This window comes from Rhipicephalus sanguineus, chromosome 2 (assembly GCF_013339695.2).
Source record: "Rhipicephalus sanguineus isolate Rsan-2018 chromosome 2, BIME_Rsan_1.4, whole genome shotgun sequence".
Lineage (NCBI taxonomy): Eukaryota > Metazoa > Arthropoda > Arachnida > Ixodida > Ixodidae > Rhipicephalus > Rhipicephalus sanguineus.
The window spans coordinates 144,573,153-144,643,769 of record NC_051177.1 but is presented as its reverse complement, the minus strand read 5'-3'; the positions used below and the strand labels follow the sequence as shown (position 1 = coordinate 144,643,769).

The 70,617-nt window shown below is 48.9% G+C and overlaps 1 protein-coding gene and 10 non-coding genes across 11 annotated transcripts; 1 reads left to right on the top strand and 10 right to left on the bottom strand.

Annotated features, from left to right (window-relative positions):
* Positions 1-18,468: 18,468 nt before the first annotated feature.
* On the bottom strand, positions 18,469-18,588 carry Trnal-caa (transfer RNA leucine (anticodon CAA)). Its single transcript has 2 exons — positions 18,551-18,588; positions 18,469-18,514 (listed from the first exon to the last, which is right to left on the bottom strand). It is a non-coding gene; the product is annotated as a tRNA-Leu (tRNA).
* A 71-nt stretch (positions 18,589-18,659) lies between these two features.
* On the bottom strand, positions 18,660-18,779 carry Trnal-caa (transfer RNA leucine (anticodon CAA)). Its single transcript has 2 exons — positions 18,742-18,779; positions 18,660-18,705 (listed from the first exon to the last, which is right to left on the bottom strand). It is a non-coding gene; the product is annotated as a tRNA-Leu (tRNA).
* A 5,220-nt stretch (positions 18,780-23,999) lies between these two features.
* Positions 24,000-24,119, bottom strand: Trnal-caa (transfer RNA leucine (anticodon CAA)). Its single transcript has 2 exons — positions 24,082-24,119; positions 24,000-24,045 (listed from the first exon to the last, which is right to left on the bottom strand). It is a non-coding gene; the product is annotated as a tRNA-Leu (tRNA).
* Positions 24,120-24,189: 70 nt separating this feature from the next.
* Positions 24,190-24,310, bottom strand: Trnal-caa (transfer RNA leucine (anticodon CAA)). The gene is made up of 2 exons: positions 24,272-24,310; positions 24,190-24,235 (listed from the first exon to the last, which is right to left on the bottom strand). It is a non-coding gene; the product is annotated as a tRNA-Leu (tRNA).
* A 246-nt stretch (positions 24,311-24,556) lies between these two features.
* On the bottom strand, positions 24,557-24,677 carry Trnal-caa (transfer RNA leucine (anticodon CAA)). Its single transcript has 2 exons — positions 24,640-24,677; positions 24,557-24,603 (listed from the first exon to the last, which is right to left on the bottom strand). It is a non-coding gene; the product is annotated as a tRNA-Leu (tRNA).
* Positions 24,678-24,747: 70 nt separating this feature from the next.
* Positions 24,748-24,866, bottom strand: Trnal-caa (transfer RNA leucine (anticodon CAA)). Its single transcript has 2 exons — positions 24,829-24,866; positions 24,748-24,792 (listed from the first exon to the last, which is right to left on the bottom strand). It is a non-coding gene; the product is annotated as a tRNA-Leu (tRNA).
* A 261-nt stretch (positions 24,867-25,127) lies between these two features.
* Trnal-caa (transfer RNA leucine (anticodon CAA)) lies at positions 25,128-25,247 on the bottom strand. Its single transcript has 2 exons — positions 25,210-25,247; positions 25,128-25,173 (listed from the first exon to the last, which is right to left on the bottom strand). It is a non-coding gene; the product is annotated as a tRNA-Leu (tRNA).
* Positions 25,248-25,317: 70 nt separating this feature from the next.
* On the bottom strand, positions 25,318-25,437 carry Trnal-caa (transfer RNA leucine (anticodon CAA)). Its single transcript has 2 exons — positions 25,400-25,437; positions 25,318-25,363 (listed from the first exon to the last, which is right to left on the bottom strand). It is a non-coding gene; the product is annotated as a tRNA-Leu (tRNA).
* A 72-nt stretch (positions 25,438-25,509) lies between these two features.
* On the bottom strand, positions 25,510-25,629 carry Trnal-caa (transfer RNA leucine (anticodon CAA)). The gene is made up of 2 exons: positions 25,592-25,629; positions 25,510-25,555 (listed from the first exon to the last, which is right to left on the bottom strand). It is a non-coding gene; the product is annotated as a tRNA-Leu (tRNA).
* A 71-nt stretch (positions 25,630-25,700) lies between these two features.
* Positions 25,701-25,821, bottom strand: Trnal-caa (transfer RNA leucine (anticodon CAA)). The gene is made up of 2 exons: positions 25,783-25,821; positions 25,701-25,746 (listed from the first exon to the last, which is right to left on the bottom strand). It is a non-coding gene; the product is annotated as a tRNA-Leu (tRNA).
* Positions 25,822-38,076: 12,255 nt separating this feature from the next.
* Positions 38,077-68,200, top strand: LOC119381941 (solute carrier organic anion transporter family member 4A1). Its single transcript, XM_037649690.1, has 5 exons — positions 38,077-38,278; positions 51,742-51,841; positions 60,042-60,788; positions 66,659-66,783; positions 68,052-68,200. The coding sequence occupies exons 1-5, from the start codon at positions 38,077-38,079 to the stop codon at positions 68,198-68,200; spliced, it is 1,323 nt and encodes a 440-aa protein (XP_037505618.1).
* Positions 68,201-70,617: the final 2,417 nt, after the last annotated feature.

Sequence of the window (70,617 nt, the reverse complement as noted above, 5' to 3'; positions counted from 1 at the left end):
TTTTTTCGGGAAGATTTGAAGTCTCTTTTACCCCTAAACATTTTTGTACTATAACACACTTTCCTGAAAATCATACTACTATTAAGATTGGTTAGAGGGAGTTCGAGATAGCACAAGAAAAAATCACGAACATTGAAGAGTTTTGTAGTTTTTGAAGATACGTAGCTGGTAGTGAAACACAAAAATTTCGGAATTAGTGAATAGGACATCTAAACAGAACCTCTGCGATAGCGCCAGCGTGGTTTCAAAGCTGAACACAGAAAAATAGATTTTATATACATTTTTCTATTAGGCGCGGTTTAACAAATACAAGCGAACTTCGAGGGGGCGCCATGATCGTCAAAATTTTTATCGAGCAAAAATGTTTTGCCACAATACTCTATGTGGCACAGGAAAAAGGCACAAATTTTATCAGCAAAATCTGCGATGTGCGAGCGCCACGTCTGGGACACTTGGCATGGAATGACCCAATAATAATATCTGGGGTTTAACGTCCCAAAACCACGATATGATTATGAGAGACACCGTAGTGGAGGGCTCCGGAAATTTCGACCACCTGGGGTTTAACGTGCACCTAAATCTAAGTGCACGGGCCTCAAACATTTTCGCCTCCATCGAAAATGCAGCCGCTGCAGTCGAGATTCTATCCCGCGACCCGAAGGTCGCGAGATCGAATGACAGGGTCAGCAGTTGAGTGCCATCCATAACCACTATACCACCGTGGCGGGGCTTATCCATTGAAGTTGCAACTAGCAACTGAGCAAAGAGGCTTATCCATTTGAGAGGCCTGTTTTATAAAGAAACGGACTACGAGCAAGACTTCGATTTGGGCGAGTTGGTACATGCTTAGCTGGGGAAAAACAGCGCAAAAAAGGACGGGACGCAGGAACACAATACACTGTACGAGCGCTGAACTTACAACTGACATCTTTATTGCACCAACCGCTCGTTTTTACAGCGCATCAAGCCGAGCACGCTATTCCAATCAAACCGCCAATCAAAATCATCAGGTATGCAAACTACATTGTCACTGAAAGCTATCACATGTGCATGAATTAGACCGTGCGCATGCATCTTCCACACTCAGATAAAATCAACAAACCAGTTCCTAACAAGGATGAACAGGCAACAACAACAACAAAAAAAACAGCAATACCTTCCACGTTTTCTATGATGAAAGAAGTGAGGGCTAAATTCGGTGCAACAATGTGGTCATCAAGGCTTAGATGGGACCAGATTTGGCAATAACGTAAAATTTAGCGCTGCCGGATTTTTATAGAATATGGACGAAGCTCAAAAATGTAACCCAACGCTGCAGTAATCGATGACAAACGCTGCTGCAACCGCTACAACATGAAGATCAAGCACTCACCGTTAAACCGATAGTGGAGACGTCAACTTCAGAGAACATGTCCAACTCCTTTATATATGTTCCATTGAATCCCGCCCCGTCCACGGCTCGTCGAAAGTGACGACGGCATTTCTGTCGCCGTATGTAACGAGGCACTTCGATGACATTGGGCGACAACGGCGCAAGACAAAGAACAGTTCTCAAGCCTGCCGCGGTACATGCATTCGCTCACACATACACGGTGTAGTGTCTCTACGACTCGATTGCTCTAGTCCTGAAACACCCAAAAGTGAAACGAAGCCAGTGATTAAAACAAAACGAACTTATTTACTGATACACCAAAATAGGAAACGTCCACGCAGCTCAAAAGGTTCGCTGGCGACTGATGTTTTCCCGGTCCGCTGGGCCTGGATTCTCCTCCTTGCACCACAAACACACGCACACAAAAACAACCACCGACACTGGCATGGGCGTCAACAGGATTTTGCCTTGGGGGGTGCAAACCCGTGTTACATCGCGTCTGGGGGAGGAGGGGAGAGAGAGAGAGAGAGCTGGCATAGCTTGGGGTGGGGGGGCAAGTGCCGGTGTGGCTTGAGGGGGGCAAGTGCCCCTTTTGCACACGTGTCCCCCGTTTTATGGCCCACTTCGAAGGGGAGAACAGTAGCGGTTTCAGTCAGGCGCGCTTTCAATGTTCCAAGGCCACGGTCGCGGGGGCCGTATGCTAGACGCGTGGCTTCCCAGCACTCCGAAACAAACTGTCCGCGCCACACGGAACGTATCCACGTGTGGTCCTCGCTGCCATGACCGCTGATTTATCAGTAGCTCTACTGATGTTTGTAATTTCTGCTGATTCAGTGAAAAGGCGACGGAATCTACTGCTTTTTGGTCTTTTTACAAAAATGAAAGGAACCTCAACGTTTTTTTTAGTAAAGTTTACATTAATGCGATATCACCAGGCAAACAAGAAATTTCCTTCTTTGCGATGTTCTCAAACGCAGCACTACTTTTGACTGACGAGCCATAGACACCATAGAGTTTCATAGAGTAAGTATTACAGGAAGCTATATGTTATGAGCAAATACCAGCAAGTCTTGAGACAGAAATGTGAATGCACAACGCGCCCCACAGCACAGGGCCTACCTTTACCGTTCAATAAAGGTCATCCTGTCATCTCTCTTAACAATTTTATTTTAATTATTTATTCATCCACTTATTGCTTACAAGAAACGAACGAGCATTGTTACGGCCACTAATATACATTTTCCAGGAACTGACACTTCGCAATGCACTTAACGTGAAAATATGCTCAGTAGTGAAAGGAGATCTACCCGCTCACCCCCTCACCCCCGCGTCCCTCCCTCTCCTTCTCGAGGCATGCGGGAGTAAGTGTTGCCATTCGTCCTCCCGTTCCTCTCATTTTGACGAAGGACCAAGCAGTTACCCTCCGAACTTTGCGCACGGCACGCATGCTTCTGCAGTTCGTCCTTCGAGGGAGTAAAGCGCCCTTTTTCGGATGAACTGCGCAGTTGCTCCCGAAAACTTTTTAGAGTGTATAACATACGTTGACTTGGCGAGAGACGGGGGGGGGGGGGGGGCGAAGAACTTTACCGAGACCCCGAGGAAATGGAGCATGCGCTTATGGGCTTCCTTGGCAACCAATACAAGTGCACTTGCGAGGAACCCGCTACGCTATAAATCATTGTAATTTTTGAGAAGTAGGGAAGCAGGCACTATGCCATTTTTGTCATTCTACGGAGAGCCGTGGTACCTGCTAAACGCATGTAAGGCATTATGCGTACTTTGTTGATGCTGTGCCTGATGACGATGAAGAATTATGGCAGAACCCTTTGTAATGGGTTGGAAGCATTCAACAACCTACTCGTTGCGCAATTCGCATTGTGTGACGCCTGGTTACAGAATTCGCGTTGTGCGACGCTTTGTGCTTATTTTACTCTTCTACCACGCTATATTGCATATGCTAATGTGGTTCCTTTCCGACATGAAGCCTGCATAGCACCTTTTTGCAGAGCAGTTTCAAGCCCGGCATGGCTCAGAGGTTGAATACTAGGCTCCCACGCAGAGGGCCCAGGTTCGAACCTCGTTCCATCCTGGAGTTTTTTTTTATTTCGTTTTTTTTCTTATTTCGAGCGCGGCGGCGGCGGCGGACAACTACGGCGCCAAAAACGGCCGGTGAAATGATCTCATAACAGCTTTCGCTGTAAAAAAGGCAATATGGTTAGAGATTGAGGAGGAGTTAAACAAGGAACAGATAGGCGTTTATGCGGTTACAGAAACACACCTCAGAGACTTGGAAGAACCACCACATATTGAAAATTATGTTTGGGAAGGGTTCAACAGGATCATATCAGAAAGGAAAGGTGGGTGTGTAGGAATGCTAATTCACCGCGGCGCCAAATGGGTTAGAGTGAAGCGGACGTGTTCAGAACACCTCTGGGTTTTGGGCACAGTAGGTGGAAAGGAAACGTGGCTAGGGGTAGCCTACTTGTGGACGGGGAATAACTGCAGATAAAAGAATCAGGAGAAAGCGGACTGCATGAGTGCGGATATTAAGGAATTTGGTAATGGGGCCGAAATCATCCTTATAGGGGGCATCAATGCCCACATACATGACCTTGACGAATATTCAGACACCAATGGGAAGTTATTGCTAGATCTCTGCGAGCAACATAGTCTGGAGATAGTTAACACGGGGCCTAAATGTGACGGCCAGATCACGTGGGAAGTCGGAAACAAGCAATCAAGTATTGCTTATTGTCTAATGTCTAAGGGATTTACCACAAACTGAGAGAAATGAGAATAGACGAGGAAAAAGCTTGGGTAGTGATCACAAACGAATAACATTACAAATGGGTTATGAAACTGGAAGTAAGAACATGGAATCAAAGTCTGGCAGCTCGTATTTAAATGACAAACAAATAATAAATATAGCCGCAAGAGTGTAGGAAAAAGTAGGCAAAATACCAGGCAATGACTGGATGTATAGTGAGCTGTTACATCTAATGACGAAAGAGATAGGGAAAGAGAAGAAAACTATTTACTGGAAAGGAAAGAGGAAGCCGAGAAGTTGGTGGAAGAAGGAAATCCGGGAAGCGATCGAGAAGCGACGTGGAGCATCACGGGAGCATAGAAGGGCAAAAAGGAAGCGGCCGCAGGACGAAGTCAACAAAATATGGGAAATATATTTAGAGAAAAAATCCATTGTACAGAAATTGGTCGAGGCAAAAAAATCACGCCATATCCACGAAGTGAATGATGATTGAGGAGCTGGCTCGATACCGCCTTTTCTGGCCGAATGAAACAAGTTGAAATGACTTGCACGCTCCCATGTTGAAGCTTACACGAATTGTGTATCCATCTTCTGCACACACATTCTGCACATACATATAACACGGTCATTCTGGCACGGCTTCCCTTACGTGGAAAAAATAAATTAATATGTACTGTTAATATCGAAGCAAAAAAAAAAAAAAAGATACGAGCGCAAAGCTAGTGTCAGAAGTGAGATTCGAACCACATAAGAGGAACAGAAGCCACAGGAAACCCGCAACGCTGGGCAAGGTTTTTCCTTGAGTCTGGCGCCTTAGACCACTCGGCCATCTTTTTTTCTTTATTGCCTGAATTCAGAAATCAAACAGCGCAATGTAGTACAGTTCACAGAAAATCAAAACTTTTTCATATGAATCAATTCATCAAAGATTCCAACCCACTGAGGGGTTTCTGGTTGGGCCCTATAAATTTCTCGTACATACACAACATGTTCAATAAAGTTTTCCCTTACTGTCTTCTGGTTGACGTCAGAATGTCTCACCGCCATGGTAGTTTTCCATATACTATGGAGGCTGAGGACGATTATCATGTCGTAAGGTACGCCTGAATGGTCTTTAACTGGTAAAAACCGAATCCCATGGGATGTGATAGGGAGCTCTTTTTTAATAGTTCGCTGGAGGATGTCCCAATGAAATACGGAATCCCAGCAGTCGATAAATACGTGTTCTATTGTTTCAGGTTTATTACATAATATGCAGTTTACTGTGCATGGCACATGAATTCCTTTGTCCTGTAGCCACGTATTAACGGGGACAGTGTTAGTGTGGAGCTTGAAGAAAAAGGATTTAACGTGTGGTCTAATCGGCATTCTTTTAACCCTTCTTAGTACATCGTTTCCGCAGCCTCCAGGGTACATGGTTCGGTACAACGGCACAGGTAACATGTTGTCCAATAAATCTCTGTATAGTTGCTTCCTTCTTACGGTGCTCAAGTATTCCATAGAAAAACGAACACTTAGTATGCGAAAAGCAACAACAACTTCACGCCAATAACCACTGACACCTTGTATTGTCGTCTTGCTGGTTGATACAATGAATTGCGGTAGTGCTTTTTGTAGTAGAGTTTGTATTACTGTGCGGAGAAACGGGTCGCTCTGATCCCTTAAGAACATAAAACGTGACACAATTTGTTTCAAAAATAGGTGTGACAAACTCAGTCCACCCCTTTTCACAGACAGAAACAAGTTAGTTCGACGAGTTCTTTCCCAAGTGCTTCCCCAAATAAACGTTGCGAAAACTCTGTGAAGCTTTTGTACGTTTCCACGTGACATGAACAAAACTTGCATCACATACCGCAGCTTTGCGATTAAAAATACATTGCAAGTAGTTGCGCGAGCAAACATGGACAGATTTCTGCCCTGCCATCCTTGTATCTTATCCTTCACTCTTTCTGTTTCTGCTTTCCAAAGTTGGTCTGTGTCATCGTAACATTGAAGCGGTACACCTAAGTATGTCGAAGGCATTGCTGTCCATTGTACACCGGCGAATTTTTCTGGCTTTTCGTGCCACTCGCCGTGCCAGAAGCCTGCGGTTTTATCCCAGTTTATTTTACAACCAGTTACCTTGCAATAAGCTTCCGTCAATTTAACTACTTCCTTTATGCTTTCCTGGTCGTGACAAAAAAAGCAGCAATGTCGTCGGCATATGTTAGCACTTTTATTTCCATTGTGTCAAGCTTAAATCCACGAATATTCCGTTTACTAATTATACTTAAGCAGAAGGGTTCTATATAAATGTCAAAGACCAATGATGAAAGCGGACATCCTTGACGTATACTGGAGAGAACTTGGATGGTTTCACTTAAATGTTTGTTTACTATAATACGTGTGGTACACTCTGAATATGCCATCTTTACTCCCTCAAATATAACCTTGCCTACATTTACCTATTATAATATGGAAAAGAGAATCTCGTGGGAGACATTGTCAAACGCTTTCTCCAAGTCAAGTTGCAGCATTGCGACCCGACTCGAGAAAGCATCACAGCATTCCAGCACAGAACGAGCTACATGTGTGTTTGTGAATATTGTCCGACTCCTTATTCTACATGTTTGATGTGGCCCTACTAGTCGCGTTATGACACTTTGTAGCCTTTTCGCTAACACTTTCATAAATATTTTGTAGTCACCACTGGGAATAGGAAATATGCGACCTATATCCCTGACATCCTGCGCCGGTAAACTATATGAGCATATGGTCCTTAACAGACTAACTCCATATTTGGAAGAAAACGGCTACTTGCCTGACACCATGTATGGATTCCGCCACTATTTATCAGCGCAAGACATTTTATTACAGCTGAAGGAGGATGTCATCGATCGTCTAGGCAAGCACAGCAAGAGCGCAGTCTTGGCATTGCATGTGAAAGGAGCCTTTGACAATGTCTCTCATAGGGCGGTACTGAGGAACCTTCAGGACACGCACTGTGGCGAAAGAACTTACCGCTACGTACGAAACTTTCTCACCGGCAGAACAGCAACAGTGCGCCTTGGCCGTCTGAAATCGGACCAGTTTGAAATGGCCAACAAAGGAACGCCTCAAGGCTCCGTTATCTCGCCACTCCTTTTTAACATTGCCATGATGAAACTGCCGAACACATTGAAAGAAATAGAGGGGATAAGACACGCCCTATATGCAGATGACCTAACCATCTGGACAACCGGTGGCTCTCCAGGAATGCAACAGGACGCACTTCAAGAGGCGTTGGATCGCACAGAAAACTACCTCAATACTTGTGGGCTCACATGCGCTCCCGAAAAATCCGAGCTTCTTATACTAAAAGCTAGAACAAGAGGACGACCACCAATAGGTGAAATCCCAGAACCACAGCTTTGGATGAATGGCGTACAAATACCTAAAGTAGACTCGCTTAAGAGTCCTTGGTCTGCACATCCACAAAGACGGATCGGGCGCAGCCACCTTACCAAAACTGCAAGAAACCGTCACGCAAGTCGCGCACTTGGTACGACGGGTATCAAACAAAAGGCATGGCTTGAAAGAAGAAGACAGAATCAAAATTATCCAAGCGCTCATCATTAGTAGAATTACTTATGGGACCCCTTATTTAGACCTCAAAAATGCAGAAATTGAAAAAGTGAATACCCTCATACGAAAGGCCATCAAGACTGCCATAGGGATCTCTGAACGTGCTTCCACACAGCGACTACTACGCTTAGGTCTCCACTCCACAACACCTGGGAGGAGCTGGTGGAAGCACACAAAGTAAACCAACTCGAGCGACTTAGACTTACTGAAACAGGACGGGCTACACTTCGAAGATTAGGCTATCCTGAAGCCATACAACAATGTGATGAGAAAAGGCCTATCCCAGCAACAATTCGACAGTACATCTCGGTAAGCCGCATCCCACGAAATATGCATCCTACCTACCATCTAGGAAGAAGAAAATCCAGAATAGAGAAACTGCGAGAAGACTACGGCCGAAATCCGGACACAAGATACACTGATGCAGCAAAATATTCAGGAATCCCAGCCCATGCTGTGGGCGTAGTCGACAGTAAAGGAAAAGAGAGAACGGCAGCTAGCATCTTAACTACGGAAATTGATACGGCTGAAGAAACAGCCATAGCCCTGGCCATCTCAACCTGTGCTGAGGAAGCAATCATACTAAGTGATTCACAAGCAGCTTGTCGAAATTTTCAGAAAGGAAGAATTTCCAGGCAAGCCTTACAAATACTCACAGCTACAGCAAAGAGGAACCTACCAGAAACGTACATCGTTTGGACTCCGGGTCACGAGTCCCTGATGGGAAATGAGGCAGCCGACGCTTCCGCCCGAGCTCATGTTCACCGGGCCTTCCCACAGGACTCACTTAGGAGGAAAGATGATGTACCCAAGAAGTACAGCGACATCTTACAGCACTACAGGCTAGGCCGAAGAAGTTATCCGCCAGCTCACCCCAGCCTAACTAGGGAAGAGGCAGTAACCCTCAGGAAGCTGCAAACAAACACTTACGTTCACGGTATATTACTTCACCGTATCTCACCGACTGAACACTCGTACATCTGCAAGTACTGTGATGTCCCGGACACTCTATGCCATATTCTATGGGGATGCAAACGAAACCCTAGCACCGCTACGCTGACCGAAGAGCCGTCGGAGGCCAAGTTATCGGACCCATACCTGAAGAATCAGCGAAGCCTGGCTCAACGGGCACGAGAGATGGCGAAGGGCCGCGGCTACCTGGAATATGGAGGCCGCCTACCTTGGGCGCACAGCGAGCTTGCTCCAAATAAACGTTTATTCTCTCTCTCTCACAGTTTGTAAGGCTTATTGGTCTATAAGATTTTACTGAAAACAGTTTAACCGAGTCTTCGCACTTTGGAATTAATAAGATATGGGCTGTTCTAAAAGAGAGTGGCATTCGCTTTGTTGCATACATTTCCTTGAAAACTTTTTGCAATAGTTCGCTTAGCTCATATTTGAAGGCTTTATAGAAGGCTGCGCCTAAACCGTCAGGCCCGGGGGCTTTTCCTACACTAAGCGCATCAATTGCTTGTTCTATTTCTCGCACCGTAATTGGAAATTCGAGGTTTGCTTTGACGTCATCTTCTAAGATTGGCATAAATTTGAGAAAGTCGCTCTCAAAGCCTTCTGTTAGCTTTTTCTTGTTTCCCAGTAGTTCGTCCATCGCGGGACTAGAGCTCGGGCGCAGGGTCTATAACTTTATTAGATCCTTTTTGAGTCGAAGAATCGCCCGCCTCAAGGTCGAGAGTTGCACGTCGGATGAAGTCGTCCTCGGATCCCGCGGCACGCCCCAGGGATCAGTCATATCGCCCACGTTATTTAACGTTGCCATGATCGGCCTATCAAAGAGACTCTCTCAAGTCGAAGGAATCAAGCATACCATCTACGCGGACGATATAACAATTTGGTGCACCGGAGGCAGTGAGGGCCAAGTCGAGTCGGTCATGCAAGAGGCCATCGACGTCACCGAGCAGTTCCTGCTTCCAACGGGCCTGAAATGCTCCCCGGCCAAGTCCGAGCTCCTTCTGTACAAGAAGAGGCCACGCGGTGGTAGCTACCGGGATTGGAAGCCGGCTTCAGAAAGTGGAATCCGGCTCCACAATGGCAATGGCTCTCCGGTTCCCAGGGTTGACTCTATCCGCATACTCGGCATGTTCATCGAGTCAAACGGTGCAAATGGCATGGCATTAAGACAGATCGTTACTAAAACCGAGAATGCGCTCAGACTGATTCGAAGAATCTCCAACAGGCACCGAGGTCTCAGAGAAGACAATCTAATCAGACTGATCCACGCCTTTGTGCTATGCCATTTCACTTACACAGTGGCCATGCACAATTGGCAGCGGGCCGAACGAGAGAAGCTAAACGCACTCATACGCAAAGTCGTCAAGAAGGCGCTCGGTCTCCCTATTAGGACACACACCGAAGATCTCCTGAAGTTGGGAATTCACAACACCCTTGAAGAGATTGCCGAGGCTCAGGAAAGAGCCCAACTACTAAGGCTCTCCGGTACACCGGCCGGCAGAAAAATACTCGAAGAAATTGGGTTCAACCCCATCGCTCACAAGCCGAGTTACGCCCAGATCCCCACCGAAATCAGAAACAATATTTACGTCGCCCCCATCCCACGCAACGTCCACCCGGTCCACAACGCCGGGAGACGCAAGGCCCGAGCCGCCGCAATCCTGGGAAGCTTGCTGCGAGACGGCACCGATGCCAGTTTCGTCGATGCAGCGGAATATGTGGAACAAGATGCCTTCTCGGCCGTAGTAGTCAATGCGCAGTGTCATGTGGTCAACTGTGCAGCGGTGCGAACCCCCAATCCCGAAGAGGCCGAGCAAGTTGCGATTGCGCTCGCCATGCTCGATGATTGCAGAGAGACTGTGTATAGTGATTCAAAAGCAGCAATTAGGGCCTTCCAGATAGGGTGCATCTCCCGTTTAGCGCTCCGTGTACTACAAACCTCCCAGCACATTTCCTCTCACTCTTTACACTGGTTCCCCGCGCACATTGGGGAGGTACAGGGAATTCCCGCGAACCCCGACGAGGTCGCGAACGAAGCCGCGCGAGGAATGTCGGACCGCGCCGCTTCCAATCCCGTCCCTCACCCAGGCCACAGGGACGCGCCGTACTCGTATAACGAAATCACTAAATTCTTTTACCTGGCGCGAAGGGTTTACCCTCCTCCGCACCCTAACCTCAACAGATCCCAAGCAGTCTCCCTTCGACTACTCCAAACCAAATCGTATCCCAGTCCTGCGTATCTTCACGAGACATACCCGGACGTCTTCCCGAACGGACTATGCTCGGCATGCGGCGAGACAGCCACATTAGAACATATCCTCAGCATGTGCCAAGCCATGGACTCAAGCTTCACCTTGGAGGAGTGGGAGACGCTTCTACGCAGTCCCGCTCCCAATGATCAGCTCACGGCGGTCCAGCGGGCCCGCGAGGTGGCCGGCAGGCTCGGCTTGCCGGTCCCTACGTGGGACTGAGCCGGGTGCGCGACCCAGTCGCGTTCTGCAGGACGCAATAAAGTTATTTTCCCTCCTTCCCTCCTTCCTTCCTTCCTTCCTTCCTTCCTTCCTTCCCAGTAGTTCGCGATAATGATCGACAAACGCTCGCTCTATCAAGGTAGGCTCCGAAGTTGTTTTATTTTGATATATTATTTCTTGTACGTCATTTCTTCTCGCGTATCTTTTTTCATCACTCAGTGCCCGTTTAGTAGGCGTTTCCCCTCGTATCATAGCTCCTTTGTATCGTTCTTCGTCGATAAGTTCAAGTTTAGTTTTAATTTCTTTAATCTGCTTCATAAGAAATCCTGAATTCTCACGCTCTGTACTCGTGAGGAATTCTAGTTGGCACTTCAATTCATTTTCTTGTTGTTTTTCTTCCCGTCTTATCGCAGTAGTCCTTTTTATCGCTGCCATCTTAACATCAGTTTTGAAAATTTCCCAGGATCTAATGCGGTCTTCCGCCGGCCCCGGACTGAAAGAATTAATCATTTCTGTTATATCGCTCACAAAGCCTTCATTGTGAAGAAGTGTTGCATTAAATTTCCACAGTTCCCAATTAAATTTTGATTCCTGCCTTTTTTCTCCTATATTAAACATGACAAGGCTATGATGAGAGAATGACATGTGTTTAACATCGTAACTTTGGCATAGCGGTACAAACTGTAATGGGATGTAAGCTCGATCTAAGCGAGCATGACTTTCACCTTGATAGTGCATGTAGGCTTGTGTTCTTCCTGTCGAAAACAGATAACCGACATCCTCCAATTCGTATTGGTTCACAAGTTCAGCTAGTAGCTGTGCGCTAACATCTTTACGCTGCTGCCTTTTTGCACGGTCTTCTGGCCTACAAACGCAATTAAAATCACCCATCATAATTACATGTCGTTCGCATTTTAAAAATCCTTCCAACTCTTAAAAAAAGACTTTGCGGTTGCCTTCATAATTTGGGGCACACACACACAATACACGCCACTTGAAACCAGAGAAAGAAAAATCAAGTACGACAGAACGACCAGCTGAACATACAGTAACTTGTTCTTCCACGATACCTATACCGTTTCGAATGAACAGCGCACAGCCTCCTGAAGTGCCAACAGCATGACAAACACATACGTTATAGCACGATCTAAATGGCTGCACCATGCGGTCCGTCTGCTCCTGGCCCTCCACCTTTGTTTCTTCGTAAGGCTTGATACGTAATACCGTCTTCACCTGGCGCAGTGCGGCGACATGATATGCAAAGCGCGTGTCGCAGCTCCTCGAGGGTAAAATCTGCCTCGTCCATCTGACAGGCAGGACCATAGCAAAGCGTTATGGTATCGGCACTTATCAGGGAGTCAAGGTCACCATTAGAGTTGTCTCTTGACACAGTAGAAACAAAAAGATCGGCAAATTCTTCCGCGAGAATTTGCGGAGGCCGTCCGGTCGTTATGCACAAAGCTGCAATTGGATTCCTGCAGATATCAGGGGTTCGGAGAGCTTTCAGTATGCGCCATACACTCTTCAAGTATGTGGCTGCTCTGACTGCTAGGGGCACTGGCTGCGATCAGACGACAGCCCTACAGGTGTATCAGTCAGCTGTGCTCTCTGGCTTGATGTACGCTTTGCCAGTCTTGAACGTGCCACCTACTTTGATATCTCAATTGGAACGGGACCACCGTGTTGCCCTCCGAATCATACTTGGTTTACCTCGCGAGGCGCAATCTGTTCCTCTACTCACCGAAGCGCACCAGTTGCCCCTGAGGCTACAGGCAGACCAGAGAGCGCTGCACCATATCGAGCGTTTGCACCGAGCAACAGACGGTAAAGCACTTATTAATCGCCTCACTCAACGCCCGGGATCTCGCATGGGGAAAATGGCGGCATTGTTTACTACGATTGCCGGCAATTCAGAAGATTCCACTACTTTCACAACCCCGAAAGAGTACAACCAGTGCACCTTCCCCATTTATCTATCCATTCCCGGAATACATAAAAAGTCTGACCAGCCTGTTTCTGCACTATTCAGTTGGCCCAGTCGCACCTATTTGAAAAGTTTGATGACTATCTCCATGTATTTACAGACGCATCTGTACGCAGCGACGGCCAAGGTGGCTCTGCAGCTTTCTATTGCCCTTCGACTAACATCAGACGGTTGTTTCGCATACCGCATCCATCTTCATCAACAACTGCGGAACTATCAGCGATTGATGTTGCTCTGAAATACGTTCAAGAAGAATTAGGAGCACCAAAGGTTGTCATACTCACAGACTCTCGTGCTGCCCTTAGCAGACTGTTGAGAAAAGACTGCGACGGTCCAATTACATGCAGCATTGTAAAATCTGCCACAAACATTATATCTAGTGGGGTGTCCCTCATTTGCCAGTGGATACCTTCGCATGTGGGTATTGCTGGGAATGAAGAGGCCGATCACGTTGCTTCAAGTTGTGCCCACAACGAGTGCGACTGCCAAGAAATTTCATGCCTGATAGACAACGCTCGTCTGTTGATCCGCCGACACCTTTTAAAGCAGCACCCTGACCAACGTGTCGCAAGCCGCGGGTTGTTCCCTCCCCGTATTCGTGGTCGTGGATTGCCTCGTTGTGACAGAGCCCTCTTATATAAGCTAAGAGTTGGCTCTGTATTAGTGCGTGAGCGCTTATACCGACAAGGTCGTGTAGACAGTCCATCATGTACGTCGTGTGACTCCTGTGAGACACTAGAACACATAATTTTTGAGTGTCCCGCATTTGTTATGCAGCGAGCACTGCTCATCAAGGAATATGGACTTATTGGTCTCAAGTGTACGAACCTTGATGATTGCCTGTTCCCGAGGGGTTGTGCTGCTCGGCGTGACCAGGCCCATCGAGCCCTACTTACTTTCTTAAAAAACACCGATTTGGCCTCGCGCGTATAGACAATTTTCCCTGTGACCACTTATTCGTGTTTACGTCTGTGTTATTTGTTTTTTTTTCTTACCTATTTTCGTTCCTTTTTCTTTCCCCCCTATCTTCCTTTCCCCAATGTTTCCCCTTTCCCAAATGAGCAGGCAGGCGTTGTGCCCCTTTAGGTGGCAGTTGTCAGCCTGTTCCCTCCCTATTTCCTCTGTGTCTTCGTGTTTTCTATGTATTCAAACCAAATAAAAAAAAATAAAAAATAAAAAATTTCTTGCAGAGCAACAATATCTAAATCGTTTTCTTGGAAAATTCTGCTTACTTGGTATTGGCGTCGCCTGCTTGCGAAACCGCGAACATTTATAGTACCTACACGAAGGGGCTTCTTAAAGGGGCCCTGCAACACTTTTTGAGCAGGGTCAAAAAGCGCTGCCAATCGGTAGTCGAGGCTCCCGAGAACACGCGAGCCAAATATTATAGCGAAGCGAGTGGCCTGGAATTTACAATAAATTCTCAAAGTCAGCTGAAAATCGCTCCCTCTTCTCTCGACAAATCATGTATTAGTCCGCAATATATGACGCGATTGTCGGCAGTTCCACCATTGGCTGATGTTATAATCACGATAACACCCTCATTATTACCTTAGTTGTTAATTTTGAGTTCAATAAGTAGATAATATGTATGTTTATATTGTGTTATGCCGTTAAAACACCGAACAAACATTAATATTAGCACTTCCGGTCTCACCGACAGCTCGTCTGCTCGTAGTTGCGTGGTTGCGTTTGCTTCACCATGTGCAGTGCCGAAATCGTGAATATTTCTGTGCTTTTGACCATCGCCGGTTGCCGTTGAGAGGGGCAGCCGTTCGAGTGTTGCCTCGTCAGCTGGAAACTGCATCGTCGGCACGTTCTCACGACCGACCGAGGCAGCGGTGCAGCATTTCTCCGATAACAATGCTGGCGCCGGCTAGCTTAGGATACCTGTGTTCGCTGTATGGCGAGAGTCCCGTTCGCTGTCTGTTCAGTATGTCATCGAGCCGTACCTCGGCGTATCCTCCCCGTAGTCTCAGGTTCCCGAGAAACCGCGACACAGCAACCAAGCAGACTCGCATTTTCACGGTAGCTGCAGACAGCCGGGGGATGGGTCCACGCCGGCCCGATGCCCCACGATCCTTTCTTCTAGTCTTTAGTTCTTTGTTGTCAGCCCGCACTCGCTGTGCGCCCGCATTCGAAGAGCAAACAGCATCGAAGTACCGCCACTGGGAGAAGGGTGCACGCATTATTGTCTTATTGTAGAGTATGTGCGCAAAGCTCGGACGAACACAGGAAAAAACGATGTAGACAGAAGGAGCGCAAACTATCAACTGATTTATTCTTTCTTGAAAGAATAAATCAGTTGCAGCAGCTTCGCCGTGTTGAATACGATTCAAGCGCGAGCAGTGCGACGAGGCGTTGTATCGGAGTGTGGGTCGAAACTCATCTCAGCTGTCATTCGTTCCAAACGCGCACGCAAGTTTGCGTCCATGGTTGGCAGAGCGATGAAAACACTACGGCAGTTCGAGGTGCACACCCAACATTACCAAACCGACTCACAGTTTTGCCATGGGCTCCGCCGCTCGACGACGACCGCGCGAGCCGACCGGAAGTGGCGCCACAGACCACGTGGTTGCGCCGAGACGCCAGAGAGAAAAAAATGAAGAAAAAAAAAATGCCGCCGGCGCTGACGTCGCCTCATCGCACCTCCGCCCTCCCTCCCTTCACGCCGCGCGCAGCTTTCCGCGCGCTCGCTGCGTTGAGTTGAGGGAGTTGCGGAACGTGATCTCATAATTTGGTAACACCACTTAGACTTGACGGATTCGAAAAATTTTTGCGCCATACGACTCGTGAAGAGTCATACGTCAATAATGAGACTATTCCAATATAACTAAAAAAGGTGTTGCAGGGCCCCTTTAAGGTTCAAAGACATGGCAAAGCTTGATCAGGCGGACCGCATGGAGCTTACCTTGAGAGCATTGTTCGGGGCACTGTCGATACGGTGCTGCGATGGCCTTGATTTGGTTTATTCAGCAGTTTCCAGAGGTTCCGCTGTCGCTGCGTACGCACGTAACATGATGCCATGGTAGATGTTGCGAAGTGCCCATTCGAGGCTACACTGAAGCAAGTAGAAACGGTCCTTCGTGTTACGAGGGCGTCGTACCCTCCTTTTTTCGATCAGGAGGGATGTTTGGCTTAGGTAGAAAGCGCATACGTCTGGTAGTGACCGCCTTGAGGGGCGGTTAGTCTTCGTTTCCTGCTGCAACCTTGCGGGTTTCGTCACCGGCTTCTTCGAATGGTCTCTTGGCAGAACCGGCAGTCACTTCCATCGCGCTTTCTTCCGCTGAAGGTTTCGGAGTCAGTGCTTCCTCGTCTATTGTGGCTTTTGCTGTCTTCTGGGTCTCGCCTTTGGAAGGTTCTTGGCTTATTCGCGACTTGCTGTCGCTTTCAGCAAATACACCTTTCCATGCATTTGTCCGGGTGACTTCCGAGGTTGTCTTTTCCGGGTCTGCCTGGTTGTACCAATTGCTAGGAAGCTCCTCAGCGTCGGCTTCATCCATGATAAGCTCTGCCTCGATGTCGTTTTTTGATTTACTCGTTATGCTGGCGTAGGTCCTTACGCATTCCTCGTCAGTGTGGCCAAAGCGCCTGCACTGCAAACAAAGGGGTACACGGCAGTCACGTCGAATGTGCCTGTTGCTGTTGCAACGTAGGCAGAACGGTGGGCGGTTCGGCACTACAAGCGCAAGTTCACTCCCCACACGTAGCTGGTGAGGAATGTCGTCGACAGTGACGCCAGCCTTCAGTTTTAAGGCCACAAGTCGGGTCGTTGACGCTGTGTCTGTGATGCCGCGTACGCGCCACCTTTCCCTCGTTACTTCAGTAACATTTCCGTATGGCGCCAAAGCGGCACAAATGTCTTCCTCGCTGACTCTGTAAAGAAGCCAGTGTAGCTTCATACGTATTCCACGGTCGTTCGGGTTCACGACAATGCACCGGTGGTCCTTGACTTGAATGTCGCCTGCTTCCAACATTTTCTTCATTGCTGCCGAGTTCTTGAGTGTCAGAGCCCAAACGTGGTCCATCTGATACGCCCCCAAAGCGATAACGTCGGGGAGCGCACCGGGATGATCCAATGCGTCGCGAAAATGCTCGACGCGGTATGGCCGCGCTGTAAAACCGCATGAAGGAAGATGGTATTGTTGACGACCTGACCTGTTGGAAGTTGAGGCAATATAACTTGGTAGTCCTGGTCGGCTGAAGAAAAAGACCTGTTAACACGGCGCGCGTGGGCCGCTGATGCCGCTCCTACGGAGCCCATTTCACCCACAACCGTTCACCACGGTGGCCGGAAGTGGACTCACTCGGCCATTCTGACACAGCTGTCCCTGCGTGAAAAAAAGAAAGTGTAGCGGTGAAAGAGCGAGGCATTCACCAGTGGGTTCATCTCTTGGTGAAAAGGCGCGAGCATAGATCGATGACATCTTCGATGTAGCTAGTGAAGTTTTCGCCCTGCTTTTGCGCACGTCCGCGTAGGCGCTGCTCGGCGCGGAGCTTGCGTACTGCGGGACGACCAAACACAGCTGCCAAGATGGTCTTGAAAGCGGCCCACGTGGAAAATTCCGAATTGTGATTGTGGAACCACAGGCTGGCGACGTCTTTGAGATAGAATGGGACATACTCCAATTTCGAGGGGTCGTCCCACTTGTTGGCGGCGCTCACCTTTTCAAATTTGGACACAATACTGCCGTACAATCCCGATGCCTCAGAATTCAGTCCAGTTTCCGAAATGGCCGAATATGCTGAAGAGTGTCGTCAGCTCGCACGCTCATTCACGGCGGATAATCAAGCCCTCCAAAAAGATCGCCATGACCGTGATGTGGCCCCGGACACTTTCCCCGTCGGCTCTCTCGTGTGGCTTCGACTGCCTTTTCACTCTCCTGGCCTGACTCCCAAGTTTGCACCGAAGTATACCGGCCCTTACCGCGTCATCCAGTGCCCCTCTCCTATCACCTATGTGATTGAGCCGGTCCAGCCGTCCACGGACAAGCGCCGTCTTGGTCGTGAGATGGTCCACGTCAGTCGCCTCAAGCCCTGCTACGACCCTCCTGTCCTCTCGTCACCTTGAGTCGCCAGGATGGCTCCTCTTCATCGCCGGGGTATTGTAGCGGTGAAAGAGCGAGGCATTCACCAGTGGGTTCATCTCTTGGTGAAAAGGCGCGAGCGCTGATCGCGAGCTGTGGTTGCGGATCCTGCTTGTTTCTCGCTGGACCTGCGGTCTGCCTGCTACCAGACGTCGTCAATAAACCCCTTTGCAAAAGGAATGTTTACTGCTAATATTTAGGCAAAAAAGCAAGAATAATGTCAGAAGTGGGATTCGAACCCACGCCCACAGAAGTGGACCAGAAACCACAGCCAACCCGCATCGCTGGGCAAGGTATTTCCTTGAGTCTGGCGCCTTAGACCACTCGGCCATTCTGACACACCTGCCCCTGCGTGAAAAAAAGAAAGGAATGTTTACTGCTAATATTTAGGCAAAAAAAGCAAGAATAATGTCAGAAGTGGGATTCGAACCCACGCCCACAGAAGTGGACCAGAAACCACAGCCAACCCGCAACGCTGGGCAAGGTTTCTCCTTGAGTCTGGCGCCTTAGACCACACGGCCATTCTGACACACCTGTCCCTGCATGAAAAAAAAGAAAGGAATGTTTACTGCTAATATTTAGGTAAAAAAAGCAAGAATAATGTCAGAAGTGGGATTCGAACCCACGCCCACAGAAGTGGAGCAGAAACCACAGCCAACCCGCAACGCTGGGCAAGGTATTTCCTTGAGTCTGGCGCCTTAGACCACTCGGCCATTGTGTTTTTTTTTCTTTATTGCCGAACTCATATATTACAAGACATAAAACCTGGCAGCCAGACTTTGGCTACCGCGGGATTAAAATCTTTTCATGCATACCAATACATCGAGTACAGAGATCCAGTCTGGCAGATCGGCAAGAGCGCGATACACATCTCGCAGACGCACGACACTTTCAATGAAATGTTCGCGAACAGGGCGTATATCTTTATGAACATGCTGATATTGCGTTCTCGTTTTTCACAAGGCGTGAAGTCCCAGGACCATGATAACAATCGTACGGAAGGCCCCCGGATACGTCTACCGGTAAGAAACGATTGCCATAAGGGTCAAGGGGTAGTTGTTTCTTTAATGTGCGTTGAAGCACATCCCAATGAAATATTGGGTCCCAACAGTCTAGAAATACATATTCAATCGTTTCCGGTTTTTTACATAAGATGCAGTCAGTGGACCAGGGTATAAAGATGCCTTTATCTTGGAGCCAGGTTTTAACAGCGAGTGTGTTTGTGTGCAACTGAAAGAAGAATGTTTTAACTGATGGTTGTATAGGCATTTTCTTTACTCGTTTGAGCACATCCTGTCCAGCGCCTCCGCGATGTGGGAAACGGTACAAGGGCTCTGGTAGCATGTTTTCCACTAGGCCCTTATATAGCTTTTTCTTCTTAACATTAAATAAATAATCTAACGAAAATCGTGCGTTCAGCAACCTGAACGAGAGAACCACCTCGCGCAGGTACCCGGTTACAGAACCGTTGATCATTTCGCGCGACGACGCTATAAGTTCCGGGAGTAGTCGCCGTAGCCTCGTTTGTATGATAGTGCGGAGGAACGGGTGATTTTAATCCCGTAAATACATAAATCGCGACACAACCTGTCGCAAAAACAAATGGACAAGACCAAGGCCACCTTTCTTAACAGGGCGGAACAAATTCATTCTGCTAGTCCGCTCCCAAGTGGACGCCCAAATAAAAACAGCAAAAACGCGGAGAAGTTTTTGTATGCTAGCTCGCGATGCACATAACACATTCATCACATACCAGATTTTGGAGATCAGAAAAATGTTACAGACAGTAAAAATAGACAATTGCCTGCCTTGCCACGCAGTAGACTTTTCTTTTGCACTTCGCGCCTGGTCAGACCAGTGCGCTTCTGGATCACGATAAGATTCAAGTGGCACGCCTAGGTAACGTGTTGGAATTGCCGACCAGCGTAACCGAGAGTAATGCTCTGGGGTAACATCCCAGTCACCATGCCAAAACCCGTAACTCTTATCCCAGTTTATTTGGGCACCGGTGCAGTCACAAAAGTCGCATACAATATTAGTGGCTTGTTTGATGCTCTCCCTGTCTGAGCAGAACACAGCAACATCATCTGCGTAAGCCAAAACTTTGACGTGTGCTGTCTCCAGCCTGAAGCCCGTAATAGCTTCCGTGTGGTCAATGGCCAAACAGAGCTGTTCGAGATAAAGTGCAAAAAGCAAAGGCGACAAAGGACATCCCTGCCTCACTGACGTTCACGCTCTCCGTAAGTTCCCCGTTTACTATAATACGCATGGTGCAGTCCGTGTACGCCATTCTGACGCCTTCTAGTATTACATGGCCAACATTTGATTGTTTGAGAATGTCCAATAAAATCTCGTGCGAGACTCGGTCAAAAGCTTTCGCCAGGTCGAGCTGCATCATTGCCACGCGCTCGCCTAGAACGTCACGACATTCAAGAACACTTCGTGCGACGTGAATGTTTGTCGCTATGCTGCGGCCTTTAATACCGCAAGTCTGGTGTGGCCCTACCAGCTTTGCAATAACACCCTGGAGTCTTTTGGCTAATACTTTCATAAATATTTTGTAGTCCACGTTGGTGAGGCTGATAGGACGATAAGAGCCCACGGAGAGACGTTTTTCGGGGTCATCACTCTTGGGTATCAGCACAACGTGCGACCTTCTGAATGAAAGCGGAACTCGCTTACGGTCGTAAGCTTCAGCGAGAACTCCAAGCAACACAGGAGCTACCTTAAATTTAAAAGCTTTATAGAAGGCGGCCCCTAGGCCATCGGGCCCGGGCGCCTTGCCCAGCGTCAAGTCGCCGATTGCGTCCTCGATTTCTCGTAGAGAAATCTGCACCTCCAAACGTGCTTTAACTTCGTTGTCTAGCCTCGGCATAAAAGGTAAAAATCTCTCCCGAAATCCTTCCATAGTGTTCCTTTGTTGTCCAAGCAGATAAGTAAAATGATCGGCTATCACGCGCATGATGACCTTCCTATCCGACGTGACATCGTTGCCACTAGCTATTTGACGGATTTCTTTCTGGCACGCATATTTCTTTTCATCAGACAACGCGCGTTTTGTTGGCCTTTCACCGACCCACAATTTTTCCGCTCTTGTTCGTATTATTGCGGCCTTGTACTTCTCAGCGTCAATTTGCTCCAGTTGACTCTTCACGTCTCTCATTTCCTTCCTAAAAACACCAGGTTGGATGTTTTCCATGCAGGTAAAGTATTCAAGCCGCTCACGAAGCTCACGTTCACTTTGGTTCCGCTTATGCTCGAGTATGCTACTTCTTTCTATGGCAGCTATTTTGACTCTCTGTTTAAACTCCTCCCATTCAGCAGCAAGATTTATTGACTGCGAGCCGTGTAGCTTCTCCAGTTCGTCGGTTACTACGCTTACGAAATTATCGTCCTCTAGGAGCTACACATTAAATTTCCACAGGTTCCAATTTAAATGTGGTTTCGCCTGCACTCTGCCAAAGTCGGCAATAACCAAACGGTGGTCGCTGAAGGAAATAGGTTTCACTTCGCACGCAGTGCACAGCACAACAAGTTCGGCTGAGGCATAGATTCTGTCCAATCTTGCATGGCTATCTCGCTGGAAATGGGTGTAAGTCGGGCGAGTACCATTGGAAAAAACGCAGCCCACGTCATCTAAACCGCGGTCATGTACTATCTCCAATAACAACTCGGCGCTCTTATCGTGAATACGGCTCTTTTTGGACCGGTCTTCAGCTGCACAAACACAGTTGAAATCGCCTAGGAGTATTATCACTTTTTCACAGTTTAGATACGTTAGAAACCTTTCAAAAAAAAAATGTGCGATCTCTTTCGACATTCGGTGCGTAAGCACAGACAACGCGGTAACTCGTACCCGAAAGGCTAAAATCTACCACTAAAAGGCGGCCAGATTGGCACGACTCAACCGTTTGTACGCAACTACCAAAGTCATTACGTATGAAAACAGCACAGCCGCCCGAACTGCCAACAGCGTGACAAAAATGTACAGTACATTGAAATGAGGACGAAAAACGGATACCATTCGGTCGGCAACCTCCTGGCTTTCTATTTTGGTCTCCTGAACTGCGACCAAGTCCAAATCGTTTTCGAGCAGTAAGCGGCTTAATTGGCACTGTCGCCTTCTAGCGCTTAACCCTCGTACATTCAGGGTTGCTACGCGCAAACTCGCTTTTGTTAGCTGGGCCATGGCTGCAAAGGAGGTTGCCCTTCCGAATGGTGTCCTTTGCGAAGAACAAACCAGAGGTGAAACTTATTGCGATATTCTTCTCGCGGATGACACCGCGAAACAAAACCCGGCCAGTGGCCGTGAAGCTGTCGCGTTTGAAGAGCAAAGCAAACAGAGTGATCCACATTGTAGCTTTTTCCTACACCATTTTCGGCCCAAACCCACCCCTCCCCTCCCCCTCCTTTACCCGACATAAAAACCATCTCTTACGAAGGCGGATTGCCCGCCCGCCGTGGTTCGCCCGGAATGTTAGGTCGCGGTCTAAATGGAGAGCGTCTTACACCTGGCGTTTTCGTCGGTGGCTCGCCGCCTCCACCATCGTCCCGCTGCGACTCACTGTCGACGGTGCTCTCATGCGGCCGCTTTCCGGCCATCGGGCTCCCTTCGCCGTGTGAAGAAACCATACACTTCTCGCCGGCTTCAATCACGCTCACCGGTGGCTGCACTTCTGGGGGCGTATCCCGTCTAGTCGGTGCAGTGCCGACGCCTTTTACGGGCTCATGCTGGTCCTTGGAGGCTTCGTCGACTTGCCGCTTATCACGCTCGCCCTCCGGAACAGAGGACGATGTAGATGGCTGTGTTTCACGGGCGTTTGTCTGAGGCGTCGCCTCTTCCAAGTCAGCCTCGTCCATGAGCAGGTCGGTGGTGTCGTCGCTGCCCCCGGGCCCTGTCACGCTGGCGTACGTTCGTTCACACTGGCCGTCTTCGTGACCGAATCGCCGACAAAAGCCACATCGCGGAATGCGGCACTCGCGGCGGATGTGGCCCGTGCCCCGGCAGCGAAGGCAGAGCGGAGCCCTGCCCGGCACAACAACAAGGGCGTGCTCACCGGACACACTTAACTGGTGTGGCAAGTCGTCGATTTTGACGCCGGAGTGCAGCTTCAGAGTCACAAGCCTCGTTGTAGACCCTTTGTCGGTCAATCCCTCGGCCCTCCAGCGCTCCCTGACGATGTCGGTGACTTTACCGAAAGGCGTGAAGGCAAGGCGCACGTCCTCGTCAGGCACACTGTGGAGCAGCCAGTGCACCTTCATTCGGACGTCCCTGTTGGCCGGGTCGATGACGATACAGCGCTTGCTTTAACTTGCAGTTCACCGATGCTGACCAGCTTCTTCACCGTTTCAGCGTCCTTGAAGGTGACCGCCCACACATGGCTCATGCGGTACGCCCCCAAGGTGACTACCTCGGGGAGTACCGAATGTTGAGCCAGAGCGTCGCGAAAGTCTTCTACCCGGTAGGGCCAAGCACTGACGTCCGCGTGCAAAAACACAGTATTTAAAATAAACCGACCTGTGGGCAAACTGGGCAGAACAACCTGGTATTCGTTTTCCATTGCAGATAACCTGTTTCCGCGACCGAGCTTGGCCGCTATCGCCGCTCCGTCGGAGCTCATGAAAACACGTAAGTACGCTGTCGCGGCCGGAAGTCTTCTCCACTCGGCCATTCTGACACACCTGTCCCAGCATGAAAAAAAGAAAGGAATGTTTACTGCTAATATTTAGGTAAAAAAAGCAAGAATAATGTCAGAAGTGGGATTCGAACCCACGCCCACAGAAGTGGACCAGAAACCACAGCCAACCCGCATCGCTGGGCAAGGTTTCTCCTTGAGTCTGGCGCCTTAGACCACTCGGCCATTCTGACACACCTGTCCCTGCATGAAAAAAAGAAAGGAATGTTTACTGCTAATATTTAGGCAAAAAAGCAAGAACAATGTCAGAAGTGGGATTCGAACCCACACCCACAGAAGTGGACCAGAAACCACAGCCAACCCGCATCGCTGGGCAAGGTAGTTCCTTGAGTCTGGCGCCTTAGGACCACTCGGCCATTCTGTTTTTTTTTCTTTATTCAGAACGAGTACATCGTGTACACACACAAAAAAAACCAGGTGTAGTTTGACAAGAAGTATTTAACAATGCATTAAAACCGCCAATCACACTTTGTTTGGCTTAAATTGTTTAAAAGCGCTTTAGTGCTACAAGTTCATTCAGTCCACTCGGCCATTCTGACACACCTGTCCCTGCATGAAAAAAAGAAAGGAATGTTTACTGCTAATATTTAGGTAAAAAAAACAAGAATAATGTCAGAAGTGGGATTCGAACCCACGCCCACAGAAAGTGGACCAGAAACCACAGCCAACCCGCATCGCTGGGCAAGGTTTCTCCTTGAGTCTGGCGCCTTAGACCACTCGGCCATTCTGACACACCTGTCCCTGCATGAAAAAAAGAAAGGAATGTTTACTGCTAATATTTAGGCAAAAAAGCAAGAATAATGTCAGAAGTGGGATTCGAACCCACGCCCACAGAGTGGACCAGAAACCACAGCCAACCCGCAACGCTGGACAAGGTTTCTCCTTGAGTCTGGCGCCTTAGACCACTCGGCCATTCTGACACACCTGTCCCTGCATGAAAAAAAGAAAGGAATGTTTACTGCTAATATTTAGCAAAAAAGCAAGAATAATGTCAGAAGGGGGATTCGAACCCACGCCCACAGAAGTTGGACCAGAAACCACAGCTAACCCGCAACGCTGGGCAAGGTATTGCCTTGAGTCTGGCGCATTAGACCACTAGGGCCATTCTGACACACCTGTCCCTGCATGAAAAAAAGAAAGGAATGTTACTGCTAATATTTAGGTAAAAAAAGCAAGAATAATGTCAGAAGTGGGATTCGAACCCACGCCCACAGAAGTGGACCAGAAACCACAGCCAACCCGCATCGCTGGGCAAGGTTTCTCCTTGAGTCTGGCGCCTTAGACCACTCGGCCATTCTGACACAGCTGTCCCTGCGTGAAAAAAAAGAAATGAATGTTTACTGCTAATATTTAGGCAAAAAGCAAGAATAATGTCAGAAGTGGGATTCGAACCCACGCCCACAGAAGTGGACCAGAAACCACAGCCAACCCGCATCGCTGGGCAAGGTTTCTCCTTGAGTCTGGCGCCTTAGACCACTCGGCCATTCTGACACACCTGTCCCTGCATGAAAAAAAAGAAAGGAATGTTTACTGCTAATATTTAGGTAAAAAAAGCAAGAATAATGTCAGAAGTGGGATTCGAACCCACACTCACAGAAGTGGACCAGAAACCACAGCCAACCCGCAACGCTGGGCAAGGTATTTCCTTGAGTCTGGCGCCTTAGACCACTCGGCCATTCTGACACACCTGTCCCTGCATGAAAAAAAGAAAGGAATGTTTACTGCTAATATTTAGGTAAAAAAAGCAAGAATAATGTCAGAAGTGGGATTCGAACCCACGCCCACAGAAGCGGACCAGAAGCCACACGCAACCCACATCGCTGGGCAAGGTTTTTCCTTGAGTCTGGCGCCTTAGACCACTCGACCATTCTGAACCAGCAACCCATACGTAACAAAAAAAGGGTATCTGTACTGGGAATAACTAGGCGCAGAATACGCGCAGAATTGGTGTAATAAGGGTTTTTTTTATTGCGGGCGTAAGAAGGGCCGACGTGCGAATACAGATAGGGTGGCTTTGAAAAAGCGCCGAACTCAACAGAAACGCTTTCGCGCTGATATGCGCGGCTGATGAAGAATCATGTTTGACAGCAGAGGAACTACACCATGTCGTTTCTCGTTGCAAACGAGATAAAAAGAATTGAACGTTCGTGTACAATTACAGTGCCGTTTGTCGTCATAAATAATCTGGAGTGTCTCAGTACAGCGTGCCTCAGATTCGTGCCGCAGTTTGGGTGCAAATAACATTTTTTTTGGCGCGAATAACTAGAACTTTTCAAATGTTGCTGTCAGACACGGTTGATGCAATAACACCTCAGTGATGCGCATATCTTTTGTCGAACGGGACAGTGGTATCGAAGCGCTACGTTGAGGCAGACATATTTCGCTGAAAAGGTGTCAAACTTCCTGGTGTCTAGTGTACTTGCCAAGGAGGACCAGTACTCTTTGTAAACGCAAAAGAAGAAAAAAACTTGGATAAACAGATTCCCACCGCCCGTATGATACGTATACTTGAAAAAAAGATTCCTCACTATCTTCATTCTTCTCTGACGTGCAGAAATGTTCGCCATTGGCATCACGTCGATGCTTACAAAGATTTTCGAGTCTCAGCTCGGGATCCCGTCGGAAACAGTCGCCTACCTATCAGGTAACATGACAATTGCCTACGTTCACGCCAATGTTCAGTAATAGCATTGACGCTTAAGGTGAACGGCCAGTGCGCACGCATTATCTATCTATCTATCTATCTATCTATCTATCTATCTATCTATCTATCTATCTATCTATCTATCTATCTATCTATCTATCTATCTATCTATCTATCTATCTATCTATCTATCTATCTATCTATCTATCTATCTATCTATCTATCTATCTATCTATCTATCTATCTAATCTGCATACTCTCTCTTCGTCGGTCGGTCAAGCGGTCAGTCGGTCCTTGCGTCACCGTGCAAGGAGACGACTTCATGTAGCGCTCCTGCAAATAACGATCTACGAATGACACTGCGAGCAGATCGTCGATCTGTTTTACCGTGTCAGGTCGGGCGCTAAACGTGACCTGCAACACGACTCGCGTGCATGGCCGATCGTGCTTGTAGGTGGGGGCATCGACGCCGTCATTGGCGGCGCCCTGGTAGGCCGCTGGAACCTGGACTACGCAGGCATGATGCGCCTCTGCATGTACAACTGCTGCTTCTCCTGGTTCGGCGTTCTTGCCCGGAGAACACGTACACCACGCCTGACGGTTACGTGGGCGCACCGTGAGTTTCTTTTGCCACATAGCCATAGCGTACGCATAGGGCTTAATTTAACATGAATAGGAAGTTTTAGAATTGTGCGCGCAAAGCTTTCCGCTTTGCTTGCACGTTTGTCGCCACTGCGCATGCGTCGTATGCAATCCACTTGCGGTCCCCCGTAAAGTGACGGAAATAGCGGGCGACCGCAACTAACGCTATCTTTGCGTACGCTATTCTAAAACTGCCTAATGTCTTGGCGAGAAAAAAAAATTGCGTGATGTCAGCGGCTGGTCGTAAGATTTCGAAGTGTGTTACCTAACGGCACAGTTATAGGCTGAAGCGCCAACATTTCCTCATTCGTTTCTTTTTTTTTTTGTTCCTTACGTCGTTGTACTGAAAGACCAAAGCAGATGACGCGTAATAATATCTGGGGTTTAACGTCCCGAAACCACGATATGATTATGAGAGACGCCGTAGTGGAGGGCTCCGGAAATTTCGACCACCTGGGGTTCTTTAACGTGCACCTAAATCTAAGTACACGGGCCTCCATTTTCGCCTCCATCGAAAGCAGATGACGCGTGTCCCGTTGTTGCAGTAGCTGACAATGTAGTGTTCTCCAGTGCAAAACAAGGAGGGACAAGGCGTTATTATCCCCTACGTAACTGCTACAATTGTGTGATCGCTAGTAGTGCTCTTGGTCCAAGATGATTAAATTACTTTGCTTACCTTTCGATTTGATTATGAGGGACGCCGTAGGGGAGGGCTCCGGAAATTTTGACAATCCGTGGTCCTTTAACGTGCACCTAAATTTAAGTACATGGACCTCTAGCATTCTCGCCTCCATTCAAAATGCGGCCGCCGCGGCCGGGATTCGAGCCTGCGACCTTCGGGTCAGCAGTTGAGCACCACAACCACTATACCGCCACAGCGAGTTACCTCGAACTCATTTTCTACTATCCGAGCACGCAAGGGTGTCTTCACCGGATTACTGTTTGAACCAGCTGATGGATGCTGGTACGAACACTGTCATAGAATTCCAGCATGTTGCCATAGCTCCGAGTGTGTGGTAATCACGCTGCGCAACACGAGACGAAGAGCCGAGGTGGAAGGCGCAGTTTTTCGTAGACTTACGTAATCGTGTCCTCAACTTTGCAAGAACACGTCGTGGACACGAGCTTTTTCCTCTTTCGGTTGCAGGAGACCCACAAGCTTCAACTTGAATTGCAACCTTGACTGCAACTGCACATCGAGCTACCTCAACCCTGTCTGCGCCGCTGATTCCGTGGTGTACCTGTCTCCGTGCCTCGCAGGCTGCCACAAGGAAGTACAGGCGAAAAACATAAGGGTGAAAACATTGCTTACGCGAGATAATATTTACCACGAAGAGCTAGCACTAGCATTTGTAGTATTAGCAGAAAACGTTGTATTGTTATGTGGACAGCTCTGGACATGTAGTACATGTATACATACATTGGCACGCTTTCATTCGAAGTCCAGAAGATTAAGCTTTTCACTTTATGCGCAGTGTGCTTTTGCGCGATTGCAGTTTGCGTGACACCATGCGAGAGAATTGCTGCTCACCACCACGTGTCTTATCTGTCTTCTTCACTGAAATTCAGTGCGCATGGCTTCGATTTACTGAGTCCGTCGAACGTTGCATGGCATCGCATGGGACTATAAGAGAAACACCATCGTGCGTGAAGAATATCAGACTGGTTGTGCACACTAGGACGTTTTTTTCCTTTAATGTGAACCTGGAGCGCAGTACGCGGTCATTTTCGCTTGGCATTCCTATCGACATGCGGCCCACCTGGGCTTCGAATCGGACGCGTGACAAGAGCAGACTCGCCAACAACCATTGGACTACAATGGCTGGAAGTGGGCAGCATATTGAGTAGCGCTAATATTAACTACAATCCTCATTCATAAAATTTTTCGTTAGTAAGCATTCTTTGCCTTTGGCCGGTTACCTCCGCTGAAGATAGGACCGGCATCAGGTTTACCTGAGATGTTATCTTGCAAACGGTTATCGCAAGATACTTTTCGTGAATACGGGCCAAGAAAAGGAAGCATCTCACTCACCATGGTTCTATAGTGTTATGGTGCTTGAATGCTAAACCGTAGGTCGCGGGATCGAATGCCAGCCTCGGTGGAGACATTTCGATGCAGGCAAATTTCCAGATGCCCGTGTGCTTACATTTAGGTGCACGTTAAAGAACCACAGATGGTCGAAATTTACAGATCCCTCTACTACGGCGTCTCTCATATTCATAGCGTGGTTTTGGAATGTAAAACTCCAACAATTATTAGCAAACATATCATGACAAAAAATTCCGTGTACTTTGCACTAAATCGCGCAAAGCTTGGTACAGGGAACCACGGGCCCGTTGCCACCCGTACTCCCCATCGACCGACACGTCTAGCTTCGAGATGCGCGGCTTCCTCCTCGGGAGTACGCAGCCAGGCTATGCACCATAGAGCGGAGGTTGCGCGCGGTGTCTCCGTCAGTGGGTCTGGCTTAGCTACTGCGCGTGCGCGGCTTGGCCAGGTGGTGCGGTATCTGGTCGCTAGACGACGCGATGCTTGCTTCCTCTTTCTTTCTACCTTTTTTCTCTCTCTTTCGCTGATATTTTCTCAGTCTCTCTTTCTTTTTCTTTCTGCATTTCTTTCTCTCTATTTCTCTGTTTAGCATTCTTTCTGTGCTAAGCTCTACTCTTTCCCCTCCTAATTTTTCTCCTCCTCACGCTCACTTTCTTTCCACCGAGATGCTACACTATACTACACAAGGCTACGCCATGCTCTGCTAGCGTGCCTGGATAGCCGAGTGGTTAGGAAGCTCGCCTTCGGTACGCGGGTTCGAGTCCCGCTTCGTGAAGAATTTTTCTTTCTCTTTCTTTCTGTCTCTCTGTTTGTTTCTCGCTTTCTCTCTGTACTCGTTCTCATGGTTATTACAGGCCACGTCGTCGCGGTGAGTAGCAGGTATTGCCCAAATTTCGTGGCGCATACCGGTTCACGATGATGATAGTTTCGGGCAGGGTCACACACTCCACACACTTCACGCCGAACTGGAACAGCTTCGGTGTTAAAAAGCAACGAATATATTAAAGGGCTACTGCAGCCATGTTTTCCAAGTTGAAACCGGTTTACCCACAGCGCTTATTTTAGATGCGAAGTATCTTAAGGTCGAGCTCAATCCGGCGGTGGTGGTGGGGTGGTGTGCGGCGTGACCACCCTTACTGCGCATGCGCATACCCTCTCCACACACCTCCTCTCCACTCACCCTCTCACCTTCCCCTCTCCACCTTCCCTCTCCCCTTCCCCTTCCCACTTTCCCTCTCCACATTCCCTCTCCCCTTCCGCTCTCCACTTTCCCTCTCCACATTCCCTCCCCCTCTCCACTCTTCCTCTGAAACGCGGGCTAGACATGCCGAAATTCTCTCCTGCGCGACGCCGCGATGAGCTCGAGCGCATGCGCGTCCCCTTCCCTTCTCTCTCCTCTCCTACGCTGCCCCCCTCTCGCCCGCCTGTCGACCGCGTTCCCCGCTCGCCCTGTGAGAATTAACGGCCAGGCTAGATGGAAGATACGACGCGCGTAGCGTCCCTCTTCGCGTTCCACGACGCGAGGTCGGTAGCATGCCCAACGAACGCCAACGGAACGCGATCGTGCAAGTGCTCCGGCTTCGCATCGCCTCATGGTCCCCTTTAGCGGGAGATGGTGTAATTTTTATGCGGACGTAACGAGGGGTGGCATTTGAAGGTAGTTCACCTATGAGTAGTCTTTTGCTATATAAGTAGAGATACGCAGTTTGTTTGCTAAATCTCCATCATCGTCATGTGGACGGTTCCAGCTGTACAGCGAATGCTCATGTGTCAACGGCACGCTGAACGACGCGGACGTGAGTGCGGAGTGGCCTTTTCTGCAGTCCGTGCAGGCGATTCGATCTCGCTGTCCCGTCAACTGCCCGCTCCTCCTCGTCTACCTGCTCGGTGTCTTCCTTTCGCTCAGCTCGGCCTTCCTCAACGCAGCGCCGGCCACGGCAGCGGCCATCAGGTGAATCGGCCGGCTTGGCGCGTTGTCTTATAACATCTGTTCTTGGAGTGCACTTTTGAGAATGAGGCAGCTGAAAAGCTGCATTCAATAACAGCTGCAAGCAGAAAAAAAATATCCATGGAAATTCTATTTTAATAATTGTATAAGTGATGCGTATGCGTTATGTTGTTGTGTAGGTTACAGGTTTCAATCAGATTGAACTGAGAAGAGGTTCTGGATGGAAAATGGAAAATAGAAAGGTGGGGGAGTGACCTAGTAACTGTCTCTCAGTCGAGGACACCACAACCGCGTCACTTTAGGGGAAGGGGGGCAAAAGGGAAGGAGGAGATAGATGGTGGGAGGGAAGGGAAGGTCACAACAGGTAGAGGGCTGGGGGCAGAGGAAGGGGGAGATCCGTCGTTGTCGTTGCTGATCAGGCGTTGAGCACGGCCTAGAGGTGGTCTGCGAGTTGCGCGGCATCAATGTACTCGAGCACCGCGCGTAGGGCACCGCGAAGACGGTCCATGGCTCCGGCCGAGTGCAGCACATCGTTCATGGTCGCGCAGGGTAACCCTTGCCTCCTGAAGGCGCGCGCGAGGTGCTCCCGTTGCGGAGCCAGAGCTGTACAGGAGATGAGGAGATGCTGGAGTGTTTCTTCCTCACCGCAGTCACCGCATAGGGGTGAGGGAGCACCGCGAGGGTGGTGCCGGCGCTCGGCGGGCCAGACAGAGCCGGTCCGCAGTGCGAGCAGGAGGGAGCGCTCCTTTCGGTTTAGCATTCCCTCCGGTAGATAACGCGGGGGGCAGCCGGAGGCTACGCGCGCGTCAGGGTGGCTGCGAGCGAGCTCTCGCCGGATGTTCTGGCGTGCTGAATCTACGGAGTCCGCGTACGTTATCAGCGGAACCGCAGGTTGTGTGCAGTCCTCGCCAGGTCGTCAGCAGCTTCGTTCCCCCGCGATTCCAATGCGTGACGGTATCCATTGGAGAGCACGTCGCAACCGTGTTCTCGCAGTGCGTGCAGTTTCAGGGCTACACGCTGTGCGAGTGGGGGGGGGCGCTCCTCTTTGGCGAGCTGGCGTAGTGCCGACCGCGAGTCTGTGAAGATCGCGGCGCGATTGATGTGCGCCGATTCACGGATGAGGTCAGCAGCGAGGTGAATTCCTACGAACTCCGCCGTGTGGAGGACGCAAGGTAGGCAAGCCGGCATTGGCGCTTCAATGCCAGCTGCGGTGCCGTGCAGGCAGCGGCCGCAGAATGGTCCTGGAGCACGGAGCCGTCAGTGAAAAACTGCAATCTTCCTTCAGGTCATGTTCCATTCTTGCAGCGGCTTCTTGTGCGATGGCACAGGCGGGTGTATTCCGCTTGGAGTGGACCCCCGGGAGCTCGAACCCGATGGAGAGAGGCACTCGCCGATGAGAGGGAGGCCACGGGGGAATCTTTGGGGTGCTCTCCGCAACGATGGCGTCGAATGTGCTGAGTAGCAAGCCAACACGGGAGTCGGGCAGTGCGGGCAACCGAGATATGATGACTGTTCCATCCGGTGCACGGTTGAGGCACTCCAGGTGGTAGAGCGCGCGCATTTCGCCTGTGAGTGACGCCGGCCAGGCGCGGGTCTCCGCGAGTGTGTCCGCAATGCGCGAATTTCGCCGAAGTCCGTGGCACATTCGGAGCACTCGGCGGTGGTCGGCGTCGTCGATGGCATGCCACTGGATGGGGCGCAGGAGGCACAGGGGCAGCGCGTAGTGCACCTTGGCCCACCCAATGGCCCCGTAAATGGCCATCGCGAAGGAGGCGGGGCATCCGTCGCCTCGCGCGAGTATGCGACGCACACACGGCGCATTTCACGACGTACACGGCCTACCTCGTTGTTCCACTGGAGTCTGTGGTAAAAGAAAGAAAACTTTGTCCCAATAGGGAAGGGCTCGGAGGTAGAGGGAGCGGAGGAGCCCTCCGCTACCCTCTTGTCCCAATCATGGTTCTTTTCCGGGATCTCGGACGCCGAGCTGCACTTGACAGCCTCCCACTGCTCCTTACTCTAAAGGGGCTCTGCGACACCTTTTTAGCATGATCAGAAGACGCCGCGGATTGGTGGTCGAGGCTCCTGAGAACATGTGAGAGAAATATTATAACGCAGAACGAGTAATAATAAAGTCAGCTAGAAATCGCTCGCTATTCTCTCGACAAATGACGCCATGAACCCAAATGACCGCGCCGTAAACACAAAGTCCACGGTCATGCTGATTTGTGCATCGTGAGCTGCATAGTTACCGCGGCCGCAGCGGGATGCCGCGACGTGCCCGAGCGCTTGCTCGCGATCACACTGAAAGTAAGCCGCGCTTTCGAAGTAAAGAAAAAAAGCTAACAAACGGACGTAGCTGCTTGTCCCCTTGCCCTCACCCCACTTCCCCGTAGCTTTCAGCGCGCTCGCTGGTACGAAAGGAGAGAGAAAGAATCTAAAGCGTGCTACAAATCCCGGTAACTTTGGTCGTACTTGATGAATTCTAAAAACTTTGCGGCAGTCATTTCGTAAGACAATGAACTCCTTTAATGAAGCCATTCGATGAATTACTTGTGGGGACTTCCAATGGCGGAGTCAGAGTACGTTTTTCTGCTCGTTTTGAAGCAAGCTTGTTCGAACGACAATGAGGGCGGGAGTCAAACGTTCCAATGAGAGAGTCGGAGCGGATTCAGAGCGCGAGTCACTCCGTGGAGCAGGAATAGTTGCTCCGCCAAATCGGCGGATTGGGCTGAACTCGGTGTGACGCACTTCCTTAAACACGGTTGCCTGCTATGGGGCGCCGCCGACAGGCGTGTGTTTTATCAGTAATGACGGACGACATGGATGGCTCGGAAATAGTGCGGCACTGCTTCCGCTGTTCGATGGCGACAGCTTCGAGTCAGAAAGCTCCATTTGATGCACGAAAGACTCATCGAGCAGCGACAGCGACGCTGAACTTGCCACGTGCGAGCGGGAATTCCACAGCATCAGACAGCGGAATGGAATAACTACACGTAAGGCATTCTGGAAAATTCGTCGCTTGAATGAAAGAACCTCCGCTTCCGCATTGCTCCAGCGGCGCGGGTTGTGTTCCGATCTCGGATTTGCAGGTATTGCTCTATGCCAGAGTCGAGTGCTCGCTCGCCGAGACCATCGGCTGCTCCGACTCTGCCATTGGAATTCACAGTGGAAAAGCTTCGCGGGGCCCCTTTAACGGCATCGGCCTAGCGTCTTTAATCTTTTTTCTACAGTGTTCGTCAGCGTCTTGAACGGCTCCATGCAATGTGCATCCCGCGACCTACTGAACGCGTGCTTGGCATCAAATTTTAGTAGTCAGAATTTTCCTTATACGTACGGTCCTTCAGGTGGGCTTTAGATGTTGTCCTATAAAGAGAGCTCCGATTCAAGTACACAGAAATTCAACGAAGCCTACATAAAATAAGTAACTACTAAAAAGTGTACCCACTGGTATAAACACACACACACACGCACACACAACGCACGCGCGCACAAAACAAAAAGAGACACCTTTACACTGCACCTTATAGAATATTCTTTAGTTCGTTAGGTGTTGTCTTCGTCAAGGCAGCGACTGCCTTGACAGAAGACTGCAATTGCTTGACTGCAGTCTTGACTGCAGCTGCTGCGTTGACGAGTCCACCTGTCAAAACGTTGACTCCAGCGTCATCCCCTGTTAAACGATTTCTAGTCAAATCTAGAGTTTATCTTTCCCTGAGCTTCTGTCTTTTTGTGTCCATTACTGCGGTGTGTTAATTTCACAATTGAAAACAGGCGCTCTAATGTGGTCAATTGCAAAATTGATCCGTGAAGCTTCGTTGAAAAGTTGGCGTCACCATGCATTTTTAAATTCTTTTTCTTTACGTATAGCTATCGATTATTCCTGCTGACACGACATCAGTTCTGTTCCAGATATCTGAACTGTCTGTCATCATTATAATAGACAACGTGGTTTAGTATATGATGTTACGCAAATGATCTTGTACCTGTTTAATGAAATAAATAATTATTACTCAATCAATAACATTTGCTGGCAGGCTAGTTGGTGATGCATAGTTCACAGGTATACAAGCACAAACGTAACAAGGCACAACGAAGAGAGAACAGAGGGTCAGCACTCTGTCCTGTGTATTCTTTTTGTTTTGTTACGTTTTTCATGGTGTACCTATGAACGACTAATCAGACTAACAAAGTTCGTCAATATGCGTTTCCTACAGATGCGTTAAGCCCGCTGAGAGATCGCTGGCCCTTGGAATCCTGACAGTCATCCACCGGCTCGTAGGTGAGTGTTTCGGCCTTGCAAGTGGTAGTCAACCGCTTTGTGCTATTTGTTTGTGCCAGTGCCTTAGCGTTCCTCTGTGAAGCTACGGTAGACGGTCATATAGAGGCCTTCTCAGCGCTCAAGAGCTCCAACACATTATCTAATACGTAAGTGTATGGTATAGTGGACATTCAAACAAGGGACAATGCACATTCAGGCAAGTTTTTGCTGACACTCCCTTAACGGTTGGGCCACAAGACATAGTTAATAATGGACTGTACCAAAAAAAAAAAGATGTGGCAGCTTCGCGCGAGGGTGACGAAAGCGACAGCGAGAGTTAGATTTAGCGCTGCGCTGGAGGAGTCTGGCGTATGCTGCTGTACATGCGCTGCCTGTGAATTCTATTGCCTTTTTAAAATTATCTATGCGGGAGTGAACCTTGAAGACTTGATCAAACCGAACTAATTAGCAGAAATTGGTGGTAGACGGGAGAGAAATGCGCGAGCTTTACCTTTGCTTAACTCTAATTACATTCAATTACACTGATACCCAAGATTAGCCAGCAGTAGCCAGGAAAAGGTATCAGTAGCCATAGCCAACTGTACTGGCTATGGCTGCTGTTGTAAATATTCAAAGGAAGAGGAGGCATTTGTTTGCTGCAAGAAAAATTGGGAAGCTACTCAACGCATTACAATGAATATAATAATATTAATTGTTGGGGTTTAACGTCCCAAAATCACTATTTGATTATAAGAGAGGCTTTAGGGGAGGGCTTCGGGAATTTTGACCATCTGGTGTTCCCTAACGCGCACCTAAATCTAACTACACGGGCCTCAAGCATTTTCGCCTCAATCGAAAATGTGGCCGCCACGGCCGGGATTCGATCCCGGGACCTGCGGGATCCCGGGACTAGCTAGACCACCGTGGCGGGTCACATTATAGTGGAATAAAAGGATACTCACTAAAGACCCGTTGAAGGCGTACATCTTCCAGAGGCTTGCGGTTTCGAAGCGCGTGGCAGTAGTACGGTTAGGATGTTGTCACATGATCGTGACAACATCCTAAGGCAGCAGTCAGCGTGTTCAAGACTAAACTTTTTTAGTTGGGCGAACCTGTGCCCGGAAAATGAGAAGCCAACGGGCCAGCAAATCACACTGTAAACCGATAGCGGCATGAACAGTCGTCGACCGTCGAGTAATCTGACCATCAGCGGAGCGCGTCGTTTTTGTAGCGGTATATAGCTACACTTGCCTAGCCGGAGCCGATTTCGCGTGTATCCTCATGAGCCGTGCTGCGCATGCGCGAGGATCAGTGATGTCACACAGCTGGGTCACCGGAGCTGGCATCTCACGCGCTCTCCGACACCGCCACGCGCGGCTCACCGCTGCTTGTCTGCGGGTTCAGGAGGAGTGGCGTCATAGCCGCGGCAGACAAACTGGCGCCGCTGGCGCCGGCGCGCGGGCAGACTCCGCCACCGCCGGTCGGCGCTTTCCAGAGTGACGTCGTAGCCTTGGCAGATGTATTGGCGCCAGCGCGCGCGCAGCTATTCACCTTCGTTGTGCAGTCGCCGTCTGACACTGCTGGAGCCGCTTGATAGCGCCTCTGACTGGCGTTTGCAGGTGGGTAACGCAATGGAGAAGGAGAGCGCAAACGCTGCTCACCGGTGCAGAAGAGCCGAGAAGCTTATCTCATCGGATCCCGAAGTAGTTGCCGAAGTAGTAGCGGTTCAGCGTACGAAGAATGAACAGAAGAAGGCTAATAATCCTAGACAATCTGTAAAGCTAAGAATAATCAGCTGAACGTTTGGTAACGCTACGTATATCCTGGCATAGACGAGCTAAGCCACTGCAAATTTTTATTAGGCAGTCGACCTTGCAGCGTTATCTCTGGTGCTCGCGTGAGCTCTCGAATAAACTTGACTGTTCACGTCCTGCGCGTATCTTAACAGAGAGATCTCAAGTAATCGCGAAGCTTCTCAGTCATTGCGGCGCGGTCTGCGCTGAGCATTGCTAACAGTTTTTGCGGCTGAAACCCGAATACGTCAAACTAGTTTATAAACGCGCGCGGCGATAACGGCAAAAAAAGCAGGGATGAGATTGACAGAACAGGAAGTCTTTACAGGACATGGGTGACAGCACGTCAACAAAACATAACTTGCAAGAAGAAAAAAAAGACAGGCAGGTTGTTAGACGTTAGTTTAAGGAAGCAATACGTGGTTGTCATGAAAGGAGAAACGTAGGTGACTTCAGGCCGCTTCAAACGAATGATCATTCCATTTGAAAAGTTCAGTATTTCTACATTGTAATTTATTTGTCATTCTTTATTTGCGTTCTCATCATGTTATGTGTCACTTCCATATTTTCTGATTATTTAGTATTTATTGATTTTTGCCACCGTTTCCTTCTCACAGTTTCTTGGTGTTTGTTCCGGTCAGAGATTACCAAACCTCGTACCCCATTGACAAAGTATGGATGGAAGAGTGCAAATAAACACGCCGTGTTTAAAATAAGGACAAAAGAAACGACATTGTTGCTCGACCACGTTCGCAGGCTCCATCTCGGCTCCGGTGATCATGGGCGGCATCGTGGATGAGACGTGCCTCGTGGCACCGACCGTGCGGCTCCAGCGGCAACTGCATCGCGTACAAAAACGAAGACATGGCACGCGGCATGTTCTACGCACTGATCGTGATGCTCACCATGTCCATGCTGCTCTTCTACCTGTCCCTCCTGGCGCACCGACGCCACTCGCGAAGGCGCAAGGGAAGCCAGATCGATGCTCGCGGTTTACGTGGGATTCCGCTCGCCGGACCATCGCGTCCCTGATCGACGCTGCCGATCCGTCGCCTGCACGTGAGCGATGATTGCCTGCAGGGAACTGCGGTAGCGCCGTCAGCCACACAGGACGGCCATTGCACTTTGTTTACTTCTAATATGCACAGACATCTTACTATGGACAGAAAGATGTTTAAATGTACTTAGATGCGTACGTGTACTTCAATGCAATGAAACACGCCGTGCGAGCGATGATGATTCGATTTTCTTTTTTTTTTCTGCTGCAAAGGCGAGATATGGCCTAAGAGCGGCAATATAATGGCGGTGAGTATACAATGAAGTTGCGTACTGCGAAGTGCAGATGCGACGCGACTCTAAAAATGCCAATGGGACACGCGATGGCAATGGGACTATGTTTTAAAAGAACCATTCTCTCATGTTTGCCGATTTTGCATTTGTGTAGTCGGTTGTCCTCATAACTCCCCTCTCACTGGAGCTGTGAGCAATCAGTCAAGACCCGCGTGGATAAAGTTAAATCACTCAACGGCTATCACTAGTTAACGGATACAATTTGTAAAGTGAGCCAACTGGTTCCATCGAGTTCGCTTATTCTTTTATATAATGGAGAAGTGAACTTTGGACATTTGTGTGACCGCGATCGAATTCTCAAATACCCATTGTCACAGGCTGGAACAACTAGTCCCACTCCCAGCGCTTCAAGTGGTCCGCAGGGCACTTGCACAGTGGCGCCTAGCTACTAGAATTTCACAGGTACTGGAGGTAGCGCAATGGTAAACTGCATTTCCCCACGCTGAAATTACATCGAAGGAGGCGCGACCAGCTTGATATCAAAGCTGCGCAAAATGCCTTTTAGCCTTAGCTACATGGGCTGGAGGTATTTGTGGCTGGAGGTATTTAACTTCTTAACTTCTTAACAAATGAATGGACGTCATATTTTAGTTATTTCAGTGCGAACCAAGATTACAATAGTTCCCTTCCTATGCGACGTCTTGTCACCATATTATGATCAGAGAGCTCGCGCTGCTGAATGACTGGACCAGATGACGAGCACTGGCCTGCGACATATATCATTGCAACGTAAAATGAAGCTTTGTTGCGAAAATTTTGACTTGTCGTGACCAGTTGGCTGTTACTCCCTCGCTGAATATGGTGCCTGACCGGTCGACGAATCGCACCGCTTTGCCTGACACACAGTAGCCTTGATCCGTCAATTTTGAGGCCACCACCGAACGCATCATTTTTGTGCGCCCACACCAGCTGAGCCCAAAACGGAGCAGAGAAAAGTACTTGTGATACTATCCAGTGGCAACATAAGCTGCGGGAAACTCGCGGCGAGACTCCCTGCTGTCGTACCCGGCTACTCTACTTAACCCGCAACAGTGGAAGCGGGCCTCGGCATGCTCTGGCTTGCACATAGGCATATATTTGATACTTTATCAGTACTGACGTCAAGATTAGGAATGGCCCACCCTCTATAATATAACCGATAAAACGAACGAGCGACAGGTCGCAGTACTCTTCTTGTTAACTGCGTCTCGATTGGCTACTTGCTATGGCACTGGACACACGGGTTGACACAATAATTATGTCTTCGGCAGCCTTGTCCTCAACTGGACTGCTTCAAACCGTGCGGCCAGTCATGCAAAGTTCGGTAATAATATTAGCATAGGATTTCTAATACAAGACCGAAGGCAAACTAGATGGCGATCACTGTTGTGCGACAGAGAGACTGCCCATGGTGTGCAACTTCTCTCTCAGTGTGTACGATTCCGGCGTATTGTCGAACTTGCAGCCTGACATGCTCCGATTCAGCCGTGATGCAGCTACGTGTGACTTGTTTGACTGCTTAAAACGCCACAATTTCAGAATTTGATGATGAAGTCCTAAGATATCAATCTGGCTACGCTGAATATCGTGGAATTCGACATCCGCTGCAGTGGCCTCAACATTTCTGGTTTCGAGCTGCTTGTCATTCTCGTGTGACATTCCAATTTGTTGCTATCGCATTCATCGCTTCACCATTGCGGCGAAACTGTGACTTCTTTTTTAATACGAAAGTGTTTTATGCCGGGGTCCACGAAGACTTCACTGACGTATTTCCGTCATGGATATCACGTTGTAAATTGTACACTAACAGATGACAAAGGAAAAATTGAACAAAATGTTCCGTCGCGCGGTAATCGAACCTACAACCCATCACTCCGCAGCGCGCGGCGGTAAATAACTCGGCCACAGAGCGTACGTTCTCCAGCATGCTAACGGCGAGTTATTTATATACGCTATTTACCGTTGGCGGTACTCGGAGCTCAGTGGCACTTCATCGTGTACTAGTTATCACTAGCGAGATGGCGCGAAGGGCACGAAGGGCGCGCTTTAGAGGTCGTCGCCCCGCTTGTTGCCATGCGCGCGTGCCTACTGCTTATACCATCTGTCTTTTGCGCTAAAGGGTGTGGTCGCCCGTGCGCACCCGCTTATCTCGTAATGGAGGCGGTTTGTACGTCTTGTGCTTTCACCGCATAGTTTGCGTTGAAGTTACAGAGCACACGAAGGCCACCTCGCTCGCTCAGCTGCCGCGTTTGCCAAGGGAGCGTGCTGCTCAAACATCATAAAGAAGTAACAACTGTGGCATTTGTTAGTGCGCGCTCATCCTGTGTATACTTGTGCGTTTGTTTCGTGCGTCCTTCTTTGTTTGGGCAGCGCGCTTTAATTGTCGAGCTGTAGCAGTTGTCGCGCTCGCCCTGTGTGTGTTCTTTTAAAGCCTCCTTTGTGCTTGAGCAGCGTGCTGCAAGTTTTGGCCTGCTTGCAGTTCTTCGCGTGACATTCCAATTTGTAGATATCACATTCATTGCTTCCCCTTGCGGCTAAACTGTGACTTTTTTATGTGCTTGATACCATTTTTGCGCGGGGTTCACGATATGCTTGTACAGGTACATGTTAAGAACATCAGCTACTACTACGGCTAGATCATGATCATGGGCGTTATAGTCGTCGGGATGGAGATGACCACTATAGGCGTCAGCGTGGGTACATCCACGTCAAACGGTGCTATAGCTGCCAAACGCCAAATGACACTGTACAAGCTCTCATATATCAGTGCGCAATAAACGCTGAACTACTTCTGTGAAGCGCTTCACTTTCGTGTTATACCGACTCCTATGACAGAGGAGTCAGCCATCTCTTTTTTGTCTCTGTTACTTTGTATTTTTTCTCTGTCTCTTTATAATATTTGCATCTTTCTTTCTCTGTCTTTCTCACTCATTCTATCTTTTGCTCTTTCTTCCCATTCTCTCTCTATATATTTCTTTCTTTGTTTTTCAGTCGTTATCTCTGCTTTTTCTGTCTTTTTTGTGTCTGTTTCTTTCCTATTTTTTCGCTCTCTGTCTCTATCAGTTTTTTTCTATTCCTTCCATAGGTCGGCAGAAAGATTGGAGCTCACTCACACTCACTCAAGAAATATATTTTGCGCTGAGGGCTCAGTCGGACTCAGACTCACCAAAATTTTCCCCAACCGGACTCACCCGGACTCAGACTCACTAAACTTTTTCTCAACCGGACTCATCCGCACTCAAACTCTTCAACATACTCCGCCAGACTCACTCAGACTAAGACTCACGGCTTGACCCGAGCCTGAGTGAGCCTGAGTGAGTCGACTCGAGTGCATTAGCGTCAGATTAGCTTTTTCTATCATGGTGTCAATGGTCTTAAACAACGCCAATATCTGACGTAATCTACGACACGTGTTTTGATCTTGTACCTTCATATACCAGTTATCAGTGGTTTCAATCCAGTAAGAGCATTTTTATGACATACACGCCTCACGCGAGATATTTTTATCAAGAACTTCTTGTGAAAGAGCTTGCGGTGTAGATCATGACCCCCACCTCCACCCCCACCTCTGATCAACAAATACTGAGGTGGCGCATGAGCGCTAGTGGGTTGGGACATGTGTGAATAGACCTGAGTATACACGTAAGGCGATATAAGACTGATTATAATGCTGATGAGACGACAGGGCCATACTGTGCTCACTACCAAAACAGGTGATAGGCCGCCACCGATCTCTCGAGGCGTACTCCTCGGTGGAACGGGTGTACGGTGCTCGGTTGCTGACCCGAAGGCCGCGGGTTCGATACCGGCAGCGGCGGTCGCATTTAATGGAGGCGAAATGCCAGAGGCCCGTGCCACTGTGTAGTTTTGGACGTAAAACCTCACACATTATTATCTCTCGAGGCGGTTTTTCTGGGGCCCACACGGAAACTGAGGACGTATTGAAAGTGCTTGTTGACTGTGAGAAATGTGTACGCCTGCTGCACGCTGGTGAAGCACACGCAGTTGAATGTCCTGAGTCCCTTTCAGAATAAAATAAATTTGCAATTCTCTCCAGAACATCGATCCAGGTGTGTTTGTTTTTGTTTGCCTTCATTTTCGTGGTGTTTTCACACCTGCATGCGTGTGTTAGCGGCAAATACAATGCCGCAGTAGCTTTTAAGTGTCGTTACGGTTACCCTTTTAGATTCGAAGCACCGAAAGATTTTTCCTTGACTTTGCGAACTTCCCAATTTAAGGAAATAATTCGAGTCCGCGTTAATCACCTCATTAATTGGAGTTGGGCGCGTTCACAGGTACTAACGCCATAATTGAGCACAGGGGCGTGTTCAAACCCCCCCCCCCTCCCCCGAAATTTTTCAGTTTTGCTTGCGTATATAGGCACGCACACATACAAACGCACGCACGAACATACATAAGTATGGTTGAACCCCCCCGAAAAAATTTCTGGCTACGCCCCTGATTGAGCATATATAAGCTGTACCAACAGTCTCGTTAACACTCCGTTCATGATAATATATCTATAAATGGTTTGATATCGAAGCAAGAAACGAAGTATTGTTGACGGTGTAAAGTGTACAAGTACACTAGTATTGTCGAACAGCGACTGTTCGACTTGCACGAATTGATTGAACAAAGTTCGATTTGTTATTTGAAGAGACAGGCAGCAAGGGAAGGCAAAGAGTTAAAAATGCCCGGAAACCACTCGTAGAAGTAATTATCGATTGGGATTTACTGCCTCCCGAATCGATCGCCGGAAAACTTGTTTCGAGTGCGTCAAGTACTAGTGGAGGTACAGGGGTTTGTCGCACACTTGGAGCGCTTTCTCTCTGCGTTCATGCGCGCTAGTCGCGTCTCTCAGGACAGTTTATTAAAGTTTGACCAACCGACCGACCGACCAACCAACCGACCCACCGACCGACCGACCAACCAACCATCCCACCATCCAGAAGGGCTACCCAGGGAGGAGGGATGACAAAGGGGGAAGAAGCTACGTCACGGGCGCGTCTTCACCTTGAGCGCGTGCGCGCCCTGGACCGCTATCGCCCTCTCGCGGTTTTATTCTGATGCGCGCTTATGTTGCTGTGTGCGGCTATAGTGTACTAGAATATGGGGCAGCGTGTTCAGGGAGGAGTGGTGGCTGCCGCAGTCGATATCGAAAGCCACGAGATGGCGCCACTACAGCATGGGCTCTCACATCGTGCACCGCTTCCGATGCGCTTCGTTGCTTTGCATACGTCGCGCTCAATAATCAGATTTTTTTATTGCTAACACGTCAGTGGGAAGCATATTTCTCAATGGTTGTGGTTGTACATGCATACGAGACAGAACGAAATGCAATAAGGCTGCCAGGCACGGTCCGAAAGAAAAAAATCACAGCATATCCACGGGGTGAATGATGATGAGTGTGGCGAAGCTCCGGAGGGAATCATCGGTAAACCGTGAAACTCTTCCGTGGAATTCGCCCAGTACATCATATAAAGAGCGTGAAACACGTGTACATATTAAATATCAAACTTTTATTGTACTGTTGGTTTACGTGGACCCCTCATTATCACCGCTTTGTGATCGGGGAAATGCAGGGAAAGTGTCCGCTCCCGAGCGAAAGAGAAAGCGCGCCAAGAGCGAACGCCTTGTCTGCCTCCATCCGGCGACGAGCGAAAGAGAAAGCGCGCCAAGAGCGAGCGAATTGTCTGCCTCCATCGGGCGACTCCGAGCGAAGAGAAAGCGCGCCAAGAGCGAGCGCCTTTTGCGATCGCAGGCATCCAATGAACATGCGCCAGGATGGATGGATGGATGCTATGAGCGTCCCCTTTGTAACGGGGCGGTGACATGTCTGCCACCATGCTCGAAGAAAAAAGAAAAAAACTTCCTTGTTTTATGCTGGCCTTATACCTTATATACATTGATTAAATCTATGTTATTATACCAAAAAAATTATAAATTCACGGTCTATCTCTCTGCCTCTTAAGGCAGAATGACCTTATCTTTTCCCCATTATTATTTTTGTACTTTATCTCTACTTTTCTGCCACTAATACTCTAACCGTTCTTTACTATTTCTATCGCGGATGTGTTCAGCTTTCCATGTTGTCCCTAAAACCCAAGGCTTCCTGTAGGACTCGTGCCCACACGTATACCTGGGTGAATATCGCCACCTTCAATCAGTACATGTTCCATCGTTTCCTTAGTTCCCCCGGAGCATGTACATTGTTCTTCTTCGTTACTGAATCTCGCTTTATAACTACGCGTTCTAAGGCAGCCCGACCTTGCTTCAAACAGTAAGCGCTTAAGTTCCCCTGAATTATCATAATTCGCATTATACAAGCGCCATCTGTCATCTCTAAACAGCAACTCTAAAAAATGCACGAAACGCCATCTAGTGAGCAATTCATTAAACTAGAGCTCTAAGAAATACATGAAACCCCATCTAGTGATCAATGCCATTAAGCTAGAGCTGGATATACATAATAGTACGAAGGAGGGAACGACCCACACCCTAAAGAGCTTCGCCCCTAAAAGCAGTGAGTAGCAGATAACAGCGAGAGTGAAAGCTGCCCAAGGAAAACTCCCTGCAGTTTCGCAGCAACTTGGTCCATGAACGAAAATAAGTTTAGGGAGATAGATGAAAGAAAGGAGAATCTAGAACCCTGATGATCTTTGTTAAAATGCTGCTCTAATGGTCGGAGCCCTGCACCCTGCCACAACATTGATTTTCTTCGTACGCGCGCTTCACCGCTCTGGCTGTTGTCGAAGGTTGCATTGTGCAATAATAATAGGTGTTTTTACGTGGCAAACCAAGATGTTATTGTGAGGCACGCCCTTAGTGAGACTCCGGAATAATCCTGACCACATGGAGACCTTATTTGCTCTGTGTATAAACGCGCACACAAAAACACACGAACGCGATGATGCATAATGGATGGTATCAGTTACTGATATTTTATCAGTTCATGATAAAATTGTCGCAGTGGTATCTTTATGAACAGCGACTGATTGTTGCGTGCAGCTTTTTTCCGGTTTGCCTCTCGCAACTGGTTGAGACCCACATGAAGTCTTGTTAGTATATAAAACCTTACCGCTGCTGCCCTGAGTAGGTCTGCGTGCTGTCTGAAGCCCAGGGTATACAGTCGAAGGTTTTCTTGCAAGCCACATCGTGCACATCAACAACGATGTTGCTTCACAGCTTGCTTGCTGAAAAATAAATATGCCGCTAGTTTCTTCACCAGCGTGAAATAATGCATCAGACGGGGAGAGAAGCCCACATCTCTCACAAATCTCTGGGAAACTAACAATTTTCTCAAAACGCACTGCTCTGCACCAGGTGAAAAGCAGTGGCCGTTGCCGCCGACGACTCGGCATTCCTTCACTGTGCGCTGGCCAGCAGGAATTGTTGCATTAGGTTTTTCTTCCACGCGCGCCGCTTCACGCCATGCATCGCGAGCGGAGGCGCCTGAACAACACTATTCCATATTCTTAGTGCACTATAGTGCGACCCGGCATGTGGCAAGAGGCGTATTTGATCAAAACGCCGCTTTTGGTCTATGTCAGCTGTCGGCCAACAGCAGCAATCTCTTGCATGACGGCATTCTGAAGCGAGTGTATGGGTCTCTGCATTAAGATAGGGCACTTGAGAAAGTGGCAGCTTCGCGCTCCGCTTGTGAACTCTTTCTTGCCCGTGCACGACTACAAGATATGGCTGCGCAGTTCATCAGCAGCGCCTGTCTTCCGCTGTGTGTGTTTTTTAGGGGCGAAGCTCCTTAAGGCGGCACCCGTTCGTCCCTCGTAGTCGTAGTCGTAGTGCGTAACCAGTCTTACGCTTTGACCTCCAAGGTGGTGCCGGTGGGAGATTTTTCCTGTGCGTGTTGAAACAATAAAAATTCGCAGCGTTACCTAAAAGCCGACTTCTTCTGTCTCTCATTCCCATTAGCAGCCATTCTTTACCTCCAAGGTAGTGCCTGGTGAGATTTCTCCTGTGCGTGATTAAACAACAAAATTTGTTCATAACGTCGTTGATTGATGAAATAAACCAACGAAAGACGCCAGATGCTTTGTAAAAGCAAAACGGAAGAACGCCAGATGTTTCTAAAGCAAGAGGAAAAGACGCCAGCTGCTTAACGAAAGACGCCAGATGTTTTCTAAAGCAATGGTTTTCTAAACAATGAAAATTCACAGCGTACATGTAAAATTAAAGTGAGCTGCAAGTCGTCATAACTCATCGAACCTTTAGTATAAACGCGCCCGATCTCACGTCGGTGATGATGTACTGGGCAGAATTCACGGAAGATTCACGGTTACCGATGAACCTCCGCAGCTTCGCCCACTCATCATCATTCACTCCGTGGATATGCTGTGATTTTTACCACGCGCGAGAGGTGGTTCAGCACCCATTCAAACCTGACAGACGTCCGGTTTGCGACCCCGCACCGAGAGAAAGGGTTTGGAATGTTCGCATGCCCCTAAAATTAAGCGCCGAAACGCGCCATCTTTTAACTCGAGAAGCACAGAATCGTTGACGTGCCCCTGCATATCTGCCAGGCTAAAGGCCTGAACACACGTACGCGTTGCAGGGCGTCAGCGCGTGACTTTTTGACGCGGCGTCGCGCCCTCTCCCTATGGGGAGAGAGGGCGCGCGGCTACGCGAAGCTGCGCGCCCTCTCTCTCCATAGAGAGAGGGCGCGGCGCCGCGTCCAGAAGTCACGCGCTGACGCACTGCAACGCTTACGTTTGTTCAGACCTTAATGCCAAGAAGAAGCGCTCTGTCTTGTCGTCCTGTTCCTTTTTTCTGCTTGCGGAACACGTGAATAGTTCTGTGTGTTGTTGTCAAACGAATATGCGTTCATTCTACGGTGCTCACCTCAGAGCACATTCTTCTTCTTCGCGTTGGTACTATTATTATTATATATTATTATTATTATTATTATTATTATTATTATTATTATTATTATTATTATTATTATTATTATTATTAAAATTATTATTTTATTATATGCAAACATATTACATGCAAAGGACGAAGGGAAGCACCAAGCGGACTACCAGAGGTGAATAATGCGCATCTATTACTGGTGCAAGCTGATGGGGCAGCCACGGTTCTCATGCCGCACTTAAAACTCGACAGAAGTAGCGCGTCCAAATTTGCACGGCAGGGACTGGAAGAGGCAGCGACACCGTACACATGCAAGGCGCAGATTTCACATGATCTTCCGAATTTGTTTTCGACACGCATACCACTCCTATTTACTGCTTTAATCTTACTCACTGAAAATGAAGACAGTTCATTGAAAGTTCGCTGATCGGCGGTAGGAATCATTCGAGGAATAGGAGCAATAACGTTTACTGGACGATACGGTATGGCGTGCTGGCCCCGCTTCTACTCTCGGTGGGAGATCTCCTCAATCCGGGAACCCTCTGGCCTTCGCTGCCTCCTTGGCCCTGGCGACGAGACGTAGTTGTTGGTCAAGATCCTCTGACGCGAGTGTTTCGAGAAGGCCTTAGCTAGCTAAGTATTTTTTTTTGGATTGTAAGTGCGGGTGCATTGCAAAGCATGCGACGCAGAGGTGCAGATTTCATACGACGACAAAGAAGAAGAAAACGCCGTGTCCCCGAGTCGACCAGACGCCTTTCGCTTTCTTCGACAAGTGCTCCAGGTAAGTCGCATATATTGAGTACCATGCGCTCACGGGTTTCAAAGATAATTGCAAAAGACTACGTTTAGTATGGATACGTGGTGGCAAGTGGTTATTATTAAATGACACGCGCATATACTTAGGGCATAAGGGTTTCATTGCAATCTCCGTGCTTTCTCTCCTTCCAACGATGGGTATATCGTTACTGCGGTCAGATTTAGAGAAAAGCTCTTGCAATGTCTGATCTGCAGCCTGATCTGACTTGACCGAAATTGGCACAGGAGGACATGGTGTGTATATGACAAACACGATTCGCAGGTCATGACATCAATAACGCGACTCTCCCTGTAGTGTATGTCATAACAACCTTTCCGCCAGTCACGCGTGCCACATACCCGCATACCACGGTCCGTGGTATGCGGGAAATATGCCAACACGTGCGGTGGAGCCGCCCGCTTCGGTACCGACATGGGCGGCTTCATTTTGGTGGGAGCGAAATGCAAAAGAGCAGGGGAGCTCCGCACTATTGGCCCGCGAGATCGAGCGGAGTCGCCGCCTAGTGGCTTCTGGCTGAACCGCGCCTAGTGTGGATTGCTCCGTGCGTCGTCTGCTAGCCCCGTGTGTTTGCATGTGCGCGTACGTCATGCGGATCCTCAAAAGGCGGTTTGTTCCGTTGCGTTAGTGCAACTTAAACCGCTCGTACGTATGCCTAATGCGATGTAGAGAAGCATTTGGCCTTGATCGGCTGTATATGTACTGTAATAAGATCAGAGAGTGCACTTGTCGATAGTGCTGTGTGTGGTCGTCGTACCCTCCGTTCACGAGAGTCAGTGTAGGTGCCGCTGTTCAAGCGCATTGCAATGTGCACTTGGCGTAGCCCTAAAGATGAAATCTCATGTGAATATAGCCTTTTAGCGGCGCGGTGGTAAAAAAAGGCTTTGTGCGTTGTGGTAAGCGTGGTTTATACGTTATGCGTCGAGCTTTAGTTGTGTACGGTCTTGGTCTCACTAGAAAGAAATATTTCTGTTGAGTCACGTCTGACACTTCGGTACTTAAATTGTCCCCTAAAAAGAACAGAAAATGAAATGACACGGAAATCGCAAAACTGAGTTGCCTTGCGCAATTTTAACTTTGGCCAAAATTTATACAAAAAACACCCGTGTACTAGATTAAGGTGTGCGTTAATGAGCGCTGATGGTCCAAATAATCCAAACGGCGTAGTCTTACATTTATGTCGTAGTAATTTCACGCGAAGCCACATCTTTTTTTTTCTTTACATTATCTTGAGCGTTTTGTTGCGTGTTTGGATTGACAGAAGGCAGCGGGACATTATTCGTATGAAAAAGCGTACTTTGGTCCCGTGAATAACCGGGCCTTTGTTCCATTGCTGTCGTGCAAGTAATCAATCGAAGAAATTTCCGTGCTGCTACAGTTTTACCTTTGTGTACCGTACTGGAATAAAAACAAGCGTGTGCGTGTTTAAACGTCTTCCGTAGCGCTAAAGCGCTGTCAGCCACGTAGCTTTCCTCAGTAAACCTATAAACTGTCCTACATTTCATGGAGAACTGAATAAGAATGCGAATGACTATTTGAGCACGCAGTGCACAAAGTCCTATTTCAACTCATCGTGCAGGAATACGGGCTTTCTTTTTGTTGAGGGGCATCCAAATGACAAGAAGTAAATAGTTATTTCAGTCGCGCGATACAGCAGTGCGTAGTAGGTGGAACACAAGCTAAACATGTACAAATAAAACGAGAAACGTCACCCATTGCGAAAACGCCGACTGTGCCGAAGGCGAGCAACCCGTTTCGTTGGCAGAATGCGCTTCTCTCACAAGTAATTGTAACGTTCGGCGCGCTTCGTGCATTAATTCGGGAATGAAGAGCGCACATATTAGCACAAAGCTGCAGTCAACGCATTTTGTTTGCCGGAAATCAAGTCACATCGCTCACAACGAAGCGCTGTTGTGCACGTTTGTATACGCGCCAACAACCGCCTATCCACACTAGCGCGGCGACGGTGCTGCCACCTGTAGCCCGATCTCGCGGCGAATAGTGGTGCGAAAACCGAGGAAACAGCGGAGCTTGGTGACCTGTCCTAGCATGTCTGGAGCCTCCAACTCGTCTCCTTCCTCCACTCGCCTTCGCTAAACTATACTATACCCTGCTTCCTCTTCGTTCTCCTCACTCTCACTTTCCCATTCCACCTCTTGCTAAACTATACATAGATGGTTCCGGTATGCTTTACCCTCTCCCCTCCTCCTTTTCTCCGTCTCACCTCACTTCATAATTTTACCCTTTTATATACTATACTACACCCAGCCCACTCCACCAGTCTGTCGCGAGATAAAATGACAAACAGGGAACTCAAAGCGTACGGCTGTTTACTTTCGGCCGCAGCAGCTACCAACTTGCTTGTTCTCCTCTTCCGCCGCAACTAGAGCGTAGCAATACTATTCTACATGGCTGTGCTTGCCCTCTCTCTCCTCCTTTTCCTCCTCGCCGTCACATCACTTCTCTCACTCACTTCCCATCCCCGCTCATTTATTTGCTAAGTTACACATAGATATGCTTGACCCTATTGTCGCCTCTTTTTCCTCACCCGTAAATCACTCCTTACTCGCCCTCACTTTCCCCACCCCTTGATATATTATACTATACGTGGGCATGCTTCCTTTCCTCTTTTCCTTCTTCCTTGCCCTCCGCCTCACCTTCACTTCCCTCTCCCACTTACTTGCTATACTATACTATGCTTTACTCTGAATTTACTCTCCTCCACCTCCCCTACGTTGCACTCATTCAAAAATTTTTACCTACTACGCCGTTTCTTTGGAATACAATGAAATACGAATTTCATTGTACTCGGCTGTATTGGGCGTCAGCATGCAAGATGCCATGGCAGCCTGTAAGCTTATATTATGGCGAAATCCAAATGCACATGCGACTTTTATTCATTTAAACTGGATTTACTAGACAAGAGGAGGCGGGGCCCGTAAGCTCCGTGACGCCACAAAAAAGCCATGTATGCTAACTTCAAAGAAGCCTTTCCGCGAGTAACTTGTTTTTTAACAAATCTGGTTTACGTACCATCCTTTGCTTACGCAACAGTGACTTTTAGGCTGTGTAGTATAGTGCGATATCTATAATACCGCGATGTACGAATATATTAAATCCTTGGTTAGGACGAACAAACTTAAACATGAAAAAAAATGCATCGACGCTGCTAGAGAACAACAGATACATACTTATAAAAACTTACAGATAACGAATGTGTCATTTTGTTAGTGCGGCTTCATTATAAGCAAATTTGCATCATTGCGTGTGATGCTCAGCTTCAGTGCCCTTAATGGCATAACGAACGTGCGTGAAAGGCTGTTTACAAATTAACACACATCATCATCAATTACTTAATGGGTAAAGTGTTCTGTACAAGGCACTCTGCGGAAACGAGTTTCCAAACACCAGTCGTAACTTCACGAGTCATCGTTCCTCGGCATGTGCAGGGTCGCACCACCAGCCGGACTCTCCCGCAGACAAACTCCACGAAGGCACAAGCAGGAAGGTGTCCTGTTCGCCACCAGATCGTTCTGTGCCTCCGGCCCCGTAACCTCCTCCACCTCTACCACGACGTTCACCTTCAGAGGTAGCAGCGCAAGCGGGCAAGGCCGTCTGACGCTTCTGGCCGACCAACATGGAAGACACCACGAAAAAGTGAGGCACAGCTACTTTATACATTAAAGGGGCCATGAAACACTTTTTCAGCACGGTCAGAAAACGCTGCCGATCGGTATTTAATTGCTCTTGAGAACACGCGAGCCAAACACTATAGCGCAGCACGCGGTCTGGAATTTCCATTGAACTTTTCAAAGTGTCTTATAAATTGTTGACTCTTCCCTGCACAAAATGAATGGCCATAAACAAACGTCCTCGGCCATTGGCTGATTTGGGCGTCGTGAGCTGCATCGTTACTGCGGCCCCCGCGGCATGCCGTCACGTACCCGAGCGTGCGCTCGCGATCACACTGAAAATAAGGCACGCGTTCGAAGAAAAAGAATAGGGCTCTAGGTCATGGCGCGCGCCGAAGAAGACTCATCTTGCCCCTTGTCATCCCCATCCCCGTGTAGCTTCAGCGCACTCGCTGGTACGAAAGGAGAGAGAAAGCGCTTAGAGTGTGCGACAAATACATGCAACTCCGCTTGTACTTGACGGAACATTCGTTCCACAAGGATACGCGCAACAATCGTCACTGCTGTGCGTGGCACAAACATGGGCAGACGGAAGCAGTTTTGGCAAAGCCGCATGGCTAGTGCATTATAGTCTCCATAGCAGCCTTGTCGAGGGGCCTTCGCCTCTCGGATAGAGAAAAAAAATTAGACTGACGGATGATTTCGAAAATGTCCGCTCACTGGCGAACGTAATGACATTGTAGAAACTTTGAGGGCGAGAGAGGTCACCTATATACTGTGTACACAGCGACATTCGTGGCAGTGGCGTAGCCAGGGGGGGGGGGTCGGGGCCACACACGGGCCCATGCCCCCCCCCCCCACGAAATTTTTTCTGCCAGTGTTACGGAGCACGAATGGCACTCGACCACACTTTACCTGCCCAGACCCGACGTCCGATCAAGGGCGTGCCCCCCCCTCCCCCCGAAAAAAATTTCTGCCTACGCTCTGTTCGGGGTTGTCCGTCGGGAAGGTGAGTCGTCATCGTGAAAAACAGGCTATCTGGCAGTTCCGGCGGGTGACACTGGGAGGCGCGGAGAGGGCGAACAGCGCGCCGAACAGATGTTGCGGGCAGCATTGATGCTTACACTTCGAGGTTCTTGTGGCACGAGCATCGGGACACCAGCGGTCGTACACAGAAATGGCCCAGTGAGGACGGTGCGGAGGCTGGCGATGGCTCGTGGGGCAGTCGTCGCAAGCGGTGCGTGATCGGCGTAGGCGTGAGCGCGGTGAGAGCTTGACGCTGACTGCGGCGGTGCGGGCAGTGAGCACAAAGGCCAATGGTCGCTGGAACGCCATGCCGGAAAAAAGGCTGTCCAACGCGCACTGCGACTTCCGAAGGACAGTAGAGGAGGCGGTGGGCAGGTGCGTAGAATAGAGATCGGTTGGTAGCACGAGCGTGTGGTGTACATGGATGGCACCGACCTGGTACATCTCTGTCGCGTGCCGAAGGAAAAGCCGTGGACTTGAGCGGTACTGATGAAAACCACAGCGTCGTTGAACGTCATGTGGAGAGCGCTGAGCGGTTTCAACATCGGCGCTGTCCCCAGAGGTGTTCGGCAGCAAGTCGTGGTTCGCAGGAGGCTCGAGCTGTGCCAGGTAATGGGACGGTGCTTATGTGGATACGGGACCACCTAGGGCAGCGGGCACGGGAGACCTTTTGCGGAGGGTGGCATGATGATCGTCTGCATGCGTGGTCAGCGTGTCAAAAGCGTGCGGCTCGACCACCGGCAGAGTTGGTGCGCTGTTGGCAGTCAATTTGCGGCTTGGTGGCAAACTCGCCGCTTGTGCATGAGGTGTCAGTAGGCTCACTTCGGGCGCTGTCTGCGATTTCCGCGAACACGCGAGACATGCCACATAGTTTGATATCGTACGCGGGGCTAGCAGGCATGGATGTCGTCAGGCTCATCGAGGTCTCGAGAGACATCGACTCCTCATCTAAAGGCTGGACGTCGGATGACGTATGCGTGATGCGCCAGGTGAGTCGGCGGCCCGAAGAAAGTTTGCCCACCTCGTCGTGGCAGCAGGGCGCCGGAAGCGTAACGCTCGAGGACCACTGAGAGGTGGGCTACGTCAAAGCTGAGGCCTGCAGGGACGTCAAGAGCCGTGCATTTCATCGTAGCACTGGAAAACTGAAACACAGCGTCCCTTAGCTCATCACATGGGCGCGGGCGTCATGAGAAGTAGGTTAAGCGGCGTTTGAGGTCACGCGGGAGATGGTACTCAAGACCTCGAACATGAACTCCTGGGGCCAAATGTTGTTGAGCTCCAAGGGCCGCCTCGAATTCCGCGGACCATGACTCGACGTGGAAGGACCGGAACGAAGGCAGCGGCGGGTCAAATTGTGGCTGCCAGTCTTGAGCAGACTGGAATATGGCTGCGAAGCTCGGTGGCAGCGGTGCAGCGCCAATCGCTTGTCCTTGTGTCCGTGGTCACTAAATGTTGCGACGTGACGGTGTCTGACGTAGACGTACCGTAGTCGCTCATTATTGGCGAGAAAGGCGGACGGCCAAATAAGAAGGCGAGAGGCCAAAGAGGAGCGTTGGCCGTGCCGTCCAGCCAGCCAAAGTCCCAGAACGTTCTGACTACCTCGTGGCTGGTGCATCACGAGCCACGCGGCCCTCTTCCTCCTTTGCGCGGCAGCTGGCCAAGACCGGCATGGTGCTACAATTTCATGTTCAAGCACGCCCCACCGTACCGGTGTATTGAAGATACCCTCTGTACAGCGATATTCCTCCAATATTTTTGCATTGCTATTGAGGGACTATGGTACACTAATCGCGAGCCTCCGAATAGTCAACTCCTTCGAGGTAGCACGGCTCAGGCGTGGGAGAGCGGGACCGTTATTCATCGTGTCACGCCACTGCGTCACAAAATGATAATCTGTGCCACTGAGCCTCTTTTTGCAGAGCATTTTTTTATGGCCATGCGCTGCGCAGCCACATTACAGGGCAGCCAAGAGTAGCTGCGACAAGCACGCCTCGTCATCGAACGCTATAAGACTTCTTAAATTGCGCGAAATAGAACCAGGACAGAAGCAACAAAACACAGAGAACAACGCGAGCGCGGAACTAACCACTTTCATTTAAGGTTTTCTTTGACGGTTGTTTACTTGCGGTGCGTTGCAAGCAGTCCACTTCGTCCCCGATGGCACGTTCACGTTGCTCTTCCGGAACTCGTTGCCCTACTCGTCTCACCACGGCGAGAAGCTCGGAGCGTCTGGGTGCCGGCTCGAAAGAAAACTTCGGCCCTTTTTCCAAATACTCTGTACGTCCTAGGGCAGAAGGGCGTTTTCGACAACGGTCACCGCGCCGGACGTCCTTTTCTTGCTCTTCTGAGGAAGAGCCCCTCTCGCACGTTGCCACAGGAATTCAGCGGCGCTTGCAGATACCTTTCTCTAACCGGCGAGACGATTATCCACCACGAGCACGTTCTGGTCGCTTCAGACAATCACCCTTAGCCAGTCGGAGTAAAGTCTTACGTTCCTGCAGCACACAGACTTCAATATTTTTGTTATTCTTCGGACGTGGCCCGGACGGAACCTCTCTGTGTTTTTTGCTTGTGTCCTGGTCTTTTCGTGCGGTTTAAGCAGTGAACCAACTAGCCCGTCAAAACGTACTACTGAAACGCTATAAGAAAACTCGTATTCTGTGGGTTATACAGATGACGCACGGCCAAGAGTGAAGCGCATTGAAGTAAACCCCTTTTGTTTCTTATGAGAAACGGCCCTTTGACCCTTTTCAGAAAGAACTTGCGTCGATGACACAAGGCACCGCAATCTGTAGGTGACTCTTTAGGTGGTTCGTAGCCTGTGTGGTTAGCTCCGGTTTCTCAGAGGAGCGCGGAAAAAATGGCGCTTGAGCAGGTGAGAAGACATTTCTTAAACACCACGCAGTTTGTTTAGGCTTTTGTTGACGGCGCCGATTGCGCAGACTCCAGTGCATGATACTATCGTCAAAGCAAATGACACTGCCAGAATTCAGCACGGTGGCGCTAACGACATGATGCGGGCGCTGGCGAGTATATGCCACTGTTCAGCAAATCGCATAACTGCATTACTGGCCTGTTGCATCGGAGTAACGACGGTGACGCCATCTCGATAGTGTATTTTTGGCGGGATCACGCGTATTTAAAGAGGATTATGGCAGCACCCACGGAGCCTTCGTCGAAAGGGTTCTTTCATCACGTGACATGTGTGTATAGTGCACGCGCACGTGTCTGTGTGCGACTCGTGCCGCTCACTGACGTTGCGGCGTGAGCCCTGCTACTCGGCAAGAGCAAACGTGGTGGGCGGACCCTGTCCTTGCCGTGGGCGTCGGTCAATTAAACTGACTGACACACGAATTCGGATTCAACTCGTTCAATCTGAGAAGGCCCCAGTTGAACCTCAGGACTGTCATAGTGCCGGTGTGACTGCCAAGCGTTTCACTCGGCGGGAAGCTAAGTAGCAGCTTCATTGCATATAAGAAAAGACTATGACCTTATTTTTTTAGGTCAGTCGGTCCCATGCCGCCAATCTTCCCACAGGGTGGCTGCCTTCCCAAGCGACTATGTACTTCGCTCTGCCGAGCACCAGGCCGGAAGTGCTCTTGTACCTATTTTACCTGTAGGTACCCGGCGGCAGCAATTCTTTGCCTCCCACAGCAGCGGCAGATGCTCGACTATTCCCATGCATTAAGAAAAAAAATTCCCAAGGCTGTGGTGGGGTTAAGGTGCGCCTAGGCCCTTTCAGAATCTTATGGGGCCACCTTTCGAGATGAATACCCAAGAACAACCGAGCGCCAGTTGGTGTACTCCTCTCCCATTAGAAAAAAAACCGGTCGGCCTTCCGGTCGGCACTGGGAATCGAACCCCGGTACCTCCCGCATTGGAAGCGGATACTCAGCCATGTAGCCACCGCTGCGGTATAAATTTGGTCAGCTAGCACTAGTTGTGCAAGGCTAGAGCATCAGCGGAGCTTGGGATCACCTAGCTGCTTCTAGGTTTTTACGTGGCTCAACGTCTACTCAGTCTGCTCGTCTGCTGCGGAGTGAAGACAGAGTCAGCTCGGTCTCAGTTTTGATGGAAATAATTACCGTGGTCTTATTTAGTGAGGACTTAATCGAGATGTCCAATAGTTCTGCATCACATGGTATGGTTCGAATAGGCGACCATAATTAACACATGCTTAATTAGCAATGCCTTAATTAATTGAAACTAAATAGCATAGTCTTATTCAGCGTTATTCGAATACTATTGTCTTATTTACATATGTTCTAATTAGTTTGTTTTTAATTAGCTTGCTCATACTTAGCGTCGTCTTAATTAGTTTGGTCTTAATTAGTCAGGCCTCAGCTTGACACGGCTAAATTAGAATGTTCTAGAAAGACATGGTGTAATTAGCTCGGTCTTAGCATGACGGCTTAATTAGCTCGGTCATAGCATGTCCTCACTTAATTATCTAGGTCTACCGCTTAGGTTATTAGCTAATCAGCTGGGCGCACTTGCTCGGGGAGCGAGCAGACGATGAAGAAGAGGACGAAGAGGGTGCCGGCAGAGCAATGCGTTAGCAGGTAGAGGCCGACCATGATTATACACGTGGCCTCGGCGATTGGCTCCGGCCGCACGCTGTTGAAAGGCGCTCGGCTGAAGTTTATCTTGTAGGCCACATTACTCATTATGTAAAGGAATATATAGTGCAGACACTTGAACGATTTCAAAATGAATTTAATCAACCCGTCCCTCTTCAAAATATCCTAGTGGTAATTTCGGACACTTTTCTTCCATGGGTGCTCTTCTGCACTCAGTGGAACGACAACAAATGAAGAACATGCCGCTGGTTGAAGACACCACCCCACTTTGTGGACCACCCTTGACTATGACGGCCGTGTTTCATCGTAACCAATGGAACACAGCGCGCGCTGAGGGCTGGATTGACCTTTCCGCACTATTACTTGGTTCAAGACGTGGTGTCGCCAGTGCTCGGAAAGATTCCGAGGTCGCTAAACCTCTGGCCATCCTGCATAGCACTCCAGGTGGCTGTTTTGATCAGCGGTACATGACAGTACGAAAAAATATGCCAATTCTTGTTTGCACTTTTTTGCTTGAGAACCAGTGTATTTTTTGGCACTAGATGCTGTCCTGCCCAGGCCTGTACTGACTCAGATCGAAAATTCCTTCTCGCCGTTGCTGAAGCCCTTGTATATTGCCAAAAAAAGCATGATTGATCCCTCCGTCATAGGAATCGGTAATACACGAAAGTTAAACGTGTCCCTTACAAAAGTAGTTGAATATTACTCTACATTGATATAAGAAAGCTTGCTGAATGTTCACTGGTGTTTGGCAGCTATAGCACCGTTTAACGTGGATGCACCCCAAGTTGACGCTAGGTGACACATCTCCATCCCGACGACTAACGTCCATGATCAACGATTAGACAAACCTTTGTGGTAGCTGTAGTAGTTAACGGTGAGAGCGTAATCAGAAAAATCACAGCATATCCACGGAGTGAATGATGATGAGTGGGCGAAGCTGCGGAGGTTCATCGGTAAACCGTGAATCTTCCGTGAATTCTGCCCAGTACATCATCACCGACGTGAGATCGGGCGCGTTTATACTAAAGGTTCGATGAGTTATGACGACTTGCAGCTCACTTTAATTTTACATGTACGCTGTGAATTTTCATTGTTTAGAAAACCATTGCTTTAGAAAACATCTGGCGTCTTTCGTTAAGCAGCTGGCGTCTTTTCGTTTTGCTTGAGAAACATCCGGCGTCCTTTCGTTTTGCTTTTAGAAAATCTGGCGTCTTTCGTTGGTTTATTTCATCAATCAACGGCGTTTTGAACAAAAGTTTTATTGTTTAATCACGCACAGGAGAAATCTCACCAGGCACTACCTTGGAGGTAAACAATGGCTGCTAATGGGAATGAGAGACAGAAGAAGTCGGCTTTTAGCTAACACTTACACTTCTACTAGCGTTTCCTACTGAAACATGCCAATAGCTGCTAATGGGGAATGAGAGACAGAAGAATTCGGCTTTTAGTTAACGCGCACGCTGCGAATTTTTTATTGTTCAACAACGCACAGGAAAAATCTCCCACCGACACCACCTTGGAGGTCAAGATCTGGTACTAGCGTTACGACTGGTTACGCACTACTACGACTACGAGGGACGAACGGGTGCCGCCTTAGGGAGCTTCGCCCCTAAAAGCGGTGTGACTAAGGTCGCCATTCCGCCATTCCGCCATCAACTAAGGTCGCCATTCCGCGGTATGTTAAAGAGTAAACAGAACACCACAGCCGGACTGTAATAGAGGGAAACGCAACACGCGTCGTGTCTCTTCTCCAGCCCAACCGCAATTTTTCTCGCGGCGAGCGTGAGCGGGGAACACGGTGTTACAGAGGCAGGCGGGCGTCGCAGAGCTATTTTTAATATGGATGAATGCTATGAGCGAGGCCGAGGCTTGGGCTAAGGTCGACATCTCGCGGTGTGTTAAGGCACTGACAAAAGTGCACTTCTGCTATTGGAAACGCGCCGAATGGGAAGGACGCGTAGCAACGACGCGTTGCAGGAGCTAATCGCGAAGGCCACAGTGGTGATGCATTACTTCACTTTACCGCTCCCAGACGGCGACACCACCCGTTATGATATCAAATATTGAGCGCAAATAAACGACGCAGGACGAAGAAGTTTACTTGCACTAAAAGTTTTATATCATACTGTGATACAACTAGCGAACCTAGCTATCCTGACACCACCTTGCCGACCAAGAGCGCTGTTAAAGTATGAGATCTAAAAGGCGCGTTTGTAAAGCACCCAGAGTGTGTGGCGGTGGTGCTGTGGATAGCATGCCCTCATCTGTTGACGCGGACCGACAGGTCGTGGGTTGGACTCCCGTTCATGGAAATGTTTTTTCCTTGAGTTCTTATTTGCCATCTGATCGTGTGCATTTTTTCGGAGTCATTTCCGTGACGAAAATAAGTCACTGAAATCTTGGTGTACCCCGGCAAAAAATACTGTCGTGTTAAAATTGGCTGCAAAGAAACGAAAGCTGGCCGCACCTAATTACACGTAACCACACCCTCTTTCTTTTTGCACGAAGAACTTCCAGTACGGCATTGTCACCCGTTGCTGGAGTGACATCGTCCGAGGATGTGCAACTACAGCGCCCGCTGCAGCTGCGAGAGCCGCAGTCGAAGAGCCCATCTACAACGACCGTGCCAGACTGCCTCAACCAGACGCCGCCAATAAAGACGCGAACCGAGACGCCGGCCAAGTCACCGCACACCGGCGAAGAGCCGGCTTCGCTTCGAGAAGCGAAAAGGTCCGTTCCCGTCAGTGGGAGTGAAGTCTCGATACCGAAGAACGAAGTCCACCGCACAACCGCTCCAGCCACGAAGGAGGAGGATGAGCTCAAGAAGAAGCGGGACTCCCTGTGCGGGCTCCTAGGCGTCTACCCGGACTTCTTGCAGAAGTATCGCACGCCACGCGTCGCTCTCGTCGTCTTCTGCCTGGTTTCGTTCACGCGCACTTTCTCCATGAACGGCGTCATGATGGTGGTGCGGCCGACGCTCGAACGGCGCTACCAGCTGATGAGCTACGAGAGCGGCATGATCCTCAGCAGCAACGACGTGGCCAGCTGCCTGACCATGCTGCCCGTGGCCTTCCTGGCCACGCACCGCAACAAGCCGCGTTTCATCGGCTACGGCGTCGCCACGCTGGGACTGGGCAACCTGATCGTGGCCGCTGTCCACTTCCTCTCGCCGGCTTATGAGCTGTCGCAGGCCGAGACCGACTTGTGCCCGATGGCTGATGCCGTATCGTCGTGCACGAGGTCCGGAAGCATAAGGTGCGCAGCACTAAGAATTTTTAACTAAGACGAAAAGTCACAGTTTCGCTGCGAGGGCAAAATGAATGCGATGGCAACAAATTCGAATGTTACACCCTTTAGGATTAACCCCTTTAGCCCTTAAGGGCCGAATTTTTCGTGACATGCACTCTAAAAATCTGTAATTTTTATTGCTGAATTAATTCCTTCAGACGATTCTATTTCAGAAAAAACTGTTTAAAATTTTTTTTGCGTGACCGTTAAGTGAGAGAGAACAACTTTATGAAATGCCTGCAGAGATGATGAGGCTCCCTCCACGCAGGGAGGACGAGCTTTCATCGCGACGCGGCCATTACGTCAATCTCGTGCATTGTGCTCTTCGAGGCATTGCTCCCGAGCTACTTCCGCGGGTCCGAGAGGGCCGCGGCCTGGCCCGAGAGGGCCGCGGCCGGTCCGAGAGGGCCGCGGCCAGGTCCGAGAGAGCGCCGCGGCCCTCTCGGACCATTTTTCTACAAAAAAAATAATTTTCGTTGTTACATACACATGGTTCATTCGTGAGTAACATCAAGCAAAATCCTAAAAGAACACCCCCCCCCCCTTATACCATTTATTATAAACAAAAATTATGCGTTGTAATTAACGTAGCTCGCAGACATGCAAACATACACTTGAGGAATAGACCACATCGGAAGGATCGCCGCTCGACTCACTAGCAGCAGTGCAACCGGCGCGCACTTCCATAGCATAAGCGTTTCGAACTGCGTGAGTAAGCGCACGGAAGAAAACTGTATGGTTGTACGCCCGTCCGGAAAGCAAAACGGGTGAAAAAGCTGTAGTAATCCTTCGTCTTATCGCCAGCGAGAAGGAGCAAATTTTTTCGAGTCGCCAAAACAGAAAACGCAACCACGGCGGCATCGTTTGTGTAATTTAGCTCCGCACGAAAACAGACGTAATCGCGCCCCGGGGATCAATAAACGAGAGAGTAACAAGCGGCCACCCTTTGAGAGATTAGAATCCAGACAGCCACCAGCTTTGCGGGCGCGAGAAGTGATAACCACTAGAGCACTGCACGGGCCGTGACTCCCGGCCCGGGCCCGGCCCGAGCCCGGCACTCATTGAAGTTTACCCGCCCGAATCCGGTCCGGTGACTCAAAAGCGAGACCCGGGCCGGCCCGAACCCGAGAAAAAATTTCACCTACCCGGCCCGGCCTGGCCCGACCGCAGATCGGGCCCGTCACAGGCCCGAGCCAGTAATCTAGCTGGTGTGGCCCGAACATGGAATCGGCAGCAAGGCGTTTTAAGTATAAAATATCTATGTTTTGTTGGCGCATGCTATACGCAAACAAGTATGCTTTAATCTACGGTAATTCCTTGTACAACGGGCCTCATTGTAGTAACAGTTGACCGGCATACTGGGTACGATGGATGGTTATTGGGTAGCGTTATACTGTGTATGATTGGTCTACAAATATGGGAATCATCAAGAGCGTTTCGTAACAGATAGTGCAGCAAGAAAAATGATTTGCCGCATGAGTTCAGTTTCAAAAGGGAGCACCAACTAAGAACTGTCACAGTTGTTACTTCTTTGTGTTTGAGCCGCGCGTTCCTTTAGCAAACGCGTCCGCTGCAGCGAGCGAGGTGACCTTCGTGCACTGTGTAACGTCAACGTAAACTTGCGGTGAAAGCACAAGACGTACAAACCACCCCCATCACGAGATAAGCGCGCTACCGGGCGACCACGCCCTCTATAGGGCTAAGTACAGGTGGGGGTGCGTACGCATCGCAGCGAGCGGGGCGACGACTTTTAAGGCGCGCCCTTCGCGCCCTTCGTGCCATCTCGCTGGTCATAACGAAAACAAGTGCCTGCGAGCTCTGCGCACCGCCAGCGGTAAATGGTTATACAAATAGCTCGCCGTTAGTATGCTGAAGAACGTAAGCTTTGCGGCCGAGTCGTTTCGCGCCGCGCGTTGAGGAGCTAGGGGTCGTGGGCTTGATTCCCGGCGACGAAGCTTATTCTTGTAGTTTATTCTTTGTCATCTGTTCGTGTACATTGTACAACGCCATGTCCGTGACAGAAATACGTCAGTAAAGTCTTGGTGGATCCCGGCATAAAACACTTTCATGTTAAAAAACGCCAGGCCTGCGCGGAAATCGCAGCACAGTCACAGCGAAAGCTTGAAGAACAGCATTTCTAGAGCTCGTTGTAAACTCTCTTGGTGCTACTAATAGAGGTAAACTAGCAAGGTACCCGCTACGTCATAAATCACATTATTTGTGAAGTTGGGAAGCACCTACAACGCCATTATTCATCATTCTGCGCAGAAACGAGGTACCAGCTACACATCTGTAAGCCATTATGTGCACTTTTTTGACGTGACGACTGATGAAGATGAAGAAGTGTGGCTCAGCCCTTTGTAAAGTGTTGGAAGCTTTCAACGGCTCACCAGTTACATAATTCGCATTGTGTGATTGCCGGTCGCTATTTCGCTCTCCCACCATGCAATATACCATACGTTTACGTGAGAAAGAGAGAGAGAGAGAGGGGAGGGGGGAAGAAATTTATTGAGACCCTGATGTAATGGATCATGCGCTTATGGGCTTCCTTGGCAACCAATACAAGTGCTCTTGCGAGGAACCCACTACGCTATACATCATTGTAATTTTTGAGAAGTAGGGAAGCAGGCACTATGCCATTTTTCGTCATTCTACGGAAAGCCGTGGTGTCTGCTAAATGCATGTAAGGCATTATGCGCACTTTGTTGATGCTGTGCCTGATGACGATGAAGAATTATGGCGGAGGCCTTTGTAATGGGTTGGAAGCATTCAACAACCTACTCTTTGCGCAATTCGCATTGTGTGACGCCTGGTTACAGAATTCGCGTTGTGCGACGCTTGGTGCTTGTTTCACTCTTCTACCACGCTGTATTGCATATGCTAATGTGGTTCCTTCCGACATGAAGCCTGTATAGGGTCTTTTGCAAAGCAGTTTCAAGCACCGGCATGGCTCAGAGGTTGATACTGGGCTAACACGCAGAGGGCCCAGGTTCGAACCTCGTTCCATCCTGGAATTTTTTTCATATTTCGTTTTTTTTTCTTATTTCGAGCGATAGTGGTTACGGACACCGACGGCGGCGGCGGCGGCGGCGGCGGACAACTACGGCGCCAAAAACGGCCGCTGAAATGATCTCATAACAGCTTTCGCTGTAAAAGGTCATGAAACCCTTTCCACCTGTAACGTGTGGCGCATACCGCGGCCCGTGATATGCAGGTATGCGCCCCAAGTGATTCACAGTCTATACCAGGGTCAGCAGGAGTATACTTTGGAAACCTTAAGGCGACAGCTTTAAAGAGGCCGTGTCGCAGAAAGTCCTGTGCCGAAGTAGGCGACGTTGTCGATGAGAGAAAGAACTCCATGGAGACAATGAAAATTCATAATTCAAGCTTGAGTCGAAGCCATGCATTCTGCACGGCAGTCAAGTGTTCTACCGCAGAGCCACGTGTGTGCTTCAAACAGTTTTGGAAAAAGCCCCTCGAGAAGCGTGATGTCGGTGCAACTCCAATTGTAGTTGCAGTGTTGGCTATCCGCTTTTATAACATTGTGATAAGCATACATATGATCTTCGGTGACTGAGCAAGATATAGACAAACGTTGCTCGAATACGCCGAGATCCGCTACTTATAATCAAATCAAATCAAATCAAATCAAATCGAATCAAAATGTGTTTATTAAGACGTGTATACAAAAAATGGGTGCATAATATTTGGACCAATAGCCCACGTGGCTGGTAGCTGGTCCAATAGAGAAAATACATAAAAGTTAGCAACGCACATGATTGGTCACGAAAACGATTGGTTTTACATTGGTAGTTTCAACGATGTACAATCTACGTATGGAACGGTGATTACAATTCATTAAACAAGAAAAAGCGTTTGCAAGAAAAGTTGAAGTTACGCGTAGTTTTTATTTCTAAAGGCACAGTGTTCCAGGTTACAGCTCCGAAGAATTCTAACAATCGTTCGCCATAAAGGTTGTTACAGGGAGGAAGACTTAAATTTAACTGACTTGTTTTCCTGGTATTTGCACGCGGGAAGTTGAATTTGGTGTTGGGTAGTGGAAAGTTTGTGTACAGTATTTTGTGAACTATGCAAGTTACCTTATAATTTCTTAGGTTATGGAGATCGTCGCACAGCAGCGTGCACTTCGTTGCTAAGCAAGTGAAGTCTTTGCTGTAACGTGAATGACATTGTTAAAGCCCGACCATGAGTTGCTCTTTACACGCCAGTGTAGTCGACGGGCCTGGCAAGCCCACGCTATCCGCCAAGCTACTCACTTTACACAAAGACGTCGATCCGCCTTGTAACGCTGGGCTCAAAGCTAAAAATACCGCAGAGGCTGCTACTCGATGATTGCTTCGCATGAAATTGGTTCCCAGAATGAGTGGGAGCTGCCTAATTTTTGTCATTGATTTTCGGAGTCGTTCTGCCCCAGATGTATTACTGCCGGGTCACATGAGGTGTGCAGTCGGCATCAATAGTTTAGAGACCACTAGGTTTGAGAAAACTTTGAATTTCCCAGCAATGTGTGACTTTATTCGGTCAAACTGCACAGTACATGTTATTAACGCGTTTTAGAACTTGCCGGAAATCCACATTCAGGGCCGTCTGCTGTCTTGGTCTCATCTCAAAGGTTTGGACACTGACTGTGCATGCATCGAATTATGTTTTTGTTGCCGAACAGACTCTGCGGAGCTTTCCACTTTGTTTCATTCCAATCAATATTGGACGGTCGTTTTTCGCTAACATTCCTATCAGATCTGGCTAAAAAATTTCCCCCTTCGAACATGTACATCAATTCCTGTTATTCTACCCGTTATCAGTGTTGCTAGAAATGGAAACAAACGCGAGAAATATAGAGTTCAGTGACGGACGCGTCAGAGGCCCGCACAGATTGCCACAAACCGGAGTGTCGAGCAGATGGCCGCCTTTATGAGCATGTCTGCAGTAGCATCTTCACTAAAATTCACTGATATGTTTATGCTAGAACGTCAATTGTTGTTTCCAATATGCCAACGTGCCTATTTATTCTACATCTTGATGTGGCACGCGCTGTACACAACGCATGATTGGGAACGTAAAGGATATTAAACGGAAAATTACAAAATGCAAGTCCTGGGGAACTTACGTATGCAGTCACTTGAGCTGTGTTGCCTGAAGCCTTTCAGCTCATAGCACGCTGGCTGGCAGGATAGTTGGTGATGCATTGTTCACTAGGATGGCTACACATGGTAGACATAAAACAAGCAAGCAAGGAAGCAAACAAACAAGACGAGTCTAAAGAAGAGAAAAAAATCTAGAGACTTTAGAAGAGACGGCACAGTCAGCACTTCTTCCTGCCTTGTCTTTTCCTGCGTGCGTGTGCTTCCATACGTATGAACAGTATCAGCTTAGCACGCTAAAGTCAAAATCACTGTGCAGCCAAAATGTGGTGCTTTAAACCCGAACCAAAGAGTATTTAATTTCGATTCGACACGCTCCCGAAACCATGATATAATTATGAGGCAAAGCCGAAACGTGGCATTCGGGATTGATTTTCGCTACAAGGATTTACTTAAGCGTGCACTTAACTCCGATCACATACATGGGTGTTTTTTCATTTAGCTCCTATCTAAATGTGGCTGTCCATCCCCGCGCAGTACGCTCTGTGCGTGTTGGAAAACACAGAAGGACGAGCAGAGATTGATGTATTTTTCGTTACGAGGTGTAAATATTGCTTTTTCGATAATGCTCTTCAGTGCTGATATCAAGTAGATGTAGTATGTATAATGTGCGCAGAAAATAGCACAGTCTGTTATGTATGGTGTACGACTTGGTACTATACACTTTGCTTGCAGAAACTTCCGGTTCATGATGATGTTTGGGCAGCTGCTGAGCGGACTCGGTGCTACGCCCATCAGCGCGGTCACTATCGCGTACATCGACGAGAACGTGCAGAAGAGGAAGTCAAGCCTTTATATCGGTGCGTATTTAGCATAACACACGCCCTACAGCTTGGTTGAACTACGCGCGAAGCTCTAGCTCCAACGTCATTCCACTTAGCTTATGGGGCGTAACTGCGAGTGTCATCTTGATTCGCCTAAGTTTGTCTTGTCACTGCACGAGCCTATGGCTGCACGTGTGGTTTCACGTCCACTCCTGCCCAGAATCTCGATCATCTTAATGGCGGTCGGTTTCACAACACACGGTGGGTATAATGCCTCCCGTTTGCCGCGGTTTACGTGTTCACGCGCTCGCATGAACAACAAAGAACTAATGCGAGACTAAAGTGCGTGGTTCGGTGAGTAAGACATACTAGAATTAAAAAAGAACAGGCAAAAGACAGAGCACACAGACGACGTCAGTGTCCTTTTACTGTACATATGTCTTTGCGCTGCTTCAAATGTTAGCAATAGCAGACGCTGTTATCTGGCATTGGTATGTTACATTGTATTTTACCTTGATTATTTAGCATGGCTCACTCACGGTAATGGCTCTAACGAGTCAATCGCCATGTACGTTGTGGGAATGGGGTAAGGAAGAGACGCTACTTTTGCGAGCCTTTGAATGAAAGCGGCTGAACGTCTCTGATAGGGAAGAGAACAGCCTGGAAAAATATGGGATGGTAGGAGAGAACTACGGAGGTGAGAGCAGCGTTTCTAGTCTAGGTGAGGGGTCAGCAGGCCCGTGTACAACCGGTTATTCATCCTGGTGTCCCCAAGGTAGCTCAGGACAGCCTGGATGACCTGGCAATTTTTGCGGACAGGAAACAGCACCTCTTCCTGGGTTGCCGCTGTTGTAGTCTCTGGCGGCGAAGTCAGGCGACCATGGCTCGTAGCAGGTTTAGCGCAGAAGAGTGACACAGGAGCTAGCTGCTCCAGCCTTTCCTCTGTTCCTCACTGGAGACGGGCTCCTGGCATGTCGTTAGCTCCGTGCGGCCGTCCAGGTGTATCGTCCCTCTGAAAATCCCATGGTCCGGCAGTGGCATTGGGGTCTCACTTCCGGCACCAGAAGGTCAGGAGGGAAGCCCTAACGCACTGGGCGCGCATGCGCTACGAGACAACCAGTTCAGAGTAGTGGTAGTGCGTCGTCTGTTCTTTTTTTTTTGGCCCAGCGGTGGCCGAAACTCTGTTTTGTTAAGATTGCCGGGTGCGAATTCACACTGCAAGGTGGTCTATATTCCTACGGGCATTGCAGGCTGCGAGGTTTTACTTAAGTGGACATCATTTGTTCGCTGCCGATTGCGTGCAGGCATCTTAAACAGCATGGCCATCGTTGGTCCCGCACTCGGCTTCATCGTGGCCGGGTACACGTTGTCCTACTATGTGGACATCACCACCGACGTCTCCGCGTACGTTGCCTCTCTCATTTTCGCGCTTAGGGCTAGGATCCGCGCATGACACGTCACGGCATCGGTGCATCGACAAACAACGCCCCTAGAAAGACGTTGGAGGCACACGTCTGCTTATTGCTTGCGGCGTAGCGTTCACTAATGAGCATAGTGGCTGAGCTCAAGGTCTCAGGTTCGTTTCCCGGCCATGGTGATCGCATTTCAATAACGGTGATATGCTAACACACCCATGGACGTAGGTATAGGAGGATGTTAATTCCAGCTGGACAAGAGTCCTCCACTACTGCATAGTTTATAATAATATACCCTATGACAGGAGTTTAAAAATCGATGTCCTAGAAACGCGCGTGCAACACACCCATCAGTGTCACCGGGAAAAAAGCACGGTTGCACTACGGGAAAAAGTTTGCAAAAGCAAGCACAGGGCGTCTCATCAAGCGTCAGCCCCCTTGTTCTTCCTATAACTCGATCGTGCGAAGTTTCGGAGTACACGGTTTCGAATTATCCTCTGCCTTTGTGGTATCACAATAGTCGCTGATAATTAGAAATAAAAAGTACTGAGAAAAAAAAGAAAGGCAGGGTGTGTGCGCTCTTTCAGAGTCATAACACAATTTTTTAGGGAAGCACATTCTTTCAAGCAGTTAACATAAGAACTTCACTTACCTGTACAGTTAGCAAACCAGTTAACAAACCAACGCTTGATTATGTTGCCAAATATGGCTAATCCGTCTGAAGTCTTGCTCGCATGTAACACTTTCAAGCACTAGTCAAGAAGTTTTTCGCAAATCAGTATAACTTTACTTCGGTGAAAAATTGGCGATGAAAAATTGGTCGCAATATTTTGCCCCACTTTTCGTTAAGCTTGATTCCGGTGGCACGCACAATTTTGCCAGAAAGGCGACATATATACTCCGTTGCTCGGAAAGGCCTTCTATAAGGCTCCGCATCACTTGAATACGTAATCAACTGCTAAAGTCGTTATTCGATTGCACGCATTCAACTTTGCTTATACCGTATACGCAACCATTGCATATAAAAATTCATACCCGGCGTCAGGTACACTTGCGTGAAAGGTAAATACAAACCACTAAGTGCAGGGGAGAAGCGAAAGTTGTCGCTGTAAATGATTCCACTTCCCCGTAACGAAAACATACTCATAAAGTTTAGATAATATCGATATCGGGCGTTCAGAGAAGCTAGTGTCAGGTGGTGAGCAATTACACAAAACACTTCACACACTACAAGAACCTATACAAACACCTAAGTGTACTTTAGAAAATCATGCAAAGAGAAAAGAAAGCTGCATTTTTGTAACTCGCAGCGAGATAAGTCGCAATAAAATGACCTAACAAATTGTCATAATTGATACACACATAATTGCGAACGGTTCCGATATACATTAGCATAGGGCGAGTATTAAAGGGACACTAAAGAGCAAAACGTTTTTTCACATGTTAGTAAAGTACTCTTTCACGATGGCGAAAACACCACGCTTGCTGCGAGAAGACGCTTAGTAAGCGAGAAAACGCGCAAAGACAAAATGTGGGTGGCGACGCCACCCGGAAGTTTCCGCACCGTTCGCCGTGACGTCACATGTTTTTACGGCGCCTATTAGGGACTGCGTAGTTCCTAATCGGTAAAAATGAAGTACATTGTCTTCTGACGGGGCCATAGACGTAACATACCAAGTTTGAGGTAAATTTGTATAGCCAATGGCGCCAAAATACGCTTTGAAATCCGTGACGTCACGCGGGGAGATTTCGGCGCGAAATTTAAGAAATAAAACTTTCAACTTGATTTTCTCCTCTATTAATAAACCTATGATGGCGAAGTTAACGACATAGTTCTCAGAGCACAATTTATCGATCTAAACCAATTCATTGTTTCTCTTTAGTGTCCCTTTAAGCAGCGTTAACTTTGTGCGTGTGAGATCTACGTATGTTATATTAGTTAATTTAGGAGATACAAGAGGCATGGCGTTCCGATGTTGCAGGCTCGGTCTGACCTCCAAGAGCCCAGCATGGATCGGCGCTGGTGGCTGGGTTTTCTGATTGCTGGAGCCATGGGGATCACGTTAGGCCTGATCACCATGTCCTTGCCGAAATACCTACCCGGTATGCGCCCACCCACTGTAGCGTCCAGTCTTACTGTTTGTCCCGTTCAGGCGATACTCGATTCACGCAGTGGATGTGGCACCAACATTGGAAGTAAACCTCTTATAGAAGTTTCTGCAGAAATAAAGTAGGCAATCTTATTACTCTTTGTAATATTCGCTCTTCATTTTCATCGAAACGACTGAATATCGATTTGACAAACTTCAGGGGCACTGTCACACATTCATTACACAGGGAGTTAATCTATGTGCGTATCCTATAGAAATTTTCTTGTTACGTTTGCGTAAATTCACAATGTGTATCTCAATCACGGACCTGAAGCGGATGAACGAATGGAACTCATACCGTGCCT

Bases quoted from the DNA above. Each gene is read 5' to 3' on its own strand.
- LOC119381941 (XM_037649690.1), top strand. From the start codon at position 38,077: ATGAGACGTGCCTCGTGGCACCGACCGTGCGGCTCCAGCGGCAACTGC. The intron at 60,789-66,658 runs GTGCGCAGCACT...CTTTGCTTGCAG, and splicing joins ACGAGGTCCGGAAGCATAAG to AAACTTCCGGTTCATGATGA. The intron at 66,784-68,051 runs GTGCGTATTTAG...GATTGCGTGCAG, and splicing joins GAAGTCAAGCCTTTATATCG to GCATCTTAAACAGCATGGCC.